The sequence below is a fragment of the Hemibagrus wyckioides genome, linkage group LG16 (assembly GCF_019097595.1).
Source record: "Hemibagrus wyckioides isolate EC202008001 linkage group LG16, SWU_Hwy_1.0, whole genome shotgun sequence".
Lineage (NCBI taxonomy): Eukaryota > Metazoa > Chordata > Actinopteri > Siluriformes > Bagridae > Hemibagrus > Hemibagrus wyckioides.
This window is the reverse complement of record NC_080725.1, coordinates 14,964,773-15,036,367: the sequence shown is the minus strand read 5'-3', so window position 1 is coordinate 15,036,367 and position 71,595 is coordinate 14,964,773. Positions and strand designations below refer to the sequence as shown.

The 71,595-nt window shown below is 41.0% G+C and overlaps 5 protein-coding genes across 9 annotated transcripts in view; all 5 read right to left on the bottom strand.

Moving 5' to 3' along the window:
- wnt11 (wingless-type MMTV integration site family, member 11) overlaps positions 1-7,341 on the bottom strand; it is a 20,931-nt gene extending 13,590 nt beyond the window's left edge. Inside the window, exons 1-2 of one of the 2 annotated variants that reach the window (XM_058412707.1) lie at positions 7,002-7,341; positions 3,555-3,758 (exon numbers count right to left, since the gene is read on the bottom strand). In XM_058412707.1, the coding sequence (XP_058268690.1) occupies positions 3,555-3,643 (89 nt within the window). In that variant the 5' untranslated portion in view covers positions 3,644-3,758; positions 7,002-7,341. The remainder of the gene's footprint in view (positions 1-3,554; positions 3,759-7,001) is intronic. The other variant, XM_058412709.1, reaches the window with a different exon arrangement.
- A 13,547-nt stretch (positions 7,342-20,888) lies between these two features.
- si:dkey-250d21.1 (uncharacterized) lies at positions 20,889-35,630 on the bottom strand. 2 transcript variants are annotated; one of them, XM_058412612.1, is made up of 13 exons: positions 35,314-35,630; positions 33,417-33,537; positions 33,180-33,293; positions 32,258-32,294; positions 30,333-32,167; positions 29,754-29,781; positions 27,873-29,650; positions 27,742-27,787; positions 27,563-27,646; positions 25,673-27,477; positions 25,545-25,581; positions 25,343-25,471; positions 20,889-25,237 (listed from the first exon to the last, which is right to left on the bottom strand). In XM_058412612.1, exons 1-13 carry the CDS (start codon positions 35,400-35,402, stop codon positions 21,675-21,677), a joined length of 9,666 nt encoding a protein of 3,221 aa, XP_058268595.1. In that variant the 5' UTR covers positions 35,403-35,630; the 3' UTR covers positions 20,889-21,674. The 2 variants fall into 2 exon arrangements, with proteins under 2 accessions (XP_058268595.1, XP_058268596.1); XM_058412613.1 differs by having other exon boundaries at positions 27,873-29,641.
- Positions 35,631-35,793: 163 nt separating this feature from the next.
- Positions 35,794-41,115, bottom strand: thap12a (THAP domain containing 12a). Of its 2 annotated transcripts, none has more exons than XM_058412615.1 (5): positions 40,852-41,115; positions 39,208-39,328; positions 38,971-39,051; positions 38,816-38,852; positions 35,794-38,663 (listed from the first exon to the last, which is right to left on the bottom strand). In XM_058412615.1, exons 1-5 carry the CDS (start codon positions 40,938-40,940, stop codon positions 36,790-36,792), a joined length of 2,202 nt encoding a protein of 733 aa, XP_058268598.1. In that variant the 5' UTR covers positions 40,941-41,115; the 3' UTR covers positions 35,794-36,789. The 2 variants fall into 2 exon arrangements, with proteins under 2 accessions (XP_058268598.1, XP_058268597.1); XM_058412614.1 differs by having other exon boundaries at positions 35,796-38,663; positions 38,816-38,855; positions 40,852-41,114.
- A 748-nt stretch (positions 41,116-41,863) lies between these two features.
- si:ch211-266i6.3 (cytoskeleton-associated protein 2) lies at positions 41,864-46,900 on the bottom strand. The gene is made up of 7 exons (XM_058412186.1): positions 46,742-46,900; positions 45,849-45,913; positions 44,841-45,733; positions 44,445-44,745; positions 44,043-44,103; positions 43,566-43,872; positions 41,864-43,133 (listed from the first exon to the last, which is right to left on the bottom strand). Exons 2-7 carry the CDS (start codon positions 45,867-45,869, stop codon positions 42,833-42,835), a joined length of 1,884 nt encoding a protein of 627 aa, XP_058268169.1. The 5' UTR covers positions 45,870-45,913; positions 46,742-46,900; the 3' UTR covers positions 41,864-42,832.
- Positions 46,901-47,782: 882 nt separating this feature from the next.
- lhfpl6 (LHFPL tetraspan subfamily member 6) lies at positions 47,783-58,096 on the bottom strand. 2 transcript variants are annotated; one of them, XM_058412189.1, is made up of 4 exons: positions 58,009-58,096; positions 55,987-56,496; positions 49,560-49,658; positions 47,783-49,101 (listed from the first exon to the last, which is right to left on the bottom strand). In XM_058412189.1, the coding sequence occupies exons 2-4, from the start codon at positions 56,369-56,371 to the stop codon at positions 48,983-48,985; spliced, it is 603 nt and encodes a 200-aa protein (XP_058268172.1). In that variant the 5' UTR covers positions 56,372-56,496; positions 58,009-58,096; the 3' UTR covers positions 47,783-48,982. The 2 variants fall into 2 exon arrangements, with proteins under 2 accessions (XP_058268172.1, XP_058268170.1); XM_058412187.1 differs by having other exon boundaries at positions 47,784-49,101; positions 57,847-58,087.
- Between the last annotated feature and the right edge of the window lie 13,499 nt (positions 58,097-71,595).

Here is a 71,595-nt window from a genome sequence, read left to right as displayed (position 1 = left end):
CACACACACATGTATATACACTCAGACATACTCATGTACACACACACACACACGCATATACACTCAGACATACTCATGTACACACACACACACGCATATACACTCAGACATACTCATGTACACACACACACATGTATATACACTCAGACATACTCATGTACACACACACACACACGCATATACACTCAGACATACTCATGTACACACACACACACGCATATACACTCAGACATACTCATGTACACACACACACATGTATATACACTCAGACATACTCATGTACACACACACACACACGCATATACACTCAGACATACTCATGTACACACACACACACACACATGTATATACACTCAGACACACTCATGTACACACACACACACACAGCAGTGTTCGTGAGAATCAGTCTGCTCCACGCGCACCTTTCACCTGTTTTGGATTAGGAACGAGGGGCCGCCGCTTTCTGCCCCCATGATAAGCTGTGACCCACAGACCCCCCCCACGCCCCAACCCCCCCCCCCCCTTCACCCACACACACACAGAGTTAGATTTGCAGGTGTTTATGGCAGCATGTGGTTTGTGTTGTGCTCGGTGCTTTAGCAGGCCGACGCCCATCATGTCACAAACATTCCACTTTATATTCCAGCTTCACAGATTTTCACATTGTTTTGCTTTTATAAATCATTATAAATCATTATGAAAGATTATGATTCATTATGAAACATTATAAATCATTATAAATCATTTAGGTGCTGAAATGGGTTCCAGATGTTTAACGCTTTGTTCACAAAGATAAATCTCAGCAACTTGCTTTACTTTCTTTTTTCCACAAAAACCAGACTCTGAAATATTAAATATAAATAATCCTAAAGAATAAAGAAACAATAAACACTTCTAATTTTAATAATTCATGATATTATCAGGATGCTGTGTATAAAAATCTGCTCTAAGAAATATAAAGTAAACGCTTTAATCCTCGAGTAGCACTCGCTGTTAGACTCAGTGTTAGTTTTCATTAGAGTTAGTTATCAATAGTGTTAGTTATCATTAGTGTAAGTTATCGTCAGTGTAAGTTATCGTCAGTGTTAGTTATCGTCAGTGTTAGTTATCATTAGTGTTAGTTATCATTAGTGTTAGTTATCGTCAGTGTTAGTTATCATTAGTGTTAGTTATCATTAGTGTTAGTTATCGTTAGTGTTAGTTATCATTAGTGTTAGTTATTGTCAGTTAGTTATTGTTAGTGTTAGTTATTGTTAGTGTTAGTTATCATTAGTGTTAGTTATCGTCAGTTAGTTATTGTCAGTATTAGTTATTGTTAGTGTTAGTTATTGTTAGTGTTAGTTATCATTAGTGTTAGTTATCATCAGTTAGTTATTGTCAGTATTAGTTATTGTTAGTGTTAATTATTGTTAGTGTTAGTTATCATTAGTGTTAGTTATCGTCAGTTAGTTATTGTCAGTATTAGTTATTGTTAGTGTTAGTTATTGTTAGTGTTAGTTATCATTAGTGTTAGTTATCGTCAGTTAGTTATTGTCAGTATTAGTTATTGTTAGTGTTAGTTATTGTTAGTGTTAGTTATCATTAGTGTTAGTTATCGTCAGTTAGTTATTGTCAGTATTAGTTATTGTTAGTGTTAGTTATTGTTAGTGTTAGTTATCATTAGTGTTAGTTATCATCAGTTAGTTATTGTCAGTATTAGTTATTGTTAGTGTTAGTTATTGTTAGTGTTAGTTATCATTAGTGTTAGTTATCGTCAGTTAGTTATTGTCAGTATTAGTTATTGTTAGTGTTAGTTATCATTAGTGTTAGTTATCGTCAGTTAGTTATTGTCAGTATTAGTTATTGTTAGTGTTAGTTATCATTAGTGTTAGTTATCGTCAGTTAGTTATTGTCAGTATTAGTTATTGTTAGCGTTAGTTATCATTAGTGTTAGTTATCATCAGTGTTAGTTATCATTAGTGTTAGTTATCATTAGTGTTAGTTATCGTCAATGTTAGTTATCGTCAGTGTTAGTTATCATTAGTGTTAGTTATCATTAGTGTTAGTTATCATTAGTGTTAGTTATCGTCAGTGTTAGTTATCATCAGTGTTAGTTATTGTTAGTTAGTAATCATTAGTGTTAGTTATCGTCAATGTTAGTTATCGTCAGTGTTAGTTATCATCAGTGTTAGTTATTGTTAGTTAGTTATCATTAGTGTTAGTTATCGTCAATGTTAGTTATCGTCAATGTTAGTTATCATCAGTGTTAGTTATCATCAGTGTTAGTTATTGTTAGTTAGTTATCATTAGTGTTAGTTATCGTTAATGTTAGTTATAATCAGTGTTAGTTATCATTTATGTTAGTTATCATTAGTGTTAGTTATCGTCAATGTTAGTTATTGTTAGTGTTAGTTATCATTAGTGTTAGTTATCATTAGTGTTAGTTATCGTTAGTCTTAGTTATCATTAGTGTTAGTTATCATTAGTGTTAGTTATTGTTAGTGTTAGCTATCATTAGTGTTAGTTATCGTTAGTCTTAGTTATCATTAGTGTTAGTTATCATTAGTGTTAGTTATTGTTAGTGTTAGCTATCATTAGTGTTAGTTATCATTAGTGTTAGTTATCATTAGTGTTAGTTATTGTTATTGTTAGTTATTGTTAGTGTTAGTTATCATTAGTGTTAGTTATCATTAGTCTTAGTTATCATTAGTGTTAGTTATCGTTAGTCTTAGTTATCATTAGTGTTAGTTATCATTAGTGTTAGTTATTGTTAGTGTTAGTTATTGTTAGTGTTAGTTATCATTAGTGTTAGTTATCATTAGTGTTAGTTATTGTTAGTGTTAGTTATCATTAGTGTTAGTTATCGTTAGTCTTAGTTATCATTAGTGTTAGTTATCATTAGTGTTAGTTATCATTAGTGTTAGTTATTGTTAGTGTTAGTTATCATTAGTGTTAGTTATCATCAATGTTAATTATCATTAGTGTTAGTTATCATCAATGTTAATTATCATTAGTGTTAGTTATCATTAGTGTTAGTTATCATTAGTGTTAGTTATTGTTAGTATTAGTTATCATCAGTGTTACTTATCATTAGTGTTAGTTATCATCAATGTTAATTATCATTAGTGTTAGTTATCATCAATGTTAATTATCATTAGTGTTAGTTATCATTAGTGTTAGTTATCATTAGTGTTAGTTATCATCAGTGTTACTTATCATTAGTGTTAGTTATCATCAATGTTAATTATCATTAGTGTTAGTTATCATTAGTGTTAGTTATCATTAGTGTTAGTTATCATCAATGTTAATTATCATTAGTGTTAGTTATCATTAGTGTTAGTTATCATTAGTGTTAGTTAGTTCATCCCTGAGAGTGCACATTATTTAAAATTTATCTGACATCGTCTTTCATCCCCGTTCTCGTGCACTGAACGGGATTATGGGAAATGGGACAAAATGAAGGAACTCTATCATGTGAGCATCACACTCATTACTTTAAAGATGCTGCCTACGTAGGCGCCCTCCTCCTGATTAGAACACAGCTGTAAGTTAGAGAGGGAACTGGAGACACTCACAGCCATCGGATGGCGACGCAGTGCTGAGACAGAGCAAGCGTGAGCAGCGTGACGACGCACACCGGAAACGACACAAACTCGCTCTTCATCTTGATCAGTGGATGAGTCTCGGTGCAGGAAGCTCGCAGTGATGATCACAGGTCAGAGGCCATGACACGGACGGCTTCTCACTTTCTCTATCTCTTCTTCCTCCCTCTGTCTCTCCTGCTCAAAGAGGGAAAAGAGAAACCTTCAGATGTTTAGTTACAATATCTCAGAATCATATGATCAAAGTTTACACCACACTGTAATCTCAAAAACTCAGTCTGCTGTCCAGACACGCCATGCCCAGGATGACTAAACTCCTCCCACTGATCAACACGGTGTCTCGTGTTACCTGTAATTAACTCCAACAGATTTCACTGAGGGAATCGAACATGAGAGACAGAAGAAGAAGAGGTAAGGAAGTGAGAGAGTAAGAAAGTAAAGATGTGAGGAAATGAGAGAGTGAAGAAGTGAGGAAGTGAGAGAGTGAGCTTAAAACAGAGGGGAATTTAAATATGGATCATTTGATGATGTCACTTCTGCACCTACTCATGATACTGTATGAAAACTGGGCCACATTCTTTCAGCATTTATTTATGAAAAAATAAATCTGATCTGAAGTGAGTCACTGAACAATAATCTGGACACTAAACACTATATACAATCTACAAACTCTACACACACTCTATGAACACTCATACTCCTGTACACACTCTACACACACCCTGTACACACTATACACACTCTACACACACCCTGTACACACTATACACACTCTACACACACCCTGTACACACTGTACACACTCTACACACACCCTGTACACACTGTACACACTCTACACACACCCTGTACACACTATACACACTCTACACACACCCTGTACACTCTATACACACTCTACACACACTGTGTACACACTATACACACTCTGCACACACCGTGTACACACTCTGCACACACCCTGTACACACTATACACACTCTGCACACACCCTGTACACACTATACACACTCTGCACACACCCTGTACACACTATACACACTCTACACACACCCTGTACACACTATACACACTCTGCACACACCCTGTACACACTATACACACTCTACACACACCCTGTACACACTATACACACTCTGCACACACCCTGTACACACTATACACACTCTACACACACCCTGTACACACTATACACACTCTGCACACACCCTGTACACACTATACACACTCTACACACACCCTGTACACACTATACACACTCTGCACACACCCTGTACACACTATACACACTCTACACACACCCTGTACACACTATACACACTCTACACACACCGTGTACACACTTTACACACTCTGCACACACCCTGTACACACTATACACACTCTACACACACCCTGTACACACTATACACACTCTGCATACACTATACCTACTCTGTACTCTACGCTCTACTCACGCCGCTTAAACACACTCTACACAGTCTATAAACTCTATACACACTCTATACACTTTGCACACTCTGTACATGAAACACACTCCATGCACATTGTAGTTACCCTTAATGTACACTCTACATACACCCTATACCCACTACACACTCTACACACTCAGCACACACACACTCTGGATGGTTTAGCGGTTGTCTGTGTGGAATGTTTTTTGCGGATCTGAGGAGCTCATTTCTGCATCATGGCTCATTTTCAGCTTGTTGTAAAAGCCTTTTCTCACTCACAGAAATGTCTCGGGTTTAACACACACATAAAGGAGCTCATTAAACACACACATTTACATTTAGCTCTTGTTTATAAACCAGACCTAGGTGTACAATTAGTGCTGTATACCAGCGCAGTGCAAAAACAGCCAGGAACCTCATTTTAATCTGTTTAGTATTTACAGCATTTAAAGTTTCTACATCACTACATCACATGCTCCATTCATCCAGCTCGAGACTGCACAAAACACCTCATTTAATGACTGATTTTGATTCCACACATTCCACCACACACAAACAAAACATTTATTTTATTTTCAGAACATGTGTCTAAATAAAAGGAGAAGCTGTAGTTATATATATGGCTAAATAAATAAATAAATAAATAAATAATATAATAATATTATATTATATTATATTATATTATATTATATTATATTATATTATATTATATTAACACACATCGACTCTTTATCTCTTTATATCTCTATAGTCAAAGCCGTATTTTTATTTTGAGGTTTGTGTCACTTCAGGATTTTGTTTCTAGTGAGAGCTGAAAACGGCAGTAAAAAAATAATCTGTTCTATTCTCTTACTCTATTTTTTTTTTTAGCTTAAACACCTCTAAAATAAATTTTATTTCATTTTTAAGGGTCTTTACAAAATGCAGCTACAGCGTCATGTTATATAATACTGTTCAATAATTATAATAAGCATCTGCGACTCACACACCAATCTGAGTAGTTACTGTAGGCTTATTGTGTGGTTTGGGACGTAGCAGGTAAAAAAATGTGCTCCTGTTGACGGTAAAGAGGCATCGGCTGTGTCCCGAACCACATGCTCCCACACCATAGAGAATGAAAAGAGTAAAACTATTAAACACTTAAACAGCTATTAAATACCATCGTGAGTGATTTTTTTTTTAGTAGCTGTACAGTTTTGGGACGCAGCCGCACACACTTCACTTTCAATCTCAGCCTTTAGCTGCTTTTACACCACAAACCACAAACTAGTGCACTAAAGAGTATAAATAGCTTTACCAGTAATAATTTAATTGTAATGTCCTATAAATTACTATTTAGTAGCCTGTGGCAGGATGTGGTTTGGGACGCAGCCGTCCACCATACACTTTCATCCTCACCTTTTTACGCACCGAACCACATCGAGTATAAATAGCAATGTAAATATATAGAGAAGTCATAGATAAACTGGCTGGTGTGCAATTCTGTAGGGAAGACTGTGGTTTGGGACACAACCGTACAGAGTTCATCTTTAAACTCACTTTTTAGATTTAACACCGCAAAATGTGTTTTATTCATTTTTATTTTTAGTGTGTTTTTAGTAATAAGCATGTAATAAGCAACGTAATAACGCAATAAGTAGTGTTTAATAAGGATAGTGTGTGGTTTGGAACACAGCCACTCAGTTTTTCTATGCTTAAATTATTTTTTAATGCACACAGTAATGTGTTCATATATGCAGTGTGGTTATAAGCAGTAATAAGAGAGTGTAGTATGTAATGAGGTAGCTTGGGACACAGCCACGCACACTATCCGGATTTAATACTCGGTCTATAGAATAAAACACACACTATGTTATTGATGTATGTCTGTGTAAAGTGCATTAATAAAGTGTGCATTAATTTAGTATGTAATATGCAATAGTGTGGATTTGGGACACAACCATGCACACTTGAGTTATATTCTCACCTTACAGCGAGCGGCTGGAGCAGAAACGGCGCGCGCGCGAGACGACGTTTAAATCCGGTCAGTGGGCAAAATCCGGGAGTTAAAGAAAAAAGAAAAAGAACAGAAAAAGTTTTCCTTTATAATCCACTCACAGGTTTAAACCGGGCTAGTGCGCGCGCGTAAATCCGGTCTTCAACCGTGCAACATGTCCGGAAAACGGAACACCGAGCACCATTCTTTACTTTAATCTCCAAATCCTGAAGAGGAACAGCGCGAGCTGGTGCAGTCTCTCTCTCTCTCTCTCTCTCTCTCTCTCTCGTGCAACTAGCCTTGCGCTGCGCGGAATGCGTGTTCTGACCAGACCGACAGCGCGCGCGTACTTTTATATATATAGACACACGCGCGCGCGTGTGGGCCCCCGGCTTTGATCTCTCCCTGACGTCACGTGGGATTTACATAACAAAGTGAGTGCGGCGGCGGACACAGCGCTGAGTCCGACCTGTCATTCCCTTCGCTCGCGCACTTTTCATTTCATTTACATTTCTTTCTTTATTTCATTATTGATTTATTTATTTACTTTTTTTTTTTTTTTTTTTTTACCGTTCGCGTTATGTTTGATGTCACACGCAAATTTGGTTCTAGTATCTACTGAATATTCACATTTTGCATTAATCCGTTTTATTCATTAATCCGTTTTATTCATTAGGGTTAAGTCATGAATAATCAATACACCAAACTTAATAATCGAAATAAATGACTTCATTTTAAAACCTCAAGAACAAGAACAACAACATTTATTCAATGAGTTAAATAGTTGACAATAACCTTTTGCAGTTTAATTATTATGATCCATAAATATGAATAATATGAATGATAATGTCATTCTAAGAAGTTTGTGATAAACAAAAACAAGAAAATATGAACATTAAGAGACTTTACTGCTGAACTTTTAGAAACTTGATAAACAATGAAACTTAAATCCATAAGGAATGGTAATAATTACATTTATACATGTTGATAATATTATTATTATTATTATTATTATTATTATTATAACTCTAATTCTCAAATCAGCCGTCTTAAGGAGTGTTAGGTAATTTAAAATAAAACAGTAATCAGCCTGTAAATCCTACAGTAATGGCACTTCTTCTTCCCTCTTCTCCTGAAGGCAGGTTGAAGGCCCGTGAAGCCGGCGCTCAGTGACGGTTCTGCCGGCGGGTGACGGTTCACCCCTCGGCCGCCGTGTCGCTCGCCGCAGCTCACTTATCTCCTCATCTTCTTCAAACACTTCTTCATGTTCATCTATCAGTAAGATCACAGAGCAGCTTCAGCGGCGAGCGAGTGCTGAGAAACCCGTGTGTTTTTGTAGAGTTGAAAATGAGCCTCTATAACGTGTGCTCATGCGCGACACCGTTAACTCGATGGAGCGCTTAATATCTTTTGCCGTGGAAGGTAACGATCAGTTTAACAGCGACGGCGCTGCTATAAACGTCTCCGTGTTCTCTGAGCCTGCCTTTCCCCTCTGATTTACCGTTCTGCTAACCATAAAGTCCATTTTATGAAACAGAGCCAAAGTCTTATCACGTTAAGGGTCTAACAGAAATACAGATTTACATCATTAACCACATGAACCGAATATTTGATCCTTTTTATTTATATTTTTTATTTTATACGAGATCAAATCCATTTTCCACGAGCAGGACGACGAAATTCCACAGCCATGAAGCCATGGAGTTCCTGCTCCAGCACATCCTCACGTGTTTTATGCCTTTTAAACCACAACCATCTAACAACATTAGCATTTATTACAGAAATACACACTGTACTGTTTTTTTTATCCGCTTGCAATTACCCATCCTCTGTTATAGATCTTCTCTTAGCAGCAGTTCCTTCACCAACGTCTTTACTCTATTCAGTGTAACAGAAAAGACACAGAAAACTTTACAGCTTTACCTCAGACTGCTGACACTGGAGACTCCTTCCATACACGTTGCCATGGAGCCTCCATTATACCCATCGCCATTACTATGGAAACGATATGATATGAGAGCAAGTGCATTAATGTAAAGCTGTGATGTGCAGCTGCTCTACTGTCAGAGCTGCTGTTAGAGAGAATTAATCACCAGCATGCAGCAGACTGGATCCTTCTGTGATCGTGTAACTGATGTTGAAGTATGTAAAATTGATTGGATTTAGCTTTCTGGATCGGTTAGTGCTTGTCTTTGATCAGACGTTTATTAAACTGTCAGCACACGAGGACTTGTTCAACGTGACCGGATCCTCGCCACTCACTTGTGCATTGACGTTAATCGAATCAACTCTAACTGCATTTTCCAATAAGCGACACAAAGTCCAAAGTGACCTCGCGTGACCTTTGCTTCAGAGCAAAAACATGCTTGTGTGTCACACCTTTAAATTATTACACAGAGAGTTTGGAAACTTAAGCGTTTCGGTCTAATCAACAACAATCTTTCTGAGGCACGTCTCGGACTCGAGGGTTACATTTAGACATAATATTCTCATTGATACCAGGAGCATTTTCTCTCCCTCCCTCACACACACACACACACACACACACACACACAGGCTGTGTCTCCTGACCTCTGCTCTCTTGATAACTTTTACTACCAGAGGTTAATCTCGTTGGATGTGAGAAACAAGAGCTGAGTTCGACTTTCCACTAAAAAGCGATGGGAAAGCAAACAAGGCGTATTGTCCTGCTGCAAGCTTTGCCCACAACTCCATGTTTACACACTGCACAGACGTGGACCCAATCTCAAACACCGACTTCTTTCCGAATCGACCCTTCACACTGAGAGGGATCCTTCACTCCTGATAAAGCAGCTCTGTAGCTCTGTTTGGGTAAATGTCTGACGTGGTCGAGGACACCGTAATTCCTGTCGTCGATAAACACTGCACTTCTGAACGCTGGGATGTTGTTCATACACATCCCCTTCTTGGACAATCTGCATCAGTTTTGCTGTGAAATTCTCTTCCACACCCAGTCGCTATTCGCTAAAGACCTTTCTCTGTAGGGGGCAGCATTGAGCACTCCTCAGTCATGAACATTAAAGCTTCACATCAACTCTGCCCTGGTGGCCTGACCCCACAGACGTACCGTATATAGAGTACACCACTAGCGCTCATGCTTCTCTCTCCATCCTGACAAGAAGGAGTCTCCAGTGTCAGTGCTTTAGAGGGCAAAAGAGTTTACACTCTGCAGGTTTGTAATTTTTTTTGTTTACAGCTGCTATAATGGAACAGGAAGTAGCTTGTTTTTTGTAGATACAACTATGAATAGCTATTAGAGATTATGACGTTCCTTAATCAACATAAAATTGTAATTGCTTGAAGTAAGAGAAACCAAACCCTGGGGTGTGTGTAAGAGGAAACTTGTTTAGTTGTTCATTTCATGCTGTGCCGTGTGTGTGTATAAAATCATATGGGAACAGATATGATGATCCAGTCCTCAGTTCTGCTCGTCTGAAGGCCCTGTTTTTAAACTGAACTTGGACAGAGACGAGAAAATATCACCCACACGCGTCCCCACGAGGAGAGCGAGAAACATCCAGTGACACTGAACTGCGAACGGCTAAAACCTGTTTACTGGGTCACCAGGAGCTGAAGATGAACCTCGAGCACGATGAAGCGTCTGCACTGCTGATTTAACACACAGGCTCTCAATTCCTGTCTGCTTTGAACTACTGACCGAGTACACACACACACATACACACACACACACACACACATATACACATACACACACACACATATACACACACACACACACACACACACATATACACATACACACACACACATATACACACATACACACACACACATATACACATACACACACACACACATACACACACACACACACATACACACATACACACACACACACATACACACACACACACACACACACACACAGACCCCCGTTACAAAATGAGCAACAATTACTGAACTGATTTAGTGAATCGAGGCAGAAATTTTCCAGCACATTTGGACAACGTGTGTTTTCTTTCCGTGAGTCATTTCGGCTCTGTAAGGCTGCTGGCTGGCTGTGCCCCCTGTGAACTGGTCCAAAGTGTGTGTGTGTGTGTATATGTTTTAATACCGTTAGGTTTTTTTAATGAATCACCTTCATGGTCTATTTTTCACTGATCATTTCTCCTTTTATCTGAAGCATCATCAGACCCCCAGATGCTCCGTTTCCTCTGCCACGTATCCCACAGCCTCACACACTGTTTACTCAGAACACGGGCGAGGTTTAAAGTGAACACACTCTCGTTGCTCTCGTCACTTTGTCTGGTTTTCCTTCTGCCTCAAAATTTAGAAACATTTTTCAGCTCAGGAGTGAAAACGCTTCAGTTCTATTTTAGGGATTAAATTTCTACAGTGTCCTGAAGTTCACCTGCTTCATCACGTAGCAAGCCTGAGTTTCCAGCAGAAATTCATTAAAACTACTTTAAGCTTTAAATATTGTTGTAATTGGCCAGTAAAGGCCTTTTTCATGTTTTTGGTCAGTTTTGCTGCTCCCTGATTGGTTTGATGTTATCTGACTGAAACACACACTGATAGAGTTTATTTCACATTAATGAGCCCAAAACGTTCTCCATCTACTGAAGCAGGAAGTGTGGACGTCATGACAGCTTTATTCCTAAAGTAAGATAGTGGAGGTGGGTGGGGCTTCCAGGGGGTCAGTTCACATCTACACACCTGTCAATCATTCCAGATGCTTCTGCTTGATTGGCTGAGCTCCATTTTGGGGGGAAAAGCAGCTTCAGAGTACAGTAGTGCCTGTTTTAGGTCGTTTCGACTTACGTTGATTCTGACTTTACATCGTTCATCCTTAAATATTAAATTGAACAATTAAATCCATTTTACTGCGCTTTACACAGCCTTACGTCGGTCTCTCCATCACATATTAACAATGAAAAATGGCTAATAAAACCAAACTAAACAAAATTCTTTTTATGAAATATATAAGATATTCAATATAAAAATAGTACTGATACCAAAATATTAGAAATAAAGTCATAGTGTCATTATAGGGAACATATACAGCACTTTATAGGGGCATTTCTGACTTACGACAAAAATCGACTTGGTCTCTTGGAACCAATTATTGACGTAGGTCCGGGTATGACTGTATATTTGAGTGATGAAACAGTAAAAACACAAACATTACAGGGAGGAGCTCACATGCAGCTCCATCTGTTTCTGACATCTTCACTTTCTTTCTTTACACAGTTATTTGTGTTAATTGAATAAACCACAACTCAGTTTTGGATTTTTGAGGTACAGCCCAGTTTATTTCTGGGAGACACAGATGACCATCACTCACCTTCACACAGTGACCTGCAGTGAGGCTTGAACCATGAAGGATATATATATATATATATATATATATATATATATATATATATATATATATATATATATATATATATATATATATATATATATATATATATATATACTCTTATTTTGTTTGACTTCACAGTGTTGCTTTGTTCTGTTTGACTGCAATACATTATTTTACTTATTTCTATTTACATTTGTACTACACTCTAATAAAATGACGTTTACATCTGAAGATTGTAGAGGGTCAGAGCAGGGACTCTAAAAAGTTTCTTCTGAATATCCAACCAGCTGACCCTCTACTTGAACCTTGATCCTCAGCGTGATGCCAGAAACAGGAGGCAAGCGTTTTACCACTGAGCCACTGATCCTCACAGATTACAAGCTGCTTTAAAAGGTTTCTCCTGAATATCCTCTGACCCTCTACAACCTCCTCACATCTCCCCCTCAACACTGGTCTGGATTCTGATTGGTCAGAAAATGTTCATTCATTTCTACAACAGCAAGTCACGATGATGATGACCTTATAATTTCTATGGTAACAGCTGAGGCGGTGAAGTTCTCTGTCACTGTATCCTGTATGAAAGGAGTCTCCAGTTTCAGTGCAGTGATAAAAGCTGGAACGTTCCTCAGGACAGAGGAGTTTGGAAATAAATCACTGTGGTGTGTGCAGAATTAAACGCTTAGATATTTCCTCCCAAACACATAAACACTGTCAACTTTTGACCCTGAAATTTCCAGAGGATCACAGAAGGATGAGATTCCCATTAAACATCCCACTTTATTGAGGATGAAGGAGTTTTTTTTTTGCCATTTATTAAGGAAGCCACGGGCTTTGACATGAGAACAGTGTGTGTTCTTCTACAGTGGACCGTTTATGATTAAAGCCACTTTCATGTCGGTTACACACACACACACACACACACACAAAGCTCAAGTCAGTTTTATTTGTCTCATTCATCACCACTGCAATCAGTGTTTTAAACTCATGCTACAACAAATATGCAGGAAAAACTAGTCTAATTTTCACCTTAAATACCGTTATGATAAGTTGTTACACAGGACGCATTTAATAATAATAATAATAATAATAATAATAATAATAATAATAATAATAATAATAATAATAATAATAATAATAAAAGAAAAAGAATTAGGAAGACTGAGATGTGAACACAGGATAAATCTATAAACATGACTAACAGAGAAAACATCATGAAGCTCATTCTCCAGTTCAGATGTTCATGCGGCTTTGTGTCTTCAGAAGTCTCTGTTACTGCAGTACAAACAGAGCAGGAATGAGTGTGTGACATCAAAAGCCCAGCAGTGTGTGTGTGTGATGGAGAGGTTTCTTCTGCCCGACTGTTTGAACTGAGAGGAAATCCATCAGTCCAGCTGCAGTAAATACGCTCCTCTCCGCTTCCTCCTGCCGATGCCTTGCTTTTGAAATCTGTCGCATTTTATCGAGACATTTAATCAAACAAACAGGCCACAAAAAGACGCCTCCTAAATAGATTGTCTAACTTTCAATCGGCTAAATATAAACGTTTATTATTTTCGGAGGAAGTTCTTTTTTGTTGTTTTTGAAGCATGAAGTGAAAATGGTCAACACTGACGTTTCGCTTACTGACTCTGATTGCTGTTTGTATTACACATTATTCTGATCTCTCATTAGACTCACGTTTTGTTATGAGGAATAAAAAGTTGGCCAGAGCTGTGAATGGGGTGTGTATAAGTGTGTGTGTGTGTGTGTGTGTGTGTAGTTGCGAAAACACAGCCGAGGAGAATGGCTCTCAGCAGGAGTGGCCCGTTCTGTGGCCATCGAGCTGCTGCTCTTCAGAGGGTGCCATTTGTTTCGGAGCTCTTCTCCATGGCTCAGGCCTCAGGTTCCTTTCATGTAACAGATGGAGGATCTTCTCCAAACATTTCCTGTAGATTTCAGTGGTTTCGGGGACACAGGTGACTCGACCCATGTACAGAGGACACGGTCCTGTCCGGCGTCGGTCACGCTGAGGTCACACCACGTCACCACACTCCAGCAGACACACTGTGGATCTGAAGATTATCGTTACTTCAGCATTGTGTGTGTGTGTATAAACGTCCTGCTCATCTGTTTCACCTGCATTTACTTCTTCTGCTCTTAGTCTCCATGTTGCTCCACCATCAGCACTTTAAATTCCACAAAGCTGAGCTTTTCAAAACGTTTCATCATTCACGATTCACAGTGCACCATGGAGACAAAAATAACTTCCTCCATGAGTTCTAAAGTTACTTCTTCTGACAGGAAAGTGCTCGGGTTCTACACAAGTCAGAAGAACAAACCAAAGAAGCTCTTAGTGTAAAGCATTAAATCTGAGAACTATCTACCTGCCTGGTAGAACCCTAATATTTCTATTTCCAGCTAGAACCGGATAAGACAGAAATTTAGCAGACAGTGCATTTCTGTCATTTTGAAGTTTCAGGATGTCTCCTCCACACAGCTCATTTACTCTCTGAAGAAGTTCACTCATACACACACACACACACACACACACACACTTCCCTGGTTCCACAATGCAGCGTTTCTCTGGTGCTGTTTGATCTTGCCACTTGTGAATGATAAAATAGGTGGAGAAACAAGGAAGTAAGCCATGAAACAATGGAGGCTTGTTCCTGAGTCGCATGAAACATGGGTGAAAAATTAAACTGCAGTCCAGCAAGAGAGCCAAATTCTGTACAGTCCTGCATGTGTGCGTGTGTGTGTGTGTCCATGTTCTTAAACATTTTTGATTACTTCCTGAGTAACAAGATGAAAGTGGTGTTCCTGGTGTGAGAGGACGTGTGAGAGGGTGAGTACGGATGAGACACGCTGCTGATGCTCCTCCTGGGATGTGTCCTTCAGCATGAGATGAAGCGTCTTCCAGACTAAACATGTAAAAATCTAAATCGCTTCCACAGAGAGCCCGTGGTTAATGTAAAGAGCTACAACACATCAGGAAGTGTCTTATTTTCTTCTGAGGACGTAATCAGGTGTGTGAGAGCTGCAGAGTCAGAACATCTCTGTGTGTGTGTGTGTGTAAATGTTTTAATGGAATGATGAATGCACTAGACTCTGTGGGAGGTAAAGGCTTGGCCTGCCATGAATACAACGACGCTGTGTGGATTTAAGGGGCACAAAGTGGCTGCAGGACGAACAATAGATAAATTGTGGCACCACATCTGTTTCTGATCGATCGGACCGGACCGGGATTAGAGAGGAGAAAATCAGAAATGGGTTATGGGGAGCTGAAAGCCAATCCACGGGGGGGTGGGGCAGGGGGCAAAGCCGTCAGGGCCGTAACACAATCACTCCAAATCACTCCGACTAAATTCCACTCAGAGCCTCGCCTGCCTCAGAGCCTCGTCTGCCTCAGAGCCTCGCTCAAACACCGCTTCTCAAAAATAACCCAATTAATCAGCAGCACACTTTCCTAATGCACTTGAAGTGAAGAGGGGAAAAAAACACACAATTATTTTAGGAATTCTACTGTAAGCTCCTGGGGGCTACACACACTCTTTAAATACACAGCACAATGAGAGAGAAAAATAAAGAGCTGTGGGGAGAGATGTGTGTATGTGGGAGAAAACAGAAAGAAAGAAAACAGAAAGAAAGAAAGCCAGGCAAATCAGATGAGCTTTGCAAGAGAGACAGAGTTTGGAGACTAACATATTAAAATGATTTGGTCATGTTACAGATCTGATCCTGGCAACAAGGTTGTTTTATTCGCTGTGAACATGAAAGCACTTCGGTGTGTCTGAGTCTGTGTGTGTGTGTGGACTGAAGGGAAACTGGGCCTGAACTCCAGTAAAGCTCAGACTCGCTCTGGTGTGTGGAGATGATCAGTCTGAACCTCAGTTCTTACAGCTATCAGCTCCAGGGTTCGAGTTGTCATTCTTCTGTCCTGCAGATTAAACAAAAGATGTAGGTGACCTATGACCTGTGATATTGTGAACCTTGGTCTTGTGAGTCCATAGGAAAAAGCAGGACTGTGGTCAGACTGGTCAGTAAACAAATCCCATTTTTACCTTGCTCTAAAAAAAAAAACTGGTCCCGTCCACAGAAATACGCTCGGGTTTCATTTGAGGTAAAACACTATTTTTCTAAAATGACAGTCCTTGAGGGTTCTTCTGTCATTTCTCTGGGAGAAAAACCTGAAAAGTTCTATAAAGCTGAAAGCAGCAAAACTGCTGTTTCTGCTCGTTTCTACTGCAAAACAAACATCAGAACAAGACATTTATAAGTGAAGCTCTACACAACATCTACAACACCGAGTTCTCTGGTTCTCCATCTGGAGGAATCCTTCAACACACTGTTCCAGTAATAGCTCCAAATTCTGGAAGCTAAGAAGAAGCCATGAGGAATCTTTTTGTGTGTGTGTGTGTTAACTGGCAGATCCAAAGTCCAAACTATTGCTGGTTCTTTTCTTCTTAACTCCTGAAGCCTGGCAGGAGACCAGCACTGAGCTTCTAGAAAAAAAAGGCTAATTGGATAATGAAGGGCTTATAGCTTCTATATGAACAAAGAGTTTAGTTCAGTGTGAAACATCTGACAGCTTCTAGCTACACGAGTGAACATTTTGCTAAACTGCCCTCAATTATGCAATTAAACCTTAAAGAACAGTATAATATCTAACGACATGGTCCACAAACGCAGCAGAGGTGCTCGTAGCCGAGAGCGAAGCCCAACCACTCGTCCTCTCGGATTTCATAACTCCTGATAAAGTAGAAAAGGGTTTAAACCACTGCGAGATGCAGCTGATAAATTCTGCATTAAAATTCCTGGAGTGCAGAGAGAGCGAGCCTTCGGGGGGCAGCAGTAATCCAGTGTGTAAACGGGGCTCTCGGGGGAGATGGATCCGTTTGCTGATGGGATGAACGAGAGAGAGAGAGAGAGAGAGAGAGAGAGAGAGAGAGATTGAGATTGATTTAGCTTTCACACCGATGGGAACGTCACCATCCAGACCCTGATTCTGGTATAAAAAAAAAAGAAAAAAAAGAAAGGAGAAGATTCAGCTCAGGAGAACAAGGATACCACTGAGGAACGGCGAGAAGAGTCCTTCAGAGGAAGAACAGGAGAGACACTAATCCCAGGATCCGGAGCACAGACAGCTTCAGTGCTTCAGTAAAAGGTTAATGGTGTGAGTGACCACAGGAGAGCGTTCACATGACTTCAACAAAATTCAAAGAGAAGGAAAAGGAAAGCTCCGCCCTAAAGCACATTAAATATTTCAGTTATCTTCTGCTGCTAATTTGTTGTCTGATGATGGTTCATGGTTCTAGCTGTGAAGTTAGCAGGTGTCTGCTGTGGTGTTACTCCAGCGCAGTGACAATAATGTTTACAAAATACGACAAAATGTAAAAAGTTCTAATTAAAAATAAATAAATCTTTTCTCTCTCCAGCTTCATTTTCCAGCACATGAAACACCTGGATCATCAGACAGGATGAACACATTCACTCAATCATTTGCATGAACGAAATGATGAGACTCGACACAGCAGTTAAATCAACATTTTCCTGTTAGCAACTTGAAAGAAAACCAGAAATTATATTCATTTATCCTCATTTATTCAGTGCTCTGCGTGAGCTTGACCTTTTTGTAGGCGGGGTTAAACATCATTCCACATCAATGTGTTTGGAAACCAAAAATTTTGATTCTGAGTTCAAAATGTTCCCTAGTTTTTTAGCTTCCTAGTAGAAGTTTGATTTGATTCTATTCCATAAATTAAAATGTATTCATTTTGGAGACAGCTTCAAAACTGTAGAAACCTGTTCAACAGCAGATCTGTGGCTTCCTCCGGCTTGAGGAGAGGATTCGGTTCCTGGATTCATTAGTCACGATGTTTAAACATGAACACGTGTTGAACACGTTGCGCAGGACCGGGACTCGTCAGTGTGTTGTGATTGTAAGAAATAATGAAGACGAAACACGGGCTGAAGATCACACAAATAAAAATAAGTGATTGCAACCGGGGAAAAAAGGACACAAATTCTGCAGTCGGATGGAAAACAGATTTACAGCTGAAGAATCTGGAGCATGTGTAGAAACAGACTCTTGAGGGGGAAAAAAAGCGAGTGAGGGATTGTTTTTGAGATGCTTATTTTTATGACGATGATGTTAAAATTGAATTCGTCTCCAGAGAACACACATTTATCACGTTGGTGTGGAGAACAATGGGCCTCCAATCAACATCTCGGCAACGTTTACAGAAAATGAACTGATTTGTGTGGAATTGTTTAGTTACTCAGCTGAAGCTCCTGGAGGACTGTAAACCATCTCGCTCAGGAAAAACTGAGAGACACGCAGACAAAGACTCGCGGCTTTTGCTATGCATTGTCGTGGCACAAAGGCGATCCCTCGCAATTAAGTTAATACACTCTTCTTAGATTGATTTGCGGCTGCAATTACCACAGCACGGCCTCGTTACTGCTCCTCTACGACTTTGCTCTCTAACCCCGCTGCCTTTCTCACAAGCAACAATCCTACAAAGGTCAGAGGTCACCGCCGCCTGAAGTCGATCCCGGGTCCGAGGGTAAAGGAAAATGGGAGACTGATTGCTTCTCAGTGACATCGTAAAGATCCGACCCTGAAAACAATATTGGGTGATGGATCCATTCTCTTTCTCTTTCAGTCGTGCTGCAAATCATCGACGTGCTGCAGCGAGCCGTGCCCACTGTCTGAAAAGCAGAGGAACAAAAAACCTAAACAAGCCTCCAGAGTAAAAGGATTAATGATTAACTCTGTTTAACCCAGCGAGTGGAGACGGAGCACTGCGGTAGGAAGCGGTGGACTAAAGCAGGATTTATGCCAATGTTTTTTTTTTTAAATAGAAGAACAAATAAAGCATTCAGGATGTAAAAGGGGGGAAAACCATGACACGAACAACTGAACAGGTTTCAGTGCTCCATATATTACTTTTAAGCAAACAATTAAGTGTAACCTAGTGAGGCCTCGTGTCCTCGCAGGAAGACGCTGGAATTTGTTTTTAAGCATTACTCACTACTCTCATATGAAGCTTTCTTTAAGAAACTACTTTCTGTTTAACCTGCAATGACGCATCACCCTCACCATCACGTGGCCTGCTGCAGGACCTGAAAACACTGGAGGAATTCTAGGGCACTGTTTCAGTTCTAGACTGTGATAGCAGATATATAAACTCTGCACCTGAGCTTCTGTGAAATGGACTCGAACACAGCCTTAGAAACTTGAGAAATGGTATAAGTGAATACGGCATATGGTTCATTCGGATCTTCTCAAAACCTTTACAAGCAGAAAGAGCTGATGGATTATTCTGTCATTTCTGTGGTCACTTTTTCAGCCTTTGTGAGTCGCTTCAGTTACTTTGATGGCCTTCAGGTTTGATATAAAAGGCCACACTGTTACAGGAAATGATCCTCATGCTGAGGTGTGATGTGACACTGCACAAAGCACAGCTAGATACAACCTCAGAGTTGATTACTTGCCTGTGACAGCATGTCCCCCCCATAGCACCGTATCACGGGTCACAAACTCATCATAATTTAACCACTGGCATTGAACATGGAGGCAGTAAGAGTGAATAACGAATAAGAAAAAAATAAAAGCAGCATGTTATTTCAAAATAAACAAACCGTACTTCGAACTTGAGATTATAAAGTCTGCTAGTGTCGTGTTTCAGGTTGAGATCAATCTTGAAAGGGAACTGAAAAGGTAGGAGTTTTTCCTCACCGTCATCACCTCAGGCTTATTCATTAGGAATAAATTTATACATTTAGATTCTAAATTTATATTTTTCTGTAAAGCCATTTATATGAAAAATCCACTATATGAAAACGAAACTAAATTATATTAACACAAAGCATCCAAATAAAAGATTTCCTGACACAGAACTCTAATACCTATGCACAAAGCTATGCTGAAATAAAACAAATGTTTCTTGACTTTCCAGCTGAGATGAAATGTTATGTTACTTCACGTTTCTTCATGTGTCACACTGCACAAAGTCTTGCAATAGACGCATGATGCAATTACATGCTGAAATTCTCCTACCAGTGATTTTTGGACATTCAGATCACACTCAGTTTGAAATTTCAGACACCTCCTCAACCTGTTTATCTTCAGTTGAATATGCTAGACTACTGGACATGGACTCGATTTAAACTTGTGACCAAATCATTCTTTTATGTCTTAAGACAAAAGAAATACAGAGTAACTTCAGTAAGACAGTTTGGGAAGGCTTTCCCCTTTCATTTGAGGTTACAAAGTAATGTAATTGACACTAGACAATTACAAAACAACTAATAGAAAGACAAAGCAATTCCTGATTAACGATTTGTCATTTATCCACAAATTAAGGCACAAACCAACCATTTCACTAATTAGTACGCACGTATTCAATGAAAATAAGGCACGGATACGCTTGAGATTTGCTTGAGAAAGTAACATCCATTACGACACAAAGCCAAGACTGCCCTCTTGTGGACATTTTGTGACACTGCAGTCACAGTCTTCGAATCAGAATTAAGCGTTGAAAAGGCGGTTTCATTTAAATCATTTTTATTTATTTTAGTCAAATATATATATATTTGAATCCTTCTTTCCATGAGAAGGATTTTTGGGAGAAAGTGTTTACAGAAACCAATGCATCCAAGTCAAACTGCAAAGAAATGAAACTTGTTTTTGACACATAATGGAACGTAGCATTTCAGCATTTGTGCCGTGTGAATGAGCGTGACATGATTCAGGTGATTTGAAACCCACAGCTTATTTGACTAAATGCGTGTAACTGGACTGAACACATCTGGATTGTTATTTTTTTTCATAGGATTTACATGATTAAAAAAAAAAATTGTAAAAGTTCCTGAAGATGCTGGGAAGCTTCCAAAAAGCTTGGCTTGAAAGCATTCTTGCAGACAAACTTAGTCCTTATGTTCCAAGAGTCAGGGTAAGGTTTTGCATAAAGGCACAAAAGCATTAGAGCCCTGGCTAGGGCATGTATTTTTCTTCCTTTTTCCACTTTTTTTTTGGCAAGACATTGGTCCCTGTAGGCAGTCCTCTTTCTTAGTCCACATCACACAAGATAAAAATAAGACAAGAAAACAAAATAATAAAACAATTAGATTATACGTAAAGTGTACAGTTCTAATTAGATCTCTAATTAAAACAAAACAAAATAACTCTACTGAAACCTATGCTCAGATTTGATCAGCTGTAACCAGGATACAGTGAGTAAAACACTGAGGACTTCAGCAGTATACGACACCCTAATTAATGGAAAGCTAGTTTTAGGGGGCAGTTGAGGGTTGACAGGTTAACGGTTACCACTCTATAAAGGATACAGCTCGAGTAAAGATCTCTGGTGGTTGAACTCAATGAGACTCTTCTTTCCCTGTCTGATCAAATCCTCTTTTCTGAAACAGGGCAAGATCACAAGGAGCCTGAGAAGTGTCTCAATGTTGGGGAAGAACTCTGCATCTGTGGCATTGAGCGTGTCTAGAAGACCAGCAGGAAGAGGCTGTTCATCTGTGTCCAACCATCTCTCACGCCATTTCAGAAGCTCCACCTGCAGAGCGCTAGAGTCTGGGAGATCATCCTGGTACAACTTGAAGACCTCAGATTCCATGCAGCATCCTTCCTTCTTGGATATGACATAAGGCACAACCTGCATGCAGCGCACGGCTGACAGAGCGTGGTCTGAGCAAAGCTCGGAGATCTCGCAAACAGCGTGATCTATCGCTCCTTTGCTGACAATGTCTCTACAATAAATGATCAAGCACTCCTGTGAAGTATGGTCCACGCTGATCTGTAACTTAGAAGCGAATTCCACAGCTTCTTGGTACCAGGTTTGAAGGTGAGTGTCAATGTTGGCTTTCATATCGCTCAGTGTAGAAAGTACTTCAGTCAGGCTGGTGACAGCTTGATACACATCCAGAGGTTGACCCTGGAGATTCTGGCTTAAACTTTTTGTGGGACCCAGGACATTTTTCATGATCACGAGTGTCAAAATGAACTCAAAGTTCTGCAGAATGATGAGGAAGTCACCAGCCTGTGTTCTTTCTGCCTGGATGTCATGGCTATCTTTAATATCATTCAAAGTGAGCATGATGGCTTCCAGGATTTCTACGGTAAGATCCAGAGTATCATGGCTCCTCTCCCATTGGCTTCTGCTCAGCCTATCAGTCAGGTCACTGTGCTTGACTGCATTGTGTTGGAACAGGGACGCAACCATTTTGTGTAATACAGACCGTTTCTCCTCGTCCTCAGTCACCCACTGAAGCATCCTCTCCACCCACGTGAAGCTGTCCGCTATCTCAGAGATTATACACGATTTAGCCAGCCATGTGTTTAGAGACATGGTGGAGCTGAAAGTGCGTATGGCGTGTGGGTACCTCTGAGACAACAACGTTGCCGCTGCCCTCACTTGTGCACCTGCAGCACCTACTGTCAGCAGGTTTTGTCCCCGACAGAAGGCCAAGTTCAAGCCCCACTTTTCGGACAGAGCTGCCGTCATTGAATCCACAAAAGCAGCAATGTCTTGGTCAAGTGGGACATAAGCCAATACATCCTCGCAGGGCGTCTTTTGTTTCTGAAGGTAACAGATCCCTACGGGGATATACGTATGTCCTTCTATCTCTATTTGCTGTTCACATATAATAGAAAAGAACTTTGCACTTTGAATTTCACTGAAAAATGCCTCTTGAGTAGGGTTGCTGTAGAATGACAAAACCCCCTTGTGGGGTTCAGTGCCATCTTCAACTGCTGCTTGTGCTACTTCTTTGGAGGGATCTGTGCCATCTTGAGTTATTGCATAGGATTGATTGAGATCATCTTGAACAGTTGTATGCTTGACTTCGGCTTCCGTAAAGCTGTTTGCAACACTTGTGGCATCCTTTGACGATGCGGTAGACTGGACATCGCTGACTTTATTGGCAGATACAGCCTTATCTATGCCATCTGAAGCAGGTATTTTGGAGTGGCATGTCCCATTCTGAGCTGATGCTATAACCGGATTGGAAGTATCTTGAACGTCAACCTTTAGGCCAGTACTTTCAGTTTCTGTTTTTAGGTTGTCGATGTGACCCACTGGGACATCCTTGGTTTCTGTGATGGGCTCCATGGTGACATCACAGGCCACTGCTTTGGATTCATCTTGGCTCTCCATCACAACATCCTGCACTGTTCCTGCAGGATCTGTGGTTATTTTTTCTGATGCTGCATCAAGCTCCATGGGGACATGCTCGGATGCTGACTCTGTAGGAACAGTGTCCTTGGCTGTTAGTGCAGACTGTAAGGCAACACCATGGTCTGATTCAGTGGTATCCATAGCAGCATCCTTGTCTGCTGGCACATGCTTTGCGATAACTTCTTGCTCGGTTGTATCAGACTCCCCACACTGTACTGTTGCTGTGCAATTTGTGGCATCTGGTAATGCTGTTTTTGGTTCCGTGGAGCCGCATTGGTCATCCAAGGTAACATCATGTCTGGTTGTTACAGGTTGTATGGTGACATTCTGTAGTTCTGCTATGGGAAAAATCTGGGCTTCTGATGCAGTCACAGAAGAGATATCCTCAGCTGTGTTGGTTTCACTGCTTATATCCTGAAGTAATGTTACTGGTTTCACAGTCACTTCCAGGGATGTTGTGGGTTCATTACTTGGGGTGACACCTTGATTTGTTTGGGGTTCCGTTGGTGAGGCCTCGGATGTTGTTCCATGATCTGGGGCATCATTTTGAACCGCTGATCCAGACTTAGTGGTAGCATACTGTGTTACTGCTGAATCACATTCATTGAGGAGATCCTCTCCTGCTGTATCTGGCTTAATGGTCACGCTTTGGGCTGATGTTACAGGCTCTCTGGTGACACTCTGTGCTGCTGTCACAATCTGGACTCCAACACCAGACTCTGTTCGGATTCCCTTGGCATCTTGTCCAGTAGCAACAAGCTCCATGGTGATCTCCTGGGGTACTACAACTGGGTTTGTACTTTTGTCATGGACTGCTGTTGACTGCTCCTTGGCAGCGACACCCTGGGGTGCAGATTTTGTGCCACTTTCCACTGCCATGTCTGACACACTCATGACACCTTTTTCTACTGCTTCATGATCAGTAACATCTTTGTCTCCTCTAACAGGCAGTGCAGTGACTACATCTGTCGCTACTGTGGAGTCATTTGGGACATCCTTGGATACTGTAACAGGCTCTGTGTTAGCAATCGGGGCTGCTGCCTCAGGTACAGGTTCCATGTTGACACTTTGCTCAGTAACGTCATCCTTGGCTGCCGCTCCAATTACAGGCACTGTACAATCCATGGAGACATCCTCTGCTGTACCTAGATCTGGAATGACATCCTGTGCTGATGCTAGAGTCTCTATAGCATAGGCTTCCACTCCTGGCTTTGTGATTATGTCCTGCACCACCTCTGTGACTTCCATGGTGGCATTCCCAGCTGCAGCGACTGGTTCTACAGTGACCGGCTCTGCGCTCTGGTCTGCCACTTCTGATACTGTGATGACAGCCTCAGCTGCCACCTTTGTTCGTGGGTCCATAAGTGCCATGGCAACATCCTTGGATGCTGTTTTATGCTCAGTGGTGATATTTTGGGCTGGTACTTCATTTAGAAGCTCTGCATTTCCATTTTGTAGCTCTGTGGTTATACCTGGGGACAATGCTTTGTGCTCTTTGGGAATATCTTGTTCAACTGGTGTTCTGTCAGATGCAGTGACCGTGGATGAACCAATTTCAGAGTCATTTGAATGTGTAGCTGCTGACTGACCATCTGTGCTGATGGGAGAAGTTTCCTGTATCTCAGCTTGTCCATTGGAAGCAGTTATTTCCATGGCACTATCCCTGGGAGTTGCAGTGGTACCAACTACAACAGAAGTGCTTATCTCTGAAAACAGAAGAAAAAGCATAAATAACAATGACCAGAAAAACAAAGACAAAACAAAATGCTACATTAGGATGAAGATTCTAAGAGTGTGATTATGTTGCACACCTCCAGTGTCACACTGCACTGTAGTGGTGGGCTGGTCTTGTGCGCTGATTGGAACTGTGCCATTTATGATCTCTGAAACCCCAGAGTTGGTAATATTGACATTTTCCTCTGATAGAACCCCAGCTACCGCTGAAGGAAAAACAAACAACATTATCTTTATACTTTACCACACTTTAATGTGTCCAGAAAAAAAGCTACTCACCGCTATCCATCTTCACAACACAGAGACTCTCCTTCACCTAAAAATGTCAAAGACCAGACACAGCTTTAGTACAACCACATAAATCCAGTTATATATCTGAAAATGTACTACACTGTATAAATACACACCGGAGAAAGAAAGCCACGGCTCTTTGCATCAAGTTCCATACACCTGTCGATCACTTGTTCTAAAGTCTGCAGCATGGGGCAATGCATAAGAAGCATTACAGTGTTGGTCTTGTTGATGCTATCATAGTCATTCCCGATCAAGCTCCTCAACGAGTTAAGAGTGGTCTTCATCAGATCACACTCCATGCTAATGCTAGGTAGCACGGCAACAAGCCTCAGAAGAGTAGTCACGTTAGGGTGATCCTTAGCTTCAGGGTGGTGCAGAGTCTCAGAGATTGAGGTGGGCAGTGAACTGTCCTGATACTTCTCTCGCCAAACAGTGGCCCAGGCATTGATTTCTTCCTCTGCTGCTTCTGGTTCAGGTAGATCACTTTGGTAGATAGTATAGAACTTATCTGGTGCCTCTGGGAGAATGGGCAGAGGATTGCACGTGGGAAGCAGAGAAAGGACCCTGAGGGCTTTCAAGTGACACTCCGAAAAGTTGAACTTCATTTCCTCAATCAGACCACTTAAGACAGGTATGCTGACCGTCTCTCTGTAGCCCACCTCTGGAGAGTCATAGGTGCTGACTGTGTCTGGATACGAGAGTGCTCCAGCAACTTTGGCAGCGAGCTGGGTTGCCTCCTCGAACCAGGTATAGTGCACCACATTGATGTTCTCCAACATCTTGACAAGAGACTCGATTATAACAGGGATCTTCTCCAGCTCGCAGATGATATCAGCCGGATTGCCGCAGCGGAATATTGTGCTGCAGTTCCGCAGGGGAGTGCAGGCATTCTTCAGGATCACAAGGGAAACAACAAAATCTGATTCCCTAATAGTTGTGGAGAGCATCAGCGCATGTATCGACATGCTATTACTCCAGGAACCGTCTGCATTGTTGCTAACAGAGTCCAGACAACTCAGGACTCCTTCTAACATGTCCACCAAAATGTCAAAGAAATCTTCTCTTTTTTTCCACTTCGACAAACACGTTTCTGGGACCTCTGCGAGGGCTTCCCGAGGAGTATTCAAGAGACCTTCCCTTGTCTGAGAAAGCTCAACGTGCAGTCTTGGTGACTGATCAAAGAAAAGTAACAGGTCCTCGACTACACCAAGCACCTTTGCGATGGGGTCATTATGAAGGCTGACTGCTAGCCAATAAGCAAGTCCACAGGACTCACTGGGTGTGTTCACAGCGAGAGGAAAGCTAGCTAAGAAATCTAAAGATAGCTTTCTCAGACCTTGACCCCCAGCACCCATGCACATGAAGGACTGGCCACGACAGCACCCCATTTGGAGTCCCCACTCATCGGAGAGGATACTTGATAGAGTCTTAGCTTGGGTAGCTGCATCTGCGCTCGAGTCTAAGGGCAGAAACCCTAAAAGCTCTACTTTCGGTGTGAAATTGTCAACATACCGGACAAACACAGGAAAGTGTTTCTTGTCATCAACAGACACCACCTTGTCGGTAATAATGGAAAAAAATGGAGATTCTTGAACTTCTGAAAGGATTGTTTCTCTTATCGACTTTGCAATACTGTCTAGCACATCTGAAAAATGCTTTGTGTTCTCCTGGTCCCAGTGACACATACCAAGATCTTGCATAACAAAGTCTTGTTCTTCCTTGGGAAGGGCCGAAAACAGATGTTTTTTCCGGGCCAGTCTCGCTGCCACCATGAAGACCCGCTGAAGACTGTCTACAGGCTGGTCAGAGTGACCGTTCTCATCCAAAGGCTTCGCTTGCTGTCCCTCCAAAAGTACAGCAGGGACAACTTCAGGAACCTGCTGGGTCTCAGTTTTGTTGAACACAGCGGTGCGATTATCTACAAAAAAAAGTCACAAACAAATATTAGCGCTAACAAACGTCTAAACCAGTTAATGCAAACTATCTTTAGGAAAAGTGCATACCCTCTGCCTTTAACTCATTGAAGTCTGGGAGCTTTTTGGTAGATCTTTCCTGTTGAACCTCCATCTCCTCGTCATTGTGGTTGTCTGTTATACACAGGAGAAGATCTTAGTATAAGAAAAAAAAAAGCAAGTAGAAGTGTGCTAGCATAAAACTAAACAACAGAGATATACTGACATACCTTCAGCTTTTATCTCAGAATTCCTCAGAGTTTTTGCTTCTTTGTCCTGGGTGGAATAAGTAGACATTAATGATCTTAAGCACTTTAATATTATTTAAATACAGGATCAAAAAATTAAAAAGGATCCTTACCAGGCAGATACCTTCCAGTGTCTGTGGAGTTACTTTTAAACACTGAGTCACCATTCTGTCCAGATCTCTGTTGAAGTTTGTGCCCACCTGAAGCATGGCTAAACATGGAGTCCTGTCCTTAGCATATGTGCTCCTCAGGTAATCCTGAAACATTTTATGCCGCTTTACTTCTCCACAATGCTCCAGTGTGGTACTTGGTAACACTGACATGATCTTCAGCAACGTGTTAATGTTGGCAAAATACTGCATGAGTGGCAGGCGGAGAGTTTGAAAAATAGTGTCTGGTATTGTTGGAGAAACCACTTTGGTTTTCCATTTAACCTTCCAGCAAGAAAGTTCTGTGAAGAAGTTTTCAGGATCCGGAAGGTCACCAACGTACAATGGAGGCTTTGACTTCAGGCTTTCAAAAGTGTAGCTCATGGTTACTGAGCACGGGACCAGAGATAAGAAATTGAGAGCTTCTTTGTGGTCATCTGAGAAATGGTCCTTGACAGAGTTGATTATGTGATCGACTAAAGGGACACTGACTGCATCTTTATAGTATCCGCCTGGTTTTAACAGGCTGTCCCTGGGACATGGTGCACTCTCAGGCACTTTAACCTGCACCCCTAAATTCTGAGCAAAGGAACACGCTTCATCGAACCAGTTTTGATGGAACACTTTAATGTTAGTCTTAAGTCGGTTGAGTGTGGCTACAATGCCACTGATCTGGCAGAGCTGTGATGCAGCACTGAAATGGTCTTTCTGCAGAGCCGCACTGAGTTCTCTGGTGAAAGAGGAGATGTTCTTCAGAGCAACTATTGCCACGATGAAGTCAAAGTCTCGGATCAGTTGCAAGAGTTTCTTTGCTTGGTTGATGATGGCTAAACTCCACATCGGTGGACTGCTGTTATGGAACCTCTCCAGACAATCAACCAGAGGCTCCAGTATCTGAGAGAAAACGTCATAGGAGTCATGCTTCTCCTGCCAAGAGGAACAGAAGTTTCCTTGAAACTCATGGATCTTCTCGTAGCTCTCACGCAGACCAACAGCTATGACTTGGTCCAGCTGTTTTTCAAGTTCAGGTGAGCTGCTGAAAAACAACACTATCTTCTCAAGTATATCTAGAGCTCTGCTGATGGAGGGCACCGGAACCGTCATTGACCACCATGTGTTAAAAGAGTAACAGGAAGAATGAGTGCATATTGCGAGAGGATACTTCTCCTGAACTTTGCATGCAAAGGCCTTGAGCTTGTACGAGATTTCCCCAGAACCCAAGTAAGCCTGGCCTCTGCAGTATTTGAAATCGAGATGCCATTCTTTGGTGACAATGTCAAAAAGGCGCTCGCACATTGCCTCGGTATCAAGGTTCGCTTCCACAAACCCCATCAGTTCCAAATGCATGACATCAAAACTGTCTACAAACCTGAGAAACAGCGGGAGGAAGTCTGTTTCACCAAACCTCACCACTCGATCAACGAACAGAGAGAAGAAAGAATTTCCCGCTTCAGAAAGAATCCCATCTTTGACTACATCTGCGCATACTTTCAAAACCTCGTTCATTTCAGATTTGGTCACGTATTCAACCTCACCCTCAGGGCCTCCCTGAAACTGTCTGCTATGGCTGTTGCATGCTGCAGTGAGTGCAGCCTTCAGCGCAGACTTTAACGCCTCTTTATCTGTCCCTGAACACTCAGCTGGTTTCGGCCTCTCCAACTCCATGTCCAACATAATCTCTCTTGGTTCCTCCATATCTTCTTTTGAGGCATCATTTGTACTATTTTCTGTTGCTGGAAAACATGTAAATAAGACACAAGATAAAAATAATCATGTACAATCAGGTATATTATCAATCTGAATAAATCATTACGAAATGGCTGGGTATTTGGTGGTTTGTTTTACCTGAAGGTTGAACCTCCATTACATCATCCTGAGAACACACACACAAAAACAAAAAAACTGGTGTACTGTAATCCATCATGAAAAGTTCATCATTATTGACAGCCCACAGGATTAGAAAGGGTTCAAAAATTTCCTCTCAATTGGAAAAGTGACATTGCATTTCTTTGTATTGCTTCTCTCTTTTTTTCTAGAAAATATCTAGCAGCTTTTAAACTTTTCTTTTTTCCCTTGAGATATGAGGCTTGTTCATCCATCAAACAAACAAGTCAGGTAGTGATTTTAGAAATACACAACTGATAACAACACTGCATTAAGCATGTTCAGAGTCATAAGACGAAGTTCCAAATGAAAAAGGACATGAACATGCGTAAACATGAGAATTTATAGCAACTTTAAGAGGAACTGTTATTCTCTCTAAAAGAGGTCTCTCTAAATACTAGATTGTAACTGTGCTAATAATTATGAAAGCAGTATTTCAGAGAGAATACAGTACTAATTATGACCAAAATTTTGGGGTTGACTAAATATACAATAGTGACCTATTACCATCACTAATACTATAAAAGACATCACATTTACCTTACAAAGCAGCTGCAGTATGTCTGGATGGCTTTCCACATATGACTGCACCATGTCGTCGATGTTGAAGTGCACGTCCTGATTGACGTAAATGAATGCCATGTTGCACAGTCTTTTCTCAGCTGGCATCACCTTCATGTAGGAGCGATACCTGTCCAACACCATGTCATACTGCACGTACACGTCTGCATCAGCATTGATGCAAGGGATGGAACCCAGGACTCTCAGCAGACTCTGCACGTTGGGATAGAATCCAATATCAGGGATCTTTAAGGTGGCAAAGACGCCTGTGGGCAGGATCCTGCGTTTGCTCGCATGTCTCCACTTGACTTCCCAGCAGCCCAGCTCATCATAGAAGGAGTCCGGGCGAGCCAGATTGTTCAGGTTCGCATCAGCCACCTTGTCTTTGCGGATGCTGAAATTGTGGTCGGCCATGTACGATGGCACTAAAGACAGCCATCTCAGGATTCGGACCATCTCGATGCCGAGGACTCGCTTCACCTCGTCGATGAGGTATTGCAGGACCATTTTGCTTAGCGTTTCCCTGTAGTAGTCCTCCGGTGAGGTCGGCGTTTTGCTGTCAGAGTCGCCATTTGTAGCCGTGTCTGCCGGCAGAGTGACCAGCACGCCCAACTTTTTGGCCCTACCCACAGCATCGGAGAACCACTTCCTGTGGAATATAGGGATTTCCTGCAGGTGCTTGTTGAGCAGCTTTAAGGCATTGGAGATAGTGTATTGCAAGGTGCTGCTAATGCTGATTATCCCCCTCAGGCTCGGGTTGAGGATGCTGACACAGCACAGAGTGTTCTTAAGGATCACCAGGGTGATGATGAAGTTGAAGTTCTTGAGCTTCTCCTTGAGCTTAAGCAGCTGTTCCATGACGGTTGTGTCCACCTCTGACAGCGCGCTGGTGCACATCTCTCCTATGCTGTTCAACAGAGGCTCCAGGATGTCCAACATCGTCTGGAAAGCATCCGTGCCATATTCCCAGTTGTTTTGGCAAGACTCCTTGACACGATCCACCTCGCCTTTGATGTGACTGTACGCCGCTGTAATCTTTAGATGCAGTTTTTTCACAAGTGTATCGGACTGCCTCAAGACAGCGGCCACTTCCTCTACAGTGTCAACAACATCCTGTACAGAAAGGACGGGCAAGGCTCGGATCAGCCACATGTTGAAAGCATAAGGGTCGCTGGGAGCCAGGACAACCTGTGGGAAATCCCGGAGCATCCGACAGGAGAATTCTTTCAGCTTCTGACACAAGCTGCCTGTCGTCAGGTAAGTAAACCCTCGGCAGTGCTCCATTCGGAGTCCCCACTTGTTACGGATCTCGGACATGAGCATGAGGTACAGGCTGTCTGAGTCCACATCACAGGGCAGGAACCCCAGCAAGTGCTTCTGGGGAAACCCATCGTTACTGACAGAGCGGATGAACACGGGGATTTGATCCTTGCCTTCGATGTTCATCTTGTCCTGAAGAAGGATAGAGAAAAAGCGAGCCATGCGCAAAGAGTTGCGGATCTCCTCGCGCATCACATCCTCTCCGAGTCTTAGCACATCTTTTGGGTCAATCTTTTCCGCACAGATTGGGTTGACCATGAGCGGCCCGACGGCTCCACCACCCATAGTCTTTGTAGCACTGGCAGCGACATTGTTGACGATGCTGAAGCCAGTGAATGCTAATGTCTCCTTAAAGTGGCTCTTCAGAGTTTCCTTGGCTTTGGACGTAGCAGGATCCTCCTTTTCTGGTCTGACTGGTGCAGGCTCCTGTTCTACAGCGTTCTCTGTTGAGTCTTCAATTACATTTTGTGCCACTGTCTCCGGCTGGGCGTCATCTTCAGGACGAAAAAAAATAATGATTTTTAGATCTTTTGCAATCTGCAAAATATGTCTAAAAAGTTTTTAAGAAAAATGAAACCACTAACCTTTCACCTTTTTTGCCTCCAGAGGTTCAGCTGCAGTCTGAAAATGCAGCAAAAGAAAGAAAGAAAGAAAAAAATAATAAATAAAAAATCATTGAAATGTGTTGCCATAATCACAAAGATTTTTAAATGTCTACCATAAATGTCACTAATCATGAGTTATAAATACACGTTCTTCGAAAAGATACGTGTGTGTGTGTGTGTACAAGTTTAAAGTAGACGGCTTAACCAATCAGCATTGACCATAATTATAAACCCTGCCCCCACACTACCATAAGACCCTTGCCCATATACCAAAAACTGTACAAAATACTTCGGTGTTCAAATGGAATAAAAAGACTGGCAAAAAGTTTTGGTACCTTATCTAATAATAAAAATATACCTTAAAAATAACATCTTTTCATACCGCACAAGCAACGACAGTGTTGTAATGTCTGGTAATCAACAGAGATATTCCTGTTGCCAATGTAAACATGGCTTAGGTAATGACTTGCAAAAAATATTCCAGATTAATGCAACTAATCTGGCTACATTGGTCACACTTGGTGAGTTAGCTAGTTAATTCATTCAAGACACAGCTGCTAACAATCAGAACATCAGTACATAAATGTTGTATTTTTAAAAATTCTGTCCAGTGGGATGTTTGATCTCTCCATGATTAAAATAAATAAATCTGGAGCTCACAGGCACTTCGGTAGGGAATCGGTAAAATTGTTCTGAATAGTTTTGATGGGCTTTGTCTATGGTGGAAGAAGAATGAACATTGGATGGCCTTCAGAAATTTCTGCCAGTGTTTTAAGAATTCAGTAAATGAGAAATTCTTGTTTAGCACAACCTCTGTGTAGTGATGCACTGGTATGATGTGTATTAAAACCTGAAAAGAATGAATAAATTGTGGGGGGGAAGGGTTCTCTTAAAAACATACAGCTTGTATCTTTCTTTTCCTGTTGCTGTTCTGGGCTGTAGCATTGCCCTTCTTGGTCGTAAAGTCAAATATGGTCGGGATGGCTCCGTCCTTTAAAACCGTTTTGAGTTCGCTCTGAAACGCAAAACAGAATTAAAAATGCTTTTCCTACAGGATCCGATGGTTATTTTTGACATTAAGAGTTGAATCAACCAACATGTAAAAAGAAGGAAAAGACAGAAGTACATGTGCACTTACTTCCTTCTGTATCAGGGAGGTTTCAAAGTGTCTTGAGCACAGTTTAAAGTTTCTGTGCAAGTACTCAGGCGTTTTAGTCTGCAGGTCCGGTCTGCGACAGTTCCCCACCCACTGCTTACATCTGACGACAGACAGGATCAATTATTATTCACAATTTTCAATATCAGTGAAAATCAACCATCTCAGGTGGCTAGCTTCTTCATTACAAAGCACAGGATCTGACCAAGAAATGGACCTGATCACTCAGAAAATGGGGGGAGATCATCTAAATTGCTGCTGAGGGATGTTTATTTGTAGAATTGCAGAATTTTATGTTTTGTTGTAATTCTGTTAGTCATAACTGCAACATCAGCAGAAGATAAAGATTAATAGTTAAACTTAATCTATATTAAACTTAAACTAATCCATGAAAGTTACTGGACTTTCCGCCTTGGACCCACCCAAAAAATGCAGATGGTTCTGTATAGTAATCATCATGAGTTACAACAATTAAAAGAAGGAAAGAATTATGATTTTTCCTAAAGAAAAAAGAATTTCCTAAGAAAAGCAAGGCAAATGTCTTAAGATGCTTCCAGAATAAACCACAGCAACCACATTAGAGACGTTGACGGTAATTTTGTTGAATTGTTTAGATTAAGAGTGTTCTAGACACACAGCACAAAATTATAATAAAAGGTGTTTTTATTAAATAATTTCTATAATGTTCATTTTTGACAACACAATGGGGCTGAATAACAGACGTCTGCTTCAAACACACCCATTAATGGCATCAATGTAAAAATAATTCACTATTATTATTCATAATGAAGTGTATGCAGAGCTTACACTTCAGTGAACTGTATGCAGAGCTACACAAGAGAATGTAAAAGTCCAGATTTTAAAATCCCAATGAACCGCCGTGAGAGACGTGGTTAGAGTCTGTATGATGCTGGATTTCCTTTTAAAACAGGCAGTCAGAGTGATATTGAAGCGAACAGCGTTTGAGATACACGGGGCCACACCCCCAGCGGGGGACGTGTCTGACATCTTACTCTTACTGATGGAGAAGCCCTGACAGAGTATAAGGGCAGAACATGTTTGACGGAGACGCATTCCTGCCACCTCCTACAAACTCACACCCACACGATTCAACTCCAACAATTTATTCTCCACCAGTCAGATTTGGAAAAGGGAAAAGTGACACAAGGGAAGACGCATGGCCAAACACACGCAGACTGACCACGTTTACTGCTAAAGAGCTACTACTGTAGAGCAGGACACGCCCCCAGGGGCGGGGTTATATACCTTCTAGAAACCATTTATTTGGCTGAGCACAAGACTAGTACAGAATGAGTCATCAAAAAAATATTAAATTAATTTATTTCCAAAACTGAACATAACTTCAAACCTATTTTAGTGCGTATTTATCTTATTGGTGTATATAATACGACTCGTCAAGTAGAAATAAAAGCTCCAAGACTGCCACTTTGACATATTTACAGAAATAGGAAACAGAAGCCACCATTTTGAGGCTGACCGGAAGATGGCGCTCGAGGACACGAACCATTCTCGTGCAGTCACCGTGGAAAAAAAAGTGGAAAAAAGCCAAATTTATCGACTCGCACACAAAAGAGTGTTAATGCAGGAATTATAAATTCGTAAGGAAACCATTAACAAAGCGTGTTGGCTGAACATCTAGCAAAGAGCTGAGCCAAAGAGGAGGATTAGCGAGCTAGCTTACATTCATTGAATCAAAGGGGAGGAATTAGCGAGCTAAGTGGCTAACTCGCTAGCAAAGGATGCTAATTTTGTTTCATTTTAGACAGAACAATTGAGCACCATCAGCGCCACGGCTGGGCTGCAGTTGAAAATAAAGATATAGGCAGACACAGATAAATAAAGAGTGAAGTCTCCTCACCGCTCGGGGTCTAGAGGAAATCTGAAGAAGGAGACGTTGCGCTGGTCAGAGCTCTGCTTACAGTCGGCTGCGGCGCAGCAGTCGGGCATTTTGGACTTAAACTGCGCTCCTGTTCAGTCAAAAGAGCAAAGTGTGCATGGCCAAGAACATAACCAAAATCTTCCGCTATGTAAATCATCTAACGTTGACGCAGAAATGCGCGCACGCGGCTTGATCGTAGCGTTTAAAGCCAAAGCATCGTTTCCTTGTTGTGGTGTGTGTGTGTGTGTGTGTGTGCGAGCGAGATTTCACAGCGAGATTGTAGCACGGCTGCTTGATCCGAGCCGGAAGTGAACTAAGCTGCAGAACGGAAGTGAACAGCGCGCGCGAGGGCCATGGGGGAGCTCTCCATTAAACAACAGAATTAACGCGTGCAAAGCACAAATTATATTCTTTATTTAGGTTTTGATTTCTTGCTTATTTATACATTTAAGTTTCCGACCTCAATAAAATGCCAAATGAAAAATAAACTGAATGTGTAATAATAATGATAATAATCTTTCCTAGAAAGAACTGCAAGAGTTGAAAGAAAGTAATCAGAACACACACACACTCTCTCTCTCTCTCCAAATAAAGAAAAAGGAAAGTGGACTAGAAAAGTGGATAAAGAAAACATGAGAGAGACAAAAGTAGTGAAAAGAGAAAAGGAAAAGGGGGAAATGGAGGGAGAGAGAGACAGAAATGAAGAAAACATGAACATGAGCTTTATAAAGCACAGCTCACAGATTCGTTTATCAGTTTGTGATGCAAGCCCTTGATAAAAATCAGAACAGATGAAAATGATGACGCTAAAAATCGAAACGCTTCAATAACCCAACCTGTGATTTTAGTAAAAAATTCTCTAAACAATGAAAACACAACAGAAATATAAAGCAGATATTCTAAGGTACAGATTAAATAGAACAGCTTTGTGCTTTTCTTGGGGTGGAACTGATTTCATGACACACACACACACACACAGATGTGATGCCTAAAGTAAAATATTTATTTATTTTTTCCATATTGAGTAATCAGAAAAGCAGAAACGGGTTTTAACAAGTTGATGATAACAAACACAACTTCATTATAACACACAAGAGTCTGATCATTTCTGATTCACTTCCAGTGCAACTCAGTCACACACAGACACACACACACTGCTGAACGTACAATAAAAAAGAAAGAAAGATTAGCGAAAGAAAAGAGATAAGAAATTTTAAAAATAAAGAAAAGAATTATGAAGGTTAGTGTAGCACAAAAGAAAGATGGCCACTAAGCCTCATGTCAAGCTGATAACGTTTAAAGCTGATGCCCAGGAGTGATGTGATGAGAGTAATTGGCTCATCAAACAGAATTTAAACTCTGCCCTTGTTCCCATAGCAACACTGGTCACTGCTAAATCTGCCTCACAATCTACAATATTAGACTGAGCGCTAAATCTTATTTTTGCAGTGTTAATCACGCAGGTTCTTCCGTCGTCTCTTTGTCCGGGTACGTTGTGAGATACGCCTCCACCATCAGGTCCACATCCACCCTCACTGCACAGTTAAGGGTAAACAGTGCCAGGCTCTTGTGTCTGTGTTTGGGGGGCGTATCCTGCAGATATGCCGTGAGGCGCCTCCTTGCCTCGCTGCACTTCTCCTCTGTGAGTGACAGCACCGGGAGGCAATGGAGGACCTTAAGGAGCGCGCACACGTTGGGGAAAAACTTGACGTCGGACAGCTGGAGTGTCTCGTAGATGGTGGAGGGCAGCGTGACGTTTTTGGTGCCGTGCTTCCACTTGATCTTCCAGCAGTTGAGCTCGGTGGGAAGCGTTTCAGGATTGGGAAGATCATTCTTGTAGACATCGGCGCTGTTCTCCTCCGTGTTGTACTTGAGCTGTGACATGATGGCCGGAACGAAGGACAGGGACCTGAGCGCGTTGAGGTGATTCTCGGAGAAGAAATCGCTCAGCTCCTTGATGACCTGAGTGACTACCGGGAATGTCAGGTGGACCTTGTAGTAGGTTTCAGGTTGGATCTCATCTCCTGCGTCGGGGCGCTGCTTCCTAAAGAAGAGCCTGGGGATTTTGACGGGAATCTCCAAGGCGGCGGCGAGGTTTACCGCTTCCTCGAACCAGAACTCGTGATACACCTCAATGTTCTCGAGGACCTCATTGAGCGAGTGCAGAACGGCCGGCAAGCTGTTGGCAGCAAAGAAGACCTCGCTGGTTTGCCCCTGTAGGTTCTTCCCGAATGCCCTGGAAAACGATAGTGTGTTCTTCAAGACCACCAGTGCCATCACAAACTCAAAGTCTGCCAGTGCCTCTGAGACCACGAAGGCCTCATGCGCGATCTCGTCGCTCCACTTCAGCTCCTCATTGTCGTGGATGCTGTCCATGCAGAGGAGCAGAGACTCCAGGAGGTCGATGGCCACCTCGAAGACATCATGTTGCTGCGTCCAGTCAGTGCGACACACCTGCTTGAGGGCGTTCCCCTTCTCCTCGTTCCCCTGGTAATAAATCGAAATGGCGCTCTCCAGCTGATCCAGCAGAAGAGGAGACCTGCTGAAGAACGCATCGATCTTCTTCAGGGTGGACATGACTAGGTGCACGCTCGTCAAGTGCATGCTGTTGGCCAGGCTGATGTTTAGGGCATGGCCGGCGCTGGGCGTGAGCACGGCTAATGGATAGAGCTCGCTCAGTTTGGTGGCAACGGCTTTCATTTTGGCAGCATGGACGCCGGTGCTGAAGTACGCCTGCCCCCTGCAGTCCTCCATGCTCAGCCCGTTCTCTGATATTTCAGCACAGACGTTTGTGGCGATGCTTTCTGCCTCCCCTTCGAAGAGCAGGAATCCAAAAAACTCCTCACGCAGACAGTTGTTCTGATCCACAAAGCGGATGAAGGTGGGAATTCTGCTCTCCCCGGCGATATCCACAACGTTTTCCATGACCAGAGAGAAAAAGCGTGCCTCCTTCACCTCGGAGAGCAGCTCCTTGCAAACACACTTCTCGCATACCTCCAAGATCTGCTGCAGCTGTGTGGACGAGCAGAACTCCAAACTGGCAGGCGATGTCTCGAACCTCCTCCGGAGCGCATCATCGCCGGCGTTGATGCGGAATTCCAGCAGCGCCTGGAAGTTGCTGGGAGTGAAGGCTTTGCTCCTTGGCTCTTTGTCAGAGTGGCCCTGAAGTGGGATGTTCTGCCGTCCCATCATGACCACCACGTCGAACAAGGAGCGCAGATACTCGCGCTGATCCCAGTCCTTGTCCACCACTTGGGGTTCATCAGAAGCCTCCTGGCCGTTAGTGCTCTCTGGGGCCTTCTCCACATCCTTGTCTTGATTCTCTTCCACTTACACACACACACACAACAAAAACAGAAACATTATAAACACACAAGCATTAGGCTGGAATGCAGAAGCAATAAAACTGCTTCCTGTCTAAAAAAAGAAAATACAGTTAATCATATTTAGGTGAGATCAATGCCTCCGGAGATAAACTCACCTCTCTGCACTTTCAGCTGTGGCGTGTTATCTTCTTCCTGCTGAGGATGAAAACATCTTCATTAAATCACAAACACATGTCTGTTACACCTTGAATGGAAAACATCATTCACACACACACACAGAGTGTTTTCAGAGCTGGCGAAAAACTCAAACCTGTTCATTTGTCCGTTTGCGGGTGGGATGGTCGAAGATGGTGGGGATCGCTGTGTCCTTTAGAACTGTCCTGAATGGGCTCTGAGGGGAATCACACACACATCCACACCATTATAACTAACACGTCAGTGCATCGGTAGTAATAATAATAGCAATAATATTAATAATTTGCTTCAATACATCAGAGTAATTTTTTCCCTCTCACACACACGCATACACACACACACATCTGCTTACAGTTTTTAAAATCAGATCAGGCTCGAAGTGTCTGGCACACAGTCTGTGGTATTTGTTCAGGTGTTCTGGTGTTTTATCTCTCAGATCTGACCGACTGCAGTTTTCCACCCACTTCTTACACCTACACACACACAGGTTATTAATAGAGCTCCAGAAACAACAGTAGCAAAAGTGCAACGTGCAGCGAATAATTAAAATCTTATTCCATTTTAGGGTTTATTTCTGTAAGCGGATGCTGTGCTGAAACAGACCCTGTGATAATTTGTAGGAAACCACAAGATGAATTAAAAATATGGAGTTAAAAACGCACACAGGACACAAAGCGGAACTTAAAATAGCACCTGAGAAAACTTTGAAAAAACTCTGCGTTCTGCTGCTGGTGAAGAGAAGCGATGCAGGAACATGATCACGATCATCCCGGTATTAAACTAACTAATAATAATATTTTAAGCATAGTTCATACAAAATAAATAAATAAATATATAAAACCAACATTTCAGCAAGTAATATTATATTATATTATATATATATATAGCAGATAAACAAATAAATATCAAAATAAACTATTGAGCAGTTAATGAATTATTTATTAATTCATTGCCTAAATGACTAAATATTGAGGAACATAACACAAAACAGAAAGAAACAGATATCACGATGACGTCACACAGAGCTGAACACTCCATCAGTGCTGCTTTCACCTCCCGTTATTTAACTTTTTAAACAGCTTGTTGTACTTAAATACAAAAAAAAGAAATAAAAAAAAATATCCTATATGCTGCATTGTATTTTCTCTAACGTGTATTTGATGTTGATTGAGAGTTACAGTAACAGTTAAGACGTGTTTACTGAATCTAGACCAAAATTTATACCTGATCGTTAAATACGATTATTGAGGTGTAGGAGAAAACAGAAGATAGAAAATGGTGTGAGGGGAAAAGCACCAGGTGATGAGGGCCCAGAGTTTTCGTAATAATATCGCTGATACCGATACTGAAGTCAAAAACTTGATCATGTTATCATGACCCCCACGAAGAGAAGGGGCCTCAGTGGTGTAGACAGGCAGGCAGAAAGATAGACAGGGAGACAGACAGGCAGAGAGACAGACAGGCAGACAAGCAGAGAGATAGGCAGGCAGAGAAACAGGCAGGCAGGCAGACAAGCAGAGAGACAGGCAGGCAGGCAGACAAGCAGAGAGACAGACAGGCAGGCAGGCAGGCAGACAAGCAGAGAAACAGGCAGGCAGGCAGACAGGCAGAGAAACAGGCAGAGAAACAGGCAGGCAGGCAGACAGGCAGAGAAACAGGCAGGCAGGCAGACAGGCAGAGAAACAGGCAGGCAGGCAGACAGGCAGAGAAACAGGCAGGCAGGCAGACAAGCAGAGAGATAGGCAGAGAGATAGGCAGAGAGATAGGCAGAGAGACAGGCAGAGAGACAGACAGCTCAATCACCACAGCAGCAGCTAACACTAAACTTTATCCTGACACTTAGCATCACCTAAATCATCTCCTACACCACAACAAACGGCGCTTTTTTACCGACACAATAACGTCGTATGAATGTATCTGTTATCTCTGCGGCGTGGTGTGGGTTATAAACGCTCAGTTAAAGCCGTTATAATTGAGTGATTTCGCTGTTACTCGCCTCTCCGGATCCCGCGGAAACCTGAAGAAAGCCAACACGGAGTGTGAGCTCATCCGGGAACAGTGCAGAGCCGCGCAGAAATTCGGCATGGCGCGCCTCTTTAAAAAAAAAAAACTTTTAAACCAAAAACTTTTATTTTATTAATTTTTTTACCCAGTTCTTGTGATTAATTCAATGAAAATTGGTGAATTTATTCGGCACTCTAGTGCTTTGTGTGGCCTGGAGGAGTCAACACGAAGAATTCACCTCTTTCCCACAATGCTTTGCGCGTTCCTTCCTCAGCGACCCGCTTTTTTTTTTTGTTGTTGAACCAATCACAAATCGAGTTGTTTTTACACACGTCTTTTTAAAATAAACCTTGTTTATAAAAAATGCAAATAATAATGTAGCAATTTATTTTTTTTAAATATACAATTTCCTCTCATATGCTGCTTATATTTAAAGAGCATTTCGCGCTGCTGCATTTAAAAAAATATATAGTTTTTAGTGTGACGTCATGACGTAAAGACTACCGTGGCTTATTTACGCGAGCTAAAAAGCTACTCCTGTCGCGATCATTTAAAAGAAAAAAAAAGGAAAATTGAATTTTTTATTTACAAGAACGAAACTAAAATTACCTTGATTTGATTACGCCGACGTTTGCTAAATGATTAGCCGTTATACTGTGCAAGTGCCCGGATGAGAAAGTGGCACGTGATTGGTCCAGATGAATTCCGAAATACGGGAAGTGCAGTTCAAAAGAACAGAATATATATATATATATATATATATATATATATATATATATATATATATATATATATATATATAAAAATTTATTAATATCCATAATATTTGTATTATTAATATTATATTAAATATATACTTTAAAAATGTTTTAATATTTTTAAAAAGGTCCCATGCATACTTAAATGCTTGCTAAAATGACATTTTTTTCATAATTCATCACATTCCTAAAGTGTATAGTTAATATTTCTAATGTTCATGTAATTAAAAATATATACAGACAAAATGAAAGAGAACTGAGTTTATTTCAAGAAACACTCAAACAATACATGTGCCTGAATGTCGTCTTTATAAAGACAGATCAGATGTCGAAGTGGAAGATGATTATGCAAGGCATTGTATATAATAATGTGCTTCAGTGTGAACAATATTAATCTGAACACAGGACAATGAACAGAAACGGACAGATACAGAAACATCAGATGGACAATTATAGTCAGATTAATACTGTGATTGATTGATGATGGAGCCTGAATAAAGTTTTCTTAATTGTATTTCTTGGAGCACATGCACAGTTTTAGAACTGCAGTAAGCCGGTGATGCAAGATAAAAGTTCTAAAACAACTTTAAATGTTAATACATTTCCTTTAGTCATTAGTTTTATATATGCATATAGCAGCTTATGTTGCTTGGTTACCCATCTGTCAATCACACTTTTAAATAGGTTTAAGCATTAGTAGAAGAAAACATTCAGTAATAAAGACAGTACAAACAACTGGTTACTGCATCTGTTGTTAGCAGAACTAAAACCTTCCTCCACTCAGAATATCTATAAACACAATAGTCTCAGTATGTGAACTTTTGTGCGCATTCAACATTTCTACCCTCCAGTTTGGTTTCAGAAGCTTTTTAGTGTGAAAAGTACAGCCTGCTTGTGTATTCAAAGCTTTTTTTTTTTTTACATTACAAACTTCTACTTCCGTCTGGTTTTAGTTGAGCATTGTTAAAACACACTTAAATGATCAGTTAAACAGTTCAGTTAACACAAACATCCAAACCCCTTAGTGTAACATTAATTTTCATCCTTTTGTCTTCAATCACCTCTAAACATCAGCTTTTCTGATGTAACTGAACCAATAGAAATTCACATATTTACATATTCAAAATCAGCCCACTGTCTTTCCTACCACAGCTCAGTTCAGTATTTGTATGTAACTGTAGTTAAAGTGTGTGTGCTTCCTGTGCTGATGACTGTTTATTTGCAGGCGTGTTCGGCGCTCTGGACTTCCTGACACTGATCAGGGAGGTGCTGCAGCAGCGCAGGGTTCTTTCTGTAGATGTAGGCGTTGGAGTCACCGGCGTCCAGCAGCTCCAGCTCAGCCAGAGAGGACACGCAGGGGTCGTGTTCGTTCAGGAGGCCCGGCAAACGGGATGAGTTCCTGTGGATCCGGGATGAGCGGCGCACTGGAGTCAGAAACTTCAGCTTTTTAATGGAACTTTTACAGCAAGAGCCTGGAGTACCGTTAGCCATTTCACCCTCCATCCTCTTCTTCACACTGATCAGAACAACACAAACCAAAACACACCATCAATCAACCAACCAACCAATCTACCTGTCACTCAATACAAACACCAGCACAAAAGAGCAGCAGTAAAGGAATGAATTCATAAATTTTATAAGCTTTCATACAAACAGATAAAATCCAAATAAAACCAAACAGCAATAATCTTTAAAACAGATCCAAAGAAAGATAATTTACAATGAAAATATGAATAAATAATTATAATTAAATACACAGAACTGCAATACATCATTAAAAAAATAGATTAATATATTACAATTAAATAGTATTAATGTGCAATAATAATAAACATGATGGTGATTAAATGATTAATATTGTTTTGCTAATTAATATCAAAATCAATAGGACTAGAAGACAGAAAGATTCAATAAAGACCAAAGTAAACAGAGAACCCTGAAACTTCACCTCTGCAAATAAGGAGTAGTTTTCACGCTGTACTTCACAACACACGCATTCAAAACATCTGCAGGTGTGGAGTCCATCTCCTCCTCTTCACCCTCCTCTTCATCACAATCAGACAGTTTCTTCTCTTCCTCTGCCTTGACCTTGATAGTTTTCTTTTCTTCCTCTCCATCCTCCTCCTCCTCTTTCTTGTCCACTCCAGCAGAGGAGTTTGGTTCCTCGCTCAGTTCTTCCTCCTCCAGAATTTCATACTCAGGTGTTTCTTCTTCTACCTTCACCTCGGCCTCTGTGCTTCCTCCGGCCTTTGTGTCTGCTCCATAAATTAGAAAATCATTTCATTAGTCATATATTGTTCAACAGTTACAATAAACATTGAGATTAATTAGTTGTACTCTTCTGAGGTGCAGAAGAGCATAAAAACTCAAACAGTCTCCATTTCTGTTGACTGATTAAAACTGATGTCATTTGAATAAAACTCACCGCTCTCACATGTGGACGGAGTTTCCATTGCCTCCAATCTCTCACACAGGTTTATCACCAGCTACAGAAACAGAACAAATAATCCAGTAAATAACAAAATAATTAAATATTTACACGTCAAAAAAGTCAAACCTTAAAATTGCAACATAAATTACAATTAAATTACATTTTTTTCCTAAAAGAATCTGGACGCTCTTGAAGCACTGGAACGCTCACTCACACACAGTCTAATACACTGTACATATTCAGTATATTATACACCACTTTTATACTTTCTGTACATCCTACTTGTAATGTTAACTCAGTGTGTGTGTTTGTAATTCTCTGATAAATACAACACACACACTTGGGCTGTGTAAAAGCTATATGTGTGTGTTCAGTGGAGATGTGGAGGTGCAATACCGATTCCATCCTGATTTCAGGTTCTGCAGGCAGCTCTGTGTCCGAGTTGTCCAGCAGGTCCAGTGTGGTGTTGAGGATGTGACTCGGGGTGTTAGAGAATGCAGGTTTCCTCTGAGGAACCTCACTCTTGTGTGTTTCATTGACAGGCACCACTTCAGCTTGTTCACTCGCTTCAGGCTGAGCTTTATCTTCACCTTCAGCACCGAGTCGAGGTTTACATGTCTGAGAAGCAGACTTCCCCATTATTGCCGGCCTTTTCTGAGTTTTCCCTTTCAACGCCAACCAATCAGCTAACTTCTTCCTGTGAGAGAGAGAGAGAGAGAGATACACCTATAACAGCAAGTTCACCACTGTGGTCATGTTATGATGTGGTATGTTGTGATGTTCTTGACTCACCGTCTCTCCTCGGCGGATTCCACTCGGACTCTGTACTGGCTGATGGAGCTTGAGACAGGCCTTTGAGGTTTCTGCTCGCTAGCAGCTGCAGCGGATTTTGTTGGTTCTTTCTTCTTGATGAATGATGTCACTGTTGGGGGTCTTGCAGACATTGTAACTGGTTTCCTAGAGATCACAGATGGTTTGGTGGAGATTGTGGAAGGTTTGGTAAAGATGGTATGTTTTTTGGTGGAGATGGTGGAAGGTTTGATGGAGATAGTAGATGGTTTCCTGGAGAGGGTAGATGGTTTGGTGGAAATTGTAGTTGTCCTAGCTGGAGCTGTGGTCTGTATCTGCCTTTGAGGAACCATCTTCTGCACATTGATCCTTGCGGCTGACCCTGACTTCGCTTTCCTCTCCACACTATGCTGGACTCTTGCTCTTGTGGAAGCAGACAGAACTGTAGTTGATTTGGACCGAACTGCTGTCTCAGCTTTGGTCTTGTTCTCACTCGGGTTCTTCTCGTGGCCACTCTGCGGCTTCCTAAAGCAGTCTATTTTGGACTGTACCACTCTGCCCTTGTAGGTGCCCGGGAGGAGGGGTTTCGGAGGGACAGATGAAGGAGGCTTCTGGGTTTCCAGCACCAGTTTCCTGTGTCTCAGAGTTTGTTCGGTACGGAAGGCCTGACTCAGAGTGTTCCGCTGCATGGGACCTGAATTGTTGATCTTGGCTGGTTTTGACTGTTTAACCTTCGCTTTTAACTCGGCCTTGTCTAAACCTAACCCTGCCTTTTCATCCATCGGGTTGTTTTTGGACCGCAGTGGTGCAGGTCTCGTCAGCTGCTGCTTTGATATGACATTTCTGGACTCTGTTTTTTTTGGTCCTGCCTCCGGCTTGGAGTTTTCCTTATTGCTCTGAAAAAGAATCATTAATAAATAACAGATAAAAATCACACTATAACATCCTATCTACACACATACAGCATTAATACGTCCTGTTTCCTAGCATCTAGTTCTTCCCTTCACTCACCTTTTTAACTGCCGTGTCCATTTTGCCGTCACTTGCTCACTCCTCCGCTGGGGTTAGATAATCACCTGCACAAAAAAACATGAATAAAGTTAATTAAAAGAGGTGACAGAGCATCATTAAGGAGCTACATGTCCAACACAGAGCCTGCTGTTATTATTGAGATTTCAATCCCAGCCTGCATTCCACTAAGGAGGCGGCGCCTGGTGAAGCAGCATGTCTGGGGCGGGTTTTTCCCCAGAGGTCAATTCTCTCTTTTTCAAATGACAACAAGAGGAACAATTTGGAGAAAAATAAGCAATGAGACAATTTCATTACTATCCTTTTGAGTAAACTGTGGAAAATTAAACACGACATGGTGCTGTCATTCTTAATAAGGAATGCATTTACAGATGTAACTTAAAAAAAATAAACAAAAACACAAAACAAAGAAATCTCTAATAAACCGTTATAAAATAATATCGCATTATTGAGAAATAAAACTTGTGTTGGCGCATGCGCAGTCGACATTTTAGCTCACAGCCCATAACACAATGATATTACGCTGTTTTCTTATTGTTGTTTCTTCTTCTTCTTCATGTCTTTTTAATAGAATCTACTTTTTGCAGGTTATAACACCACTGCACATATTACAAGTTTTCCCAATCACAGCATGAACACTAAACAATGGAAAACTGTTGCTAGTCAGAATCCGTGAATCTGCACGAGGTATGACATTTCGATCATTATTAAAAGACCAACATTTACAACAGCAATTCAGTTAAAGATTAGTTTAGCTATCCGTTTAGTTACTAACATCAAAATAAGATCTGAAACAGTGCACTACATTTGAGACTGAGGCATGTTTTTTTATTTCACTTAACAACGCCCTCATAACAGTTTCAAAAACATCTTACCTTCACTCCTGAAGATTCGCAAATATAATATTTGTTAAAATCACCCCCAAAAACAATACAAGGACCAAAATAACGTGATGATTTATATATTTTGAAGGATCTCACGTCTCCTCTCACGCCGCCGCTTTCAAACACTAAACGTTCATACTGATTTGACTTTGGCGGTGGAGATCTTCACTCTGATTGGTCGTTGACGCAGTCGATTTAGCCAGTCAAATTACAGAAAGTCTGTCACGTGTTAACACCAGCCCTATCGCTATTTTTCAGCCGTCTCTTTTGAACCAGAACAGTAAAAAAAACAATTACTGACTCCAGTTGTTATATGTATGTAACGTAATTATTAGTACTATTATTCACGACTTTAAGAGATAATATATGACAATCTACAAGTTAGCGTGAAGCTAAACTTTAGTTTGAATGCAGAAGTACTACACTACCCACAATCCTTCAGGGAACTGCACAAATACGGAAAGGCGTGGTCATGGCTTCTTCACAGCTGAATCACATGCATGAACCGTTTGTGTTTTAGACAGCAGCACAATTATATTATTAACAGTTACACCCATTGATAGGCGAAGAAAAACAATCGCAGCTCAAAACATCGTAAAACTTTGTCCGGTATAGAAAGAAAACTCCACGAGTCGTTTGGGAGTCGAAGGAATCCCTTCTAAGTGGTGAGCCGAGTCAAATGATCCGACTCACTGAAAATAAATGGAATCAGAAACAAGCCAGTTCGGTGAAAATGAGCCAAACGTCCTGTTGTGAAGTGGATTCAGTTGCATTATTAATCAATATACACATGAGATATTATTATCTTATCAAATTACGAGAGAAATTAATATAATTCACCAATCTTTGTAAATGGTAATGTAGAACTGACACTAGATGGCTCACTAGTGCCTAAACTTTAGACATGTGAGAAGTTTGTATTAGCCATGGTAGTTTCCAAAGATTCCTCCTATCTTGTTGTGACCCACAAGATGCCCTTATTTGTGGAAGACCGCGTGAAAGACTCGTAACAGCTAGAAAAGAAATAGCCTTTATTTGTCACATATACATTACAGCACAGTTAAAATTCTTTCTTCACATATCCCAGGCTTAGGGGTTGGGGTCAGAGTGCAGGGTCAGTCATGATACAGCACCCCTGGAACCGAGAGGGTTAAGGGCCTTGCTCAAGGGCCCAACAGTGGCAACTTGGCAATGCTGATGCTTGGCAGTGCTTGAACCCCTGATCTTCCAGTCAACGACCCAGAGCCTTAACCACTTGAGCCGCCACCACCGCCGGATATAAGGGACACGGATATAAGATATCTAAAATAATGGTTGATTCTTATTAAAGTATGAAGTGATGTCATTTTTACACACACAAATGCCCTTGTGTGTGTTGGATCTGGTGCTCTGTATAAATATAAACTCGTTAGCAAACCATCCCATGCGACTATGAGCCACATATCACACAAAAGGCTGGAAAATATTTGAAGTTACAAGAAAGCACCTCGAGAGAAAACAAATAAACAGGATTATGAGCATGTTCTTCGTACTGAAACCCACCAGCAAGGTCCTTTCATTTAGGAATGTTCCTCAAGGTCGGGTTTGATTTCTCTGAGACCAAGCTTCAGATGTGCTCAATTTCCTGCTTGATCAATATCCAGAGCAAGAAAACATTTCACAATGAGTACAATAATGAATAACGATATTAAACTCAGAAAATAACAGCTGCAGGTTAAACATTTAATTATTGGGAAAAGGGGAAATTATAATGACTCAACGATTTTGGAAAGAATAAAAATTACACCATTTATTCCACATTTTAAACAAATGCTCCACGCGAGCTGTTTTTATTGCATGTGAAATATTTAAGGTCATAGTATATAAATATAAAAACAGTACAACACTAAAATAAAACGTGAAGAGACTAATAGTATTTCTTTTTAATAATAACTAATAAACTGGAAGAGTCAGTGACCCAAACACCTTTAGTTACACACAGAGGACAAAAAAACAACTGTTATACTTTAAATACATACAATAATTAAAACTGGCTTAGTAAATAAAGAGCAGAGCTTTTGCTCTGATAAAAAAATAAAAATAATCCAAACACACACCTGGGAAGGTCAAAGGTCAGTCATGCATGAAAATTGCTCTTTCAGTGTCTTTTAAGAGTCATGAAGATTTTTCAGGCATGTGTTCAACTTTTTATGTCTGAGATGCATGTGTGTGTGTGTGTTTGTGTGTGTGTTCTCAGTATGGATAGTATTTCTGTTTTTTCCCGGCAAAGCAGGACATCCACGTACACAACAGCACAGTAACAGCAGCTCCAGCACACGTGCAGTAAAAAGCCCAGCCGAGTTCACACGAACCTGCACGTGCACACACACACACACACACAGAGAACTAAGCATCTGTTTGTTGTGAACATATACAATACAATAAACGCTAAGAAAATTTTCTGATTATATAAAGAAATTTCCCTTATTTCATCACAGTGCTGCTGAGTTCTGGACTGGTTGATGGTCAGCTGGTGATTAATTCTCTCTAACAGCAGCTCTGACAGTAGAGGAGCTGTACATCACAGCTTTATATTAATGCACTCGCTCTGATAACTTATTGTTTCTATAGTAACGGCTCATTTATATAGTTAGTGATGTGTGTAATTGTTTAGATATTTTGTATAGATGATGGTTTGTGTGTAAGATGTGTGGAAGGAGTCTCCAGTGTCAGCACTGTGTATTAGTTAGAGGTAAAGCTGTAATGAGAAAGTAAGAGGAAGAACAGATTGGTGGACTGTGTTTCAGGGGAAAAAAAGCTGTAATCTTACCGAGGTTAAACTGGTCTGAGGCGTTACTGCAGGTCTGTTTCACCTCCTCACTGTTCCATCCCAGAGGATAAAGAGCACATCCTGAGCCGATCATTAAACCTGCACACACACACACAGAGTTTATATTGTGTATTAACAGCTACAGAAACATCTGTATTTATTTTTTATTGGATATTAATTGCATATTACGGATTAAACTGTTCTAACACACTCACACACACACAGTTGTGTAGGTGCATAGTGCGGTGTGAGAGTCATGTGACCAAAAGACAGTGACAACAGTGCAGTAAGAGTCACTTTACTGAATCAACCCTTTTGAACCAATCCCGTTCAACTGAATCAAATTTTGCAGTTTTGATTCAGTTACTGATTCACAAGTCAGAGCAGCATTCAAAAAATATTTTGCAAGCCACAGTGTCTGAATGCAGAGATGCAGGAAAACCCTGATTTGCTTGTGTCTCAACCAAAATGAATCACTTTGAAGGAGACGTCATTTACAAATCTGCCCAACACGCAGCGTCACACGCAGGAGAGATGTATGTCAAATATGTTTATAACTGAAAAAACAGATAAGTATAAAATTGTATACTGCTGTTTTTTAGCTTGACATTTAATCACATTCATAGTTTCATCATCAGAGACGAACAAAATCATCCAAGATCTACAGGAAATGCCTTGTTTGCTTTCCCTTGGTTTAAAATTCTCCGTCACACATAATCCCACTGTGGGACTAACATGATCTGACACAGAAATGGTGTAAAAATAATCAGTAATTCAGTCTTTAAATTTCTTAGAGGACGTGGATTTGATCTGGTCTAAAAATCACACAGAAGCATCTGGAATCTCAGTGTAAACCCGACCTGTTCAAATCTTTTCGGTTTTGTTGTTAATTATTACATTTTGAGCAGATGCCTTTCCATTTAAGCTTTCTAGCTGAATATTAAATAGCGCTGACCCAAATTTCCTCCTGGATTGAGCCGTCAGAGCGCCGAAACCCCTTCAGCACTGCGCCATCTGCCACCTCACACACCACTAAGAAAGAACGCGCTCAAAATAATCCTGGCACTGCATCATCACAGCGTGGAGAGGACATGGGGGGAAACAAGCAGCTGCTCTTAGTGGGAGGACGACAGGAAAAGGTGCCACATTCCCTCCATCCGAGCCGCTCCGGACTGCTGGAGTGTCGGAAATGTGTGTAAAAGCAGCTGGTGGATGAAGATCCCGCACACGTCCATCTGCTTCTGCTCTGCGTCCAGACCACAGGCGCTAACAGGGCTAAGGATGAAGGCTTGATGAGTTTATTGTTTTATTAGCAGCTTCATTAGCTGTTAGTAGCTGTTCCTCCTGCTGGAGCGTGTCTCATCTTCACTCAGGGAAAGGTCACGGCTGGGGTTACATCACTAAACCCCACGAAATTAAAGGAACGCAAAGAACTTCTACTGGTTTTCCACTGAACCCACTACATTCTGCAGAATGCTACATTTTTGAAGATTTTTTTCAGCTACAGATCTCACGACCTTATCGGCCTTTAAAGGTCACAGCTCCACTCTGGTTAAAGGTTAACGGTCATAGAGAGGTCACTCTGTTCACAGTGAGGTGCTGCTGGGTAACTCTGAGACCTGTGATTCCTGCAATATGCCTGTTAATCTTCATGTCTCTGTTCCAATATGGTTTTAACAGCCCTCGTTCACTCCACCTTCACCACCACAACATCAGTGAAGACTCAAGCAGCAGGTTACCCAGAATACCATTCAAGCTGAGTCAAATTCCACATGTAGGAGGACATGAAGATGATGCAGTCCTTTGAGGTTTCTGAGGGTCTGAAGTCTACAAGGGTGCACTACTCACAGGATCGGAACGTAGGCGATATCAGGAGGCATTATCACCAAACACTGTGTGTGTGTGTGTGTCCTGTCCCTATTATTATCACAGTGTGTCCCTATTATTATCACACATACACACACACACCTCAAACCTCTCATTAGGAATCTTCACACTGCTTTGAGGTTTTTAATTTATAGCTCAATTTTCTAAAAGCAGTTCTGAAACGAGAGAAAATGAAGCTCTTCATCCAGGAGCTCTTTATAAGAGAGGATAAAATCCCACCTGTATTCTCTCCGACTGCCCGTTTCTCACTCACCGTGAAGATCACTTACGTGGAAGAAATTCTCTCATGATGCTGCTTTCTCTTAAAGCTTGCTCCAGAACGAAAGCTGTGGCCTGAGGAGTGTTTCATTTTATTCTTTTTGCTTAAAATCCTTCACCGCCTACATTTAATTTCTTCATTCATTCATTCTTCAGTAAGCCCTGGGTCCTGTTCAGCAAATCCCAGGAAAACAGAGACCCAAGGGGAAATATTTCACCTGAGTGCAGTGTGACCAGCAGGGGGCAATGATTATCAGCTACCAGCGAGCTGTGTGTTTAACACCAAGATCTGTTATTTTATTATCACACTAACAGAAAGGTGATAATTTACAAGTAGAATCTAGTATTACACTGAGATCCTGCATGTGACGGTGTCTTTATTTTCCAAGGAAGGAAAGACGTGGCTACAGCGAGAGTCGTAGAAAAATTATACGCTGTTGTTTGTTGTTGTTTGAATGCAAATTCAATTCCATTTTCTGTTTTAATTTAACATTTAAACACAGAAGAAAAAAATCCACAGTACTGATAGGATGACGTAATAACCAAAATCTTACTGTTTCACTGATATTTTACATTAGTACTATCTACTAGGGATTAGCCACTTATTTCAACTGTTTATTACTTTCCTCACACTGAGGCACAGAACACATTGCAAGTAACACAAACACACACACACACACACACACTCTCCTTTGCTGTAATGGATGGAGTCAGTGATAGAGGAAAGCATACATCCATCTCTCTCTCTCTCTCTCTCTCTCCCTAATGACGTTTCAGCTCACAGTCGCTGCTTTTCTTGAAATGGAAAATCTATCTCCTCGGGTCGGCTGTGGAATTTTCCAGAACAACAGAAGGACACAGCGGGTGTCGCAGAAAGCCACGTTTCGCCTTTTTCCTCATTTTCTCAAGATCATTAGGACTTTCAGGGGCTTCTGATAAGCTCTGACTGAGAAAGTGAAATGGAAAATTAGTGAGATAGATCTAAACTTCACATAATGTGTAAAGGAACACTGAAGTTCCTGAAGGTTCTTTGGAAGGTTTACTTGAAAATAGCTGAGTGTTTACATCACCAACAGACTCACGGTGGAGTAAAAAATTTTGGTTGCATCCCAAATGCAAGTTTTGTCCTTCTGTGGTTGTGGAGCAGAGTCTCACTATGAGACCACTGAAGACTGCAGGCAGAAGAGTGCAACAGGTCAGGAAGGAGAATCGCTCTTGGAAGCCCAGATCCCTTAATGAACTCTGGTTAATGACACAATCTTGTCCACCTCTGCTGAGATTTGGCCCTCGCTGTCTGCGTGTAAGGATAAACGTGTATAAAAGAGCTGGGATGCATATGGCACTGTAATCGAGATCGAATCCATGCACAATGATAAAAAACCTGCAGAGTGCTGAGGAGCCGTGACACAATGATTCCTGCAGACAGGAAGAGGAAGATGTGCTGCTTTTAGATAAAAATGTAAAAACGACTTTACAACAATGCTATCCCTGAGACTCACAAGTGTCCATGACACATGATAGGATTTCAGGACCTTAGATTTGAACATAAGTGTGTTTAGAGTTTAAAACATATTTTCAGTCAGTTTCTAAAAAGTTTTCTTTCGTCCACATTGAACACACTGCGTACACACCGGGTCTGTGCCCTTTCCATCATTTCCTTACATCACGCTTTCACACACCTCTCAGAGTCACTTACGTCTCTTACACACCGAGAAGAGGAACACGATTAAATCCACCTTACTGAAATAGTGAAGGTCATGTGACAAAGACACATGTACACACTACAGCACAAACACAGTGTTAGACAGTATGGAGAGTGGATTCAGAAAGGTGAGTGTGTTTGTGTGTGTGTGTGTGTGTGTGTGTGTGTGTGTGTCTGAGTCTGACAGCCTTCTAGCTGGTCACTGAGGCCACTAAGCTGCTGCTAACACATTACTCAGAACCCAAACTGTCAACACACACCAATACAATAAGACACAGAACATAACTCAAGTCTCCACACAAACACACACACACAGTAGATGTGTGTATCCAAGCACGGACATGAACTCATTTTCTTTTCACCAACAGATGATAAAAGCGAGTTCATGAGCAGAACAATGTGAGATTTATTACAGAAACACTGCAGTCTTTCTTCTTTTCCTCTTCAGCCCCTGAGTGAACATCCTCACATATCACACACTCGATTCAGCAGGACAAGCTCCATTTATTCACACTGTGAACCAGGAAAGAAGAAAACCTTTCTGTTCAAATGAATATTACAAATGCCACCGAAAAAAATGAGCGACTGAAACTCTGAACAAAACCGTTAATCTTCCACTCCTGATAAAAAGAACACAATCCCATAATTCTGTTCCCCAAACAAATGAAAACCACATCACTCTGACCCTCCATTTTCATCAGATTAACAAATTGTTATGCGACGTCTCTATAAATCTACAGAGACCTCCTGCAGAACCCAGAGACGGAACCCATGAAGCAGTGAGCTGAGCAAAAAAGTGTGCTCACTTTCCCCTTGGAAGGGAACGAGGGAACATTCCAGACTGACAGCTCTGAGGAGCATGCAGTGCTGCATACCGGAGAGGACCTGAAAGAGACCAGGCTCACAAAGAAGCTACGCACTCACAAAAAGCCTGATCTGTGTCCGGGTGCGAAAAAGTACATAGACGGTGTGTGTGTGTGATGAATTATCATGTCTATGTCCTACTTTCACAGTATGTTCACACACACTAGTTGTAAACCTCCACACTCCCTCACAGACAAGAGCGCTACACTACTAACACTGCACAGATGTCGTGATTGGCTAGTGACTGTGATTGACAGGGAAGACAGACAGTATACCCCGCCCAGCCAGAAAAGCAAGACAGTTAGATGCTTTCTTATTTCCCGTCCACACAAATATTTTTTACTCCTCCGTTAAAGAAAAAAAAATTCCCATCCACCCAGACGGGGAAACTATTTGAAAACGATCACATGATCACACCAGACGACTGAGTAGCAACAGTACATCATTAAGGTTCTACCTCGAGAACAGTGTTAAGGAGAAGAGAAATGCTGAAAAACACCAACAACACCAAAAACTAGCCAAATCCTAGGATCCACCCACAGAAATGGTGAAGTCCATAACACAGAGATCTCAGACATTGCTGTGTGAGTGTGGGCGGAGCTTCAGATTCCTGGCTGTAGGATCATGATTTCCTGAGATATGGAACTTATTTTGAGCCACAATGGAGTTGGAAACAAAAGAATTCTGATTAAGACTGACCAGATCTGATCCAATCTGCCCACTCTGAGACCAAGCCATCTAATCACGGCACGTTACACACCACTGCACGCTAAGGATGCTAACACACACTACACACCTGGGGGGAATATTCTTCTGATGAAATCCGACAGTAAATCTCCGTTACATTCCCAAACATCTGTCTCGCATCTGACCTTAACCTGTGTGTTTATACAAATAAGAAACTGGAGATGAACTGATAAGGAAACACACACACTCACACACTCATTCACACACACACACCAAACAGAAGTGGTGTTTTATCTACTGATTTCCCTCTATGCACATCCTGTCACCTCACTGTGGGAAACATTCTTTACATTCCTGAGTGGGACATGAGGGAGACTCCTGGAAGTCACACACACACACACACACACACAGAGAGAGAGAGAGAGAGTCCTTAACACACACACTCCTCCTTTTATCCACATATGAGCAATCCTTCTCATTCTTTTACACACCACACACACAGCATCACCACGCATTATTATTATGTTATTATTTCTGTCCAGAATGTGTGATCATGTGTGAAAAGAAAAAGAAGACAAAGAAAAGACAAAGAGAGAGAAACATTTCACACCTGAGTGAAAGAAAATAGGGTTTGTGTCTCACTACAGCGGCTCCACTCTTTATCACCCACCTGTAAGTTTGGTACCTAGACAAAAGGTCACGACCTCTCAACTTCCAACATACACACACACACAGTCTGTGCATAAATAAAACTAATTAACCCATCCATTCTTTAATCTGTCCATCCAAACATCAAGTCCATTATTCAAGCATTTATCCAGGTCTTTCCACTGCTTCTATCTATCTATCTATCTATCTATCTATCTATCTATCTATCTATCTATCTAGCCACTTTTCTTTTATATATTTCCAAACAAATGTCTATAATAACATCTTTCCATCTAATCCATTAATCAAAGATGTATCTCTATCAGGTGTCTGGATTTGAAACAATGAATCTATTTGAATCTATTTTTCTCCCAAACTCACCTCCCACAAACTGGATTCCTCCTGCCACTCGGCCGATGGTGCGTGATATGATGTCTGACATGCAGCAAGCCATGAGTGCTGTGAGGGCCACGAGCAGCAGCAGGCCACACCCAGTTCCTGTCACCACCGTACAGATCCTCCACTCCACACTGGGGATGCTCAGGAACGAGGCATAGCGTCCACAATGCTCCACCATCACCATGCCGCCATGGACCTCATCTTGCACCGGGTATGAGCAGCGCCGGAATGTCCCAAACGATACCAGCTTCCCCATCTGAGAGCCCAGGAGCCAGAAGGGCATGAAGAATCCCACACAGGAGGCGGCGGTGCTCAGAAGCGAGATCAGAGCCCACAATACACCTACACGCGTCAGACTGGAGCTCATCTCTCACACAGATCCGATTTCAACAGGTTTGAAGGTTCTACACTCGTACCTTCATGTCCGGTGTGGTCCTTTGGATCTCAAGTTAGTAAAACTGGAGGTCTGGCATCCATCTCTCCAGCTCAGACCTACAATGAGGAAAAGAGAACAAGACACCTCAGAAGGTTTGTCCAACTTTGATTCCATCCAGTGCACCTGGTGTCCACCTGTGAATGTTTGAAATGACTGGACACCTCATCTCCTCAACCTGATCATGAACTGATAAAAGAAATCGGCTGCGTTTTAATGGGAGGTTCTTGATCCAGTTCTTCAGGTCACCACACATATCTAAGCTTTGTCCAAGCTCCAAACAGATCTGATTACAGAACTGGAACCCAAGATAAACATGACCTGCTTAAACACACTTGATGAATCGGGTCTGTTAGAAGACAAATATCACCAAATCTCACTGGATTCCAGACATACAGGTGATCTCTACACTGATCATCTTCCATCATCTTTAATCTCAGCCTGCTCCTTTAGAACTTTCATTCCAGAAAAAAAGAAAAAAACCCAGTTGTTTCTGGATCACCACATTCAGGTCTGGAGGCATAATCTGATAAAGTGAAAAGCTTAAGAGATGAAATCATTTTGTTACCATGACAACAGCAACTGAAGTTTTGGCTGACATTAAATTAGCCTGTGAACACTTTCAATCCTGAAAATACAGTTCCTGGGCTTTTTTGAGGAAAAAACGTTCTGTAATAAAGCAAAGAATGTGTCTAACATCATGTCGAACTGGTCATAATAAGCTATAATAAATAAATAATTACTACATTATACATCTACATATACACCACAGACCCCAGAGTCAGGAGCACAGATGTGGAGACAACAGATTTCATTCATAAATATTTAGCAGATATTAGCAGAGTGGTGATTTTCCTGGTCTAACACATGCGTTAAGATACATAATTAATATCAATATAAACAGTAGTCTATTAATGACATCATGGGACAAGAACTAAACAGAATTAGTTTCTCAGAGCATTTTTACACCATATATAACCAGTGACTTTCCTGCAAAGTTTAGCTGTTAGGACAAAACACTTCAGCACATAGAGCAGCAGAACCAGGTTTTTGTGCACCAGCAGTTCGGCTCTTGTGTGAAAATGTGTGAGGTTTGTCTACTGCCTGAACTTTCCAGCTAGTGTTAATGATAATAAGGAAGTGTTGAGTTGTTCACTCACACACACACACACACACAAGGTGGTTAAATATTCTCCCATTTTATCTGGTAGAGTAAATGAAAGCTCTGAATCACACCAACACTTCACACACTGCTGGACTCTAATGGTGAACACTAATATCTCCACACACTGTGTACTTTAAACTAAAAAAACAAAACAAACAAACAACATTAAGCATTAACATTAACCCATGTGGAAAAAAAAACCATCTAATTAAAACATTTAAAAATAAATTGTTAAAGCTCTTACATGTCCCGGTTTCAGATCTTCTCAAATAAATGCGGATGTTTTTGTTTTGTTTTGTTGGGTTTTTTTTTTTTTTTTGGAAAAACAACAACAACAACAACAAAACTTTCCTACACAAAATAAAGATTCTTCTCAAGCTTCACGCGCTGCTTTAAGTTTCCTCACCGACAGAAAGCGACACAGTTCAGTCGCCACCGCCGCCACACCACATGCACGCGCCGTCAGGGCGATCCAAGTGCGTGCGCTCGTCCTCGGTAACCCCGCCCACAGAGCGCGAGACTCACGGGTGTGTCAGAAAGAAAGGAGGAAGGATTCACGCTGGGGATAACGTTACTGACCCCGCTTTCTTTCGACATTTCATATATATGTATACATACATGGAAGAACAATATTTCCGAGAAATAATAACAATGAAAATGAATAATATAATAACAACTTTTATCCTTTAATAGATACACCGCGGTGTCTCGTGCTGTTCCAGTAAAACAATCAACAACAGGCTGTGAAGTGTTACTGTTCCTCAGCAGTCCTCTCTTTATTCTCTCGTTAAGTTAAAGGAGAAGTTCACTTCCAGAACAAAAAATTACAAATAATTTACTCACCCCCTTGTCATCCAAGATGTTCATCTCTTTCTTTCTTCAGTCGAAAAGAAATGATGCTTCTTGAGGAGAACATATCAGGATTTTTCTCCATATAGTGGACTTCAACGGTGCCCACAAGTTTGAGTTCAAATGCAGCCTCAGAGGGTTCTAAAGGATCCCAGCCGAGGAAGAAGGCTCTTATCTAGCGAAATGATCGGTTTCATTTTCTTAGAAATAAAAAACTGTATACTTTTTAACCACAAAAGCTCGTCTGGCACTAGCTCTGGGATGCACGTCCGCGACACCGCGTACAACGTAATGACGTTGAAAGGTAACGCGTGACGCAGGCGGAACTACAGACTCAGTGTTTACAAAGCGAACGTGCAAATAAATCAAACACTCTGTATTAACAAAAAGGTAGAAGGAGAATGTATGGGTTTGTTGTAATCTTTTAGGTTTAAAACGATTTCCACATCCAGGGTACACACACGAACTGACCATTTTAAGCAAAAAACTGACACAAAGACATATAACTGTGTCATTCTACACGCAACAACAATGGAGCGGTCTTCTTCTTCTTCTTCTTCTTCTTGAGATTTATTGGCGGTCGACAACAACGAAATGATGTATTTCCCCCCACCAACTGGTATGGAGTGTGGATCAAAACGACTCACTCCCTTCCTTATTTTATTTTTTTATATCCTCTCCTACAGATTAGTTCTTTTAAGATACTGAAATCTAAAAATAAAACATTCATTTCTCAAGTAATTTTGTAAAATATCTCTTGGTATAACTTCAGAGCGGTCCTCCTTCTCCACACTAGTAAACACTGGGTCTGTAGTTCCGCCTATGTATCTTAAAAGAACTAATCTGTGGGAGAGGATTTAAAAACAGCTTCAGCTCTGACTGATACACAGCACTGACACTGGAGACTCCTTCCACACGTCATACACATAAACCATCATCTAACAAAATATCTAAAATATTACACACATCACTAACAATATAAATGAGTTGCTACTATGGAAACGATAAAAACTCTTTAACTCCACTCTGATGTCTCTCAAAAGATGTCTCTGATGTACTACACATCAACTTGGTTAAGACATTATTAAAACAAAAATAAAACTGAGATAATTCAGGTTTTTGATTTGATTGACTTGCTGAGTGAAGTAGATCTCTGGCGTCTGTCATCATCTCTGGCTCAGCTAAAGCGGTGTTTAAATCCATAAATCATGTCAGGGATTTAAACACTGCATCAGTCTGGTATGTTGTCAAGGGATCTTTTTTTTTATTGTCAAGCTCCAGTTCCGTATGCTCTGTTAGATGTGTGTTTGAAACAATGAGGGCTAATGCATTAGCAAGATGGAAAACAGACGGAGTGAGCTACATGGGCAACGAGCTGATGAGCTAAAACACTGAAGCTAATTTTGTTTTATTTCTTTTAATTACTCTTAAAGCAGTCAAGGGGATGCTGCAGAGAGCTGTTTTTTGGGTCTATGTGTGTGTGTGTGTGTGTGTGATCTGTACTGTACACCAAAAATGACACATTTACAGTCTTCATGAAAGACACCATGAGTCTGATGTAAGTGTGAAGTAAAGTCATACAGACAGACAGACACACACACACACACACACACCTGTGAAGGCGTCACGGTTTCTCACCTCAGAATGAGATGTGTTGAACACATCACTGTCTCTCTCTCTCTCTCATTCTCTGTCTCTTTCCCTCCCCCGCCCCCTCACACACACACACACACGCACGCACACACACATTCTCTTTCCCACAGATTCAAACATATTATTTACACACCACACTGTGCCTCATCCAGTAATATAAATTTTCTAGGGAAGCTAACAATAGCTCGTTATCTGAGTTTTGAAATGAAATTTTCAACAGAATCAATATGTGTTAAGTGTAAAAATCAGGGATGAAGTGTGCTCGGGAGCCTCACACACACACATACACACTTCCCTCAGGACAGGAGTGTGATCAGATCTTGGCCTGAATATGAGGAGGAGGAGAGAGAGAGAAACATATGAGGAAGACATTTTAACACCTTATGTTTAAAGTGTAAGGTTTTCCTCAGTGTTTTCCTCTAAACAAATTCAACTAAACATAGATATTAATGCTCTTATTACAAACTGACGACATGTCTGTCACCCACAGCCTGAGAGTGTGCACTTATAGCAGGAGAGGAAGAAACTGGACTCCAGAACAGTTTATATCGCCAGGCCATTAGACTGATAAATAGTCCAAACCCACTGCCACTTCCACCTGTATCATCAGGGTCAATTCAGTCTGTTCAGTGGCACGCTGCACTTTACCCCCTGAACCATCATACACTCATGGACAATTCAAACACTGGACTTTACACTGACACTTTATCACCACTTGACACTTTAAAATAGTCACATTATTGCTACTTGCACTGCACATTTATATTGTGAAGAATTATTTTATTGTCAGTTGTTTTTATAATCAGAATACAGGTTCTCTATTTTCTTTCTCTTTTATTACTTTCTTTTTATGCTACTATTACTTATATTTTTTTTTATTACACTTTAATCTCTCTCTCTCTTTATATTTTTTTTAACGTATTTTGTATTGTCCTTGTAAGTTATGCTTGCCCCCCCCCCTACCCTGTCATTCTCGAGAGGAGTAAACAAAGTAATTAAAGTAATTTCATTGTACTACTACATATGACAATAAAACTCTTGAATCTTGATAAAGCCATGATATCACTGTTAAGCGTCCGGCTACCTTGCATGTAGATGTGAAATGTCTTTTATACAGACTTTGTGACTACACAGTGATGGTGAAAATGATACAACCTTCAATATTTACCTCAGATATGTTGTTACATTTCTAAGAAATGACTCAGAACAGCTAAAATCACTGTTATTAGACTTAGCATCAACCGCTAACACACTGCAGTGAGTTCTGCTATACTGAGAAACAGAGAACTCTTTCAGAACTCCTGAAGCAATCTCTCTCTCTCTCTCTCTCTCTCCCTGTATGTGTGTATATGTGTATGTGTGTGATTTGGAGGCAGCTGCTCTCTAAGACACTATAATTATTCGCACTGATCTCGGCCTGTCGGCGCTAACACACTGTCTCTCACCCGTAGGGCTAAACGACAAAAAGAACAGAGAGAGAGAGAGAGAGAGAGAGAGACAGACGGACAGGGGGGGGGATATTGGTGGGTCTAGCAGACTTTATAATGCTGTATAAATATGAACAGATGATCTCAGGCACAGAGTCATGTCAAGATGGAGAATCTAGAAAGCTAGCACTAAAAAGATCTACCAAGTGAAATAATCTTAAATAAAAGTGGATTATGTAATAATATTCATGATTTATCTTCATCTAAAAGACATTTCATTCTATTCAGTTTCAGAAAGGGCATTCTGATTATTATCTAATGATCCGTTATGCCTTGCATATTTACTTTAAGCGTTAATTTTTATTGCCATTGTATTAATTCACACAAAAAATACTGCTCAGTTTCTGTACTTAATGAATCTGTTATTATTATTTGTACCTGCAGCCTAATGGGCGGCTCAGCTCTCTGTTCTTCTCTGTTAATTAATAGATGCGGTGCTGTAACACTCCTAATTTTAAAGCTGACAGCGGCCTTGATGTTCGACTCCAAAGCCTGGAGTTAAACTAAAGCAGCTCCACCCGTCTCACAAAACTCCAGGACACCAAGGGAAACATCACACAAAGAACAAGCACCGTGTGTCATTGTGTTAGAGTGAAATAATATGAAGAAACTGAGTTAGTGTTTTATTCCTTTTTAACCACAACCATTTATCAGCAAGTACAGGTTTTTTTTATCAAATAACAACACAGCAAACTTTTATCCAGTTACATGGATAATGTCGAGGAAACCAGTCAGTTCCTGTTGTCTCTTCTGTTCTATTAGCTATAACCGTGTTTCTTTCAGCAGTCTCTCTTTATTCTTTCTTCAAGTTAATAAGAGATAATAATCTCAGTTTTTTTTTCTCATTTTACTGAGAAACTGTAAAGAACAGAACTCCTCTGTCCTGAAGATGTGGGAAACTTTACAGCTTCACCTGTACACAGACTGATACACAGCACTGACACTGGAGACTCCTTCCACACATCATACACATGAACCATCATCTAACTATATAAATGAGCCATTACTATGGAAACGATAAGGTATCATAGTGCATTAATATAAAGCTGTGATGTGCAGCTGCTCTACGGTCAGAGCTGCTGTTAGAGAGAATTAATCACCAGCTGACCGCCAACCAGGGTCCAGAACTCAGCAGCACTGAGGGAGAAAACGTGTCTGTAGTTTGGCTGCTCGTGTATATTTGTGGTAAAAAAAAAAAAATAGTACAGGATAGATTTAGTTGGAGAAAACTGTTCCTTTAAATTGCAGACAGGGGAAGGTGATGAAGGTGTGCTCGGATCAGTGCTGAAACCCAAGCAAGAAATGACAGGGCAAGACGATGGAATTGGATTAAGAGGAGAAGATACTGGGAGCCATCTAGTGGTCAGATTGAGAATTACAGCTAAGCAGCCAGATGCGATTCGATGAGCGTTAAAATGGATGCCTGCAGTATGTGTGTGTGTGTGTGTGTGTAATCCCAAACATTACTGGGTTATTATGCATGATCATGTCAGATACAGTCATGTGATGTTGCTGGTGTTGCCATGGAAACACAAGCCCCAGAAACTTTAAACACATTGGAATGCAATGGAATTGGAATGGAAACACATTATCTATCATACCTCTTTCAATAACATTAGTTTCTCTCTCTCTTTGAGCATGTAGTTATTTTTGAGTGCACTCCGTACAAGCATGTGATTATTGTCTGAAAGGTCTCTCTAACATCGAGTTTATTTCCTGAACCGACCACTCAGCTCCAGTAGAGGGCGATATTTAGCTAAATGTAATAGAGATTGACTGTAAAACAGTTTGTTTTTCATACTTCTGCGATATCAGTGTGCATCATATTCCACATTACTGACACGAAAGATCGTTAATGTCACAACACTTTAACACCTGATTGGTTTTAATGATAGATTAAAATAGATAGATTAAGATAGATTAGTTTAGAGCAAAACTGTGAAGATGGAAAATCTGTATGGGTGTGTGTGTGTGTGTGTGTGTGCATACCACAAAAAGTAACCTGAACTACTTTTTTCTGCTTCAAGTTGAAAACAAAACGTTTAGTAGAGCAGAGTGAGGAAGATTTTCCACTCCTATCTGTCTCATGAGCAGTACTGGCTTTTGTTTTGCATTTGTGTTTCATACACGTGATATTTTATAAGTACAAAAACAATACGGGATAATCTGAATATGATCCGTTCTTTCCTCAGTAAAGGGAAAAATTAAAACGAGCGTCAGTAGTAATCTCTCTCTCTCTCTCTCTCTCTCTCTCACACACACACACACACACACATACACACAGTTGGCTCCAGTGATTCCTATGGCGTGTGGTCTAACATTCAATTTACTTCAGTTTACTGTTTGACAAAATATGGAAGAAATAAAAATGCGGTTTCATTCATGTGATTCTGTCATATATGAGCTCTCAAATTCAGACACTGACGTTAAGAAGAAAAATAAAGTCTGGTGAGAAGTTCTGAGAAGAATCTTCATTCTGGGAATGGAAGGTGAGACAAATGAGAGGTTTCTTCAACATTATTGACAGAGCTGTTCTTTTTAAAGTTAAAATGTCAGCGTGAGTCACACAGTGCAGCAGAAAAATCGAGCCTTTAAGTCTTTAAACGGCAGAAAAATCATCCATCAGAACTCATTTACGTATCATCATTATGAGAGAAACCGGATAGCAGGTCTGTGGAGAAGCGTTTAACCTCCTCACCTGATTCACTGTGACGTGCAGGGAGAATGAAAGCTCCATCTACACACACACACCAGTGTTCCAGCTGTCCTACATCTCCTCCACAATCTTCGCTCCTAATCTACACCAGTTAATCGAATAATCACGTGTCCATCAGCGCTTCACACTCACAGGACAAACCAAGCCTCATAGACAGCAGGGTGACTCCAGGGGACCTTCCGAGTCGACCCACAGAGATGCAATTGGACAAAAATGATCAAGGCCTCAGAATTATTGGCACCCTTTATAAAAAGTAATAATGTGTGCATTAATTATTATTTTGAGATTAAACACATGGACGAGTCAGCATACAGAGAAGAGGTGTAACAGCTAACAGCCTGGTGTAAAGCCAACAGCCTGTCTCTGAACGTCGATAAAATTAAAGAGATGGTTGTTGACCTTAGGAGTGCACAAATTCCTTGGTGTTCATCTGGCGGAGAACTTCACCTGGTCACTCAACACCAGCTCCATCACCAAGAAAGCCCAGCAGCATTTCTTCTTCCTGCGGAAGAAAGCCCATCTCCCTACCATGTTCTACAGAGGGACCAATGGGAGCATCCTGAGCAGCTGCATCACTGCCTGGTTTGGTTTGGGAATTGTACTGTCTTGGATCGCAAGACCCTGCAGTGGATAGTGAGGACAACTGAGAAGATCATTGGAATCTCTGTTTTGACATGTTCGAGGTGTGAAGGTTTTACCTTGTAGCTCACTCTTTAAGGTTCTTGCTTCTGGAGGAACCCTTAATGGTTCTACATCAGAAGACAACATCAGAAACCACAGAAGAACACAGAGAAGAAGAATCTGACTTCACATGTGGATCAGAAGCAGCAGGGTCAATATAGCCACCATGAGCAGAGTGAGACTCAGTACAGGTGAACACATTAAAGTAATCATGAGAGGGGCGGAGACAGAACCTGAAACAACACAAGAGTAGCTGTGAAAGAAGGGGACTTCTTCTGACACCTGTCTTTTATTAAAAAGCTTGCGTTCCTTAAAAGTGTAGCTAACAAGTGAAGCTCTACAGATATATAGTAAATCATCACACAGTCAACTGAAAGGACATAATTTGTACATATTGAGTGAAATAAATACCCGCATTAATTTGGGAGGTTATTAAAATCCGAGCCGGACAGAAGGAGTCATTCCACCTGGAGCAGAACAGAAGTTGGACAGAGATCTGCGTCTCCACAGATGGCCAGCGATGACTCTCGTCTGACTCGAAGATGAGCAACGTGGTGTTAATTAGCACACACAACGTGTTAAACTCGCTTTCTCACAAACCGCACAAAAGTCACTGAAGTCTGGCAGGTTCTGAGAAAATACATCTCGGTTTAGATCTGAGATGCTTTTTATTTCAGAGCCGTGAGCTTCAGTGCTGTAGAGGAAGGTGATGAAGAGCCGCTCGGTTCACTGTGAGAAATCTTCATCTCAAGCTCCTGCTACAATAACGCTCAAGCGGTGTGTTTCAAATCGCAGTTACAACCTTACTTTAGATGCAGTTGAAAGGGGTCGGGGTTAGTGTTTGTCCCTTCATTCATATGGAATAGAATTTTGAATGAAATCAGATCCTTTTTCTTTGTAGATTAGACAAGTTAAACAGTTCCACCACAGTGCTGCTGAATACTGGGTTCTGACTGGGCAGATGATCTGAAGCTTTGATAGAGGTTAATGTGTTATGGTGTAACAGCTAATTTACAGGGTAAAAAAATATCATCGATACAGTATTTTCTTTTGTAAGGAGTCTCTAGTGTCAGCTCTTTGTCACACTGAGGTAAGGTGAAGCTGTAAGTGTTTTGTGTGATGAACATCCCACAAGATTAAATGTAACTGTAAATGGATAAAAAAGTTTGATGTGTCGCTGTATAATATAATAAATAAATAAAGCATTGTCCAGAGGTATAAAGTGCTTCAGTGTGGTGATAGTAACTTCATCATGCCGACCTGTCGTTGATTCACTTCCTGTAACAGTATGACACGCAACGTTCACTTCCTCACTCGTGGATTAATACGAACTTATTTATGAACCTTATAGTAAAGCGCTGGAGATTTTTCTGAAGAGTTGTACAGTCTGACTTCTGTGTAAATTTTACCTGAAGATCTACAGAAGGCTGGAGCGCAGCTGCGTGTCCTCGCTAGTGAGCGTTAAACTGCGGTTAATCTGGAGCTCGGTGAGGAGGCGACTCTGCGAAGCCGAGCTTTAATAGAGAAATGCATTAAAGCAGTAACTCGATTAGACGAGCCGTAATCCAATCACCCGAGCCCATGATCGTTTGCTTTGCGTCACAGATTGGACACAATTTCCTGGAGAGTTAACGCGAGGCAGCATTTCTACTGAACGAGATTAGACTCGAAACATCGAGGAGGAGAGAGAGATCCAGAGAAATGATTAGAAGACGCTTCGTTTCCCAGGGAGCAACAGACTGACTCGGCAGTGCTGAGAGCGTCCGAATGGAACAAACATTCACACCGACTCTTTAAAATCTCTTTAAATGAAACTTTACTAAACATTCATGAAAAATCATGAACTTCTTGTAAATGAAACTTTCAAACAAGTAAAAGGATGGAACTGTTAGAGCAGAGTTAGCCAACACACAGAATGTGGTGAAATAGCATCCTTGCTAACAGGATAGGGCATAAGGAGCATTCTACTGATTAATTTAATATTAAATGTATTTTGACAGTGCTGTACTTCAAAAAGAGACCTCATCAGTCGGGAAAGTCAAAAAAATTGAATAATAAAAGTACTTACTTTTCTTCTTCCCATGATCATAAGGAAATTGAGACGATGCAACTTCCTGTTAAACATGTGACCAGTGTAATCTTCCTCGTGTTTTGAGGGGATGAAGGTGTTCAGGTAACATGAACTAACATTTTAGTTAGTTTAGATCAAATGTAAGAAATTAGAAATTAGATGGCAACAATATCTGGAGAAATGTAATGATTATATCAGCCATTATAGAAGACATGGAGCTCTAGCTTTATTCTTATTAACATTGTAAATCAGATCTAGCTGCAACTACAATGTTTTATTCATTACATTGTTTAATAAAACAAAGAGAAAACAGGCAGAGACAAAACAGAGACCTGGAGGAGTTTCTGACTTTTAGAAATATTTTTTGTCCACAGAAAGAAATAGCGTTTAAAGTGGCAGTGATGCTGAGGGTCAAGCTGATCACACAGTAAAGTCACAGTCTTTAATACAGCTTCATACAGATTTTCTTTATCTCGACCATCTTAAGAAAAGCACCCACTCTTGACAACACTAACTAACTAGCTTGTTTGCTAATTAGTGACCGGAAAGAAGGAAGAAAGGATCATCATTGTGGACAGAAAACAGAAGCGAATCTTTAAAGTTTGAAAGTTTGAACTCTGACGTGTGTTATTTTGAACTTCGTTACGCTCCTCTGGTAAATGTCTCAGCTCATAAACACCGGCGTTTTGTCCTTTTCTTCCTCCTAGTCGTAGGAGAATATTACCCATAATGCAACGCAATTGCACAGGTCATTACGCATTTTTTTTCCCTGATGGTCTTTAATTCAAATCAAATCTGCTGCCTTTTCATAAAGACACAATTACAGTGATGGTAGAAGCCGGAGCTAAAAGTAGCAGGATAATTAAGATTGACCTTTTGCTATTGCGCTGTAAAAAAAAGAGACCTCATGATTAGCGCTTTTATTCCCTTTCACATGTTCAATGCCACCCTCTTATCCCTCATGTTTCTCTTTTTGTATCAGACGGAGCAATTATCTGCTGTTCCATTAGGAGGGAACGTCCCTTTAATTCACTCTCCGCTGGATCGTGAGCTCGGTGCGTCCGTGCATTTTGTTCTCGTCACGAACAAAAAAAAAAAAAAAAAAAAAAAATGGACAAGGAGAGAAACGGACCTGAGAAACCATCAGATCATCAGCAGCATCTGAAGTGCTACATCACATCCACCCACCTACTCACCGGAGCAGAGCGCTAATGCACTAGCTCCATACTCAGCTACGCCTTTCAGCAGAAAATGCTGCGCTAATGTTCTGCAGATTTGCATTATTATAATTAGGACACACTGGTTAGGAATAATAAGAGGCTCTGACGCTCGAGAAGGACTTCTTTGTAGGATTTTTTTTCTCATAATGAAGCACAAGAGAAGAGTGTAGTGCTCTACTTTTCTGAAAGTGGTGGATTATTAAATTGCGATGACGAGGACGGTTACAGAGTGTGTGAAGGTTCTCACCAGGCTGAAAAGATCTTCTGATAGAGCCGAGCGTGGCGTTATTTCAGCTTTCAAACTCAAACAACTCTCAACTTTTCACACTTTCTGTTCAGTGTTTTATAGAACTTGTGTAACAAGATCTTTTTAATTTCATGATGGTGTTGTTTTTTGTTTTTCTGACCATTTTATAGTGTAAAAATAAAAATAAAGTTTTACAGTGTCTGTACATCAAGGGCGATACACATTAATGCACATATTTGGACCTTTTTTGGACCTTAAGGATGACTTTTAAAGCTTTAAAAATCATTCAGTTTACACCACATGCACCTTCCCACTGCAGGCACTACTGGTACTATAGGATGTGGCCGTTATGTTTCTACACCTTGACAAGTAACAGTTTAGCTCAGAGCCTAGGAATAAGATCTCAGTGAAATGTACTCATCACACGGCGGCTCATCCGTCCATTTCTCCTCACTACTGCTTCTCTCTTTTGCTCCTCATCAACACCAAACACGGCACCTTGTCCCCAGAGATCAAGGTGAGCTCCTTAGCGCCACGACCCAGGTCCTCCTCACCTGCCTGGGCTTGCCTGAGTGCTCGACATCTTCACATCTCCTGCTCACAGGAGCCCTTATCCATCTTTAAAGTGCAGTAATTAAGCAGCGACACACAGCTGGGGCTCTGGCAGCCATGTTACATCCCACAGCAGAACGGTAACCTCCCAATTATAATTGTTATTATTCTTATCAGCTCATTTTTAATTCCCTGGGAGAAGTTTACTCTATCTCTGTCTCTCTCTCTCTCTCCATTGCCGTCGGCTAGCATGGGAATGGAGCGTGAGTGAAGTGAAGTGAAGTGAAGTGAAGTGGAAGTGCGTTGAAGATTAGTGCCACTCCCTTGCTTCACACTTGGGTTAAAGCTTCATGTCTGGAAGCGAGTGATGCAGCCGTTGCATGTTCTCTCTCTCTCTCTCTCTCTCTTTCTTGTTCATGTCTCATTTCTCTTCTGGTGAAGCCTGGGAATAGGTTTCACCCGGTCAGTGATGGGGTGACTGATGCGTGAGATCTGGTTCTTCACTGCACCTGATAGCAGATGATTATTCCTCAGTGTGAGACGGGCTGTGTCTCATTTCACACACATTACACCTGATAAAAGGTCTTTAAGTGATGTATACAATCAGGTATGAGCTGGTGTCCCACTAGGTTCTCTCTTAGGCCCTCTGCTATTCTTACTTTATATTATGGTTTTTTTTTTTGCAGGGTTAAGATTACAGAATCCAGCTTTCAGGGCTGTATCTTATTTCACACTGAACATAAAATCACCAGCAAAATAAGAGTTGTGACATTCCATCTCACAAAACTTAATATCCAGTGATTCACAGAATCAAGTGATTCACTCAAGTGATTCAGCAAATCAAGTGATTTACTCATGTGATTCATCAAATCAAGAGATCTTAAAGCATAAGATGGGCTTTTCAGAAGGCTTTTACGCAACACTCAGACATTCCGCTTCACTGTATGAAAGACTGGAGTGAAAACGATATTCTTTAAGGTCAAAGATTTTAGATTTTATAGAACAAGCTCAGGCTGAATAAGTGAAACTATAAATGCAGGGTTTTTATTCTTCTTTGCATGTTTATCTTTGTTTATCTGTATTTTCAGCTCATTGTGGTTCTAATGCAGAAAAAAAAATATAGACGTATTTTTACTTCACCATCCTTAAGACATGAAAGGAAATCTAGAAGTTCATTTGTCCAGCTGTCCTCTACACCTCCGTGTGTGGGAGAACGAGAGGATTTTCTGCCTTTTCACTATTTTCGTGTCTTTTTTTTGTCCCTATTGTTGGTCGTCGTCCGGGGTTTAACACGTCCAGCGGGAGATGTTCTGTGTAGGAGGCTTCCTGTGACTCATTAACACCGTAATTAAAAGTTCTAGAGTAAAAGTTCCCTCAGCGTGGACTATTGCAGCCGAGAACTTCTCACCGTACCTTTCTTATACATCTCACGCCTCACAGTGGGGCAGTGTGCGGTGATAAGGGGTTCTGTCAGGGTTACAGAGCTCTTACTGACAAGAAAACACTGTCAAAGAACCGTTAAAGGTTCCTCAAAAGGACAGAGGAAGAACTCTTAACTACACAGTTATATTGTGAACACAACTGATTACTGGATGTTACAAAATCTCAAGCCCTGCCCTGTTTTTTGTCCATCCAGTAACAGCTTATATATGGAATCCATTTATAGCATTAAATTATAGCAGCTGTTACTACATACATTTTTTGTGAATTTTGTAGCCAAAATGTTTTTTTTTTTGTTTTTGAGAAAAACTACTTGACTTGGTGAAATCACAAGCACAGGATTCTTCTCTTCCCAGTGAAGACACACATATCTAATGACTTTCTATAAGAGATTTTAGAACACTTGTTGTGCTCTCTTAGTACTATCAGCGTATCTCTCTGCCCTAATCGAAGATAACAAAAACGATCCTAAATTTTTATTCAGTACTGTAGCAAAACTAACAAGGAGTAAAACCACTGTAGAAACGTGCACACCATCTGTATGCAGCAGCAATGACTTCATGAATTATTTCAATGGAAAAAACTGATAATATCAGGCAAAAAATTCAGACTTTTAACTTAAAACCAAACAATTTGATAGATAATCCTGTAGATAATATGACAGATACTACCAGTAGCTACCGAACCCCTTCTAAAAATGATAAATTCTTCCCTTAGCACTGGCTATGGGCCTAAATCTTTTAAGCTAGTGGTTAACAAACCCCTGATTAAAAAAACGGACCTTGACCCCTGTCAGCTGTCCAACTATAAGCCAATATCAAACCTGCTCTTTATCTCCAAGATCCTAGAAAAGGCTATAGCACAGCACTTACGTTCATTCCTACATAGGAACAACATTCATGAAATGTATCAGTCATGATTTAGACCTCATCATAGCACAGAGACAGCACTGGTTAAAATGATCTTGAGTGCAGCTTTTGACACCACTGACCACATTATTCTACATGATAGGCTAGAAAATGTTGTTGGTGTTATAGGAACAGACCTCTCCTGGCTCAGGTCTTATTTGACTAACTG

Coding starts and splice junctions, on each gene's coding strand:
- lhfpl6 (XM_058412189.1), bottom strand. CDS start 56,371: ATGAGCTCCAGTCTGACGCGTGTAGGTGTATTGTGGGCTCTGATCTCG. Junction 49,659..55,986: donor AGGAATCCAGTTTGTGGGAG/GTGAGTTTGGGA, acceptor GTGTGTGTGCAG/GTTTAATGATCGGCTCAGGA. Junction 49,102..49,559: donor CTCAGACCAGTTTAACCTCG/GTAAGATTACAG, acceptor GTGCACGTGCAG/GTTCGTGTGAACTCGGCTGG.
- si:ch211-266i6.3 (XM_058412186.1), bottom strand. CDS start 45,869: ATGGACACGGCAGTTAAAAAG. Junction 45,734..45,848: donor TGGACACGGCAGTTAAAAAG/GTGAGTGAAGGG, acceptor ATTCTTTTTCAG/AGCAATAAGGAAAACTCCAA. Junction 43,134..43,565: donor ACTACTCCTTATTTGCAGAG/GTGAAGTTTCAG, acceptor TGTTCTGATCAG/TGTGAAGAAGAGGATGGAGG.
- thap12a (XM_058412614.1), bottom strand. CDS start 40,940: ATGCCGAATTTCTGCGCGGCTCTGCACTGTTCCCGGATGAGCTCACAC. Junction 39,329..40,851: donor TTTCCGCGGGATCCGGAGAG/GCGAGTAACAGC, acceptor GTGTGTGTGTAG/GTGTAAGAAGTGGGTGGAAA. Junction 38,856..38,970: donor GCAAACGGACAAATGAACAG/GTTTGAGTTTTT, acceptor TTTCATCCTCAG/CAGGAAGAAGATAACACGCC.
- si:dkey-250d21.1 (XM_058412612.1), bottom strand. CDS start 35,402: ATGCCCGACTGCTGCGCCGCAGCCGACTGTAAGCAGAGCTCTGACCAG. Junction 27,478..27,562: donor CAATGAGTTAAAGGCAGAGG/GTATGCACTTTT, acceptor TTTTTTTTGTAG/ATAATCGCACCGCTGTGTTC. Junction 25,582..25,672: donor GCCGTGGCTTTCTTTCTCCG/GTGTGTATTTAT, acceptor TGACATTTTTAG/GTGAAGGAGAGTCTCTGTGT.